Raw genomic sequence first — 72,089 nt, 5'->3', positions numbered from 1 at the left:
GGACTGAAGAAGTCTCCAACTAGAGAAATGTTGCCTAATATAGGAACAAAAAGTCATCATGAAAAGCATCACTGAAGCATGAAGAAGCTACAAATTCTACCATAAAAAAGAAACTACTAATCTAAAGAAAATCCATGGAAGAAGAGGGCATGAAATGAGCATGTTTATATGGTACATGATCCATCTCACTGAAATGCATAGGTAGCCAGCCACTGTAATCACCTTGTATATAGGATCAACCATTGAATACATAACTCACACTATTAAACTATCGAACCAAGGATGTATTAGAACAACAACATAACCCCCCTTAATGTAGACAAGGTGAGATGATAGACAACTGAGAAGGTGGGCCAAAATCCTCTACAGACAGAACCAAGAATGATGAGAGAGGAAGAGGTACAAACACCTATAAAGACACGGTCACACCAATGCTACATGGGGCTAATGTCATGGAAGGGACACTCACTTGACAAAGGGAGAGGACCTAAAATAGCAGAAAACTATCCCCCTCATGGTGCTTTATAAAAAATAATACAAGTACACCTATCTCAATACAACATTCATCAGCCCAAATTGCAAGATTGGCACTTTATCTTAGTGCATATAAATAAAAGTGCTTACAAATGATGTTTGCAATGATTAGAATAGGAAAAAAGCTAATACAAAAGATAGTATAGCCCAAAACAAAATATTCCATGCCTTGAAAATGATCCTCGGATCTAAAACACCCATGATATCCACCATAGAGCAAAAATGCCAAATGCATGATAGAAAGAGCATGGGCCAGAATCTAAGGAGAAAGCCAACATTTTTTAAAATATGACAAAACCAGCTTTCCAAAAATATAACATTTTCAAAAAATGGACATGGAACACAAAAGATATGCATGCCAAAGTCAAAAATAGAACTTTGAACTTCATCTAAAAAAATGGACAACAAAACTGCATCAAAACCTAAAAATACCTACACCAATGTCTCTATCTCAAAACTAGCTTTCTTGCACTTCTTACAAATCAAAAAAATACCTCTGTATGCTCAAGTTATAGCCAAAAAACTACAAGTAGATCAAAAAGGACCTTGGAGAGGCTGACAAGGGTGCTAATGCAAGATGACATCATGCTGAAATTATCAAATCAATAGCTTATATTTGATGGCCCAAGGGCCATCACAAATAAAAAAGTGCCACATGGTAGGTCACATGGCAGCTAGCCACCTGGCAAAGGAGGTGACACAGTAGGGTCCATGTGGCACCCAAGCCACGTGTCAGCCCCACATGGTGCCAAGTGTACTACAAAACTACCAGATAGTGTTGACTATGCAAAGAAGGACAACCAACTATGTAGGCGAGCTGCTAACTATGCACTAGAGGTGGAGGAGTTGCAAACACTAGTATAGTAGAGGAATCCATTGGCAGAGCTAGTGTAGGCAAAGGAAGGGTGGCACTAGGGTGGTCGTGGGGTGGTGGCCACTGGCCAGCTGCACCATGGTGGTTGGAAGGAGGCGCGGTCAGTTGTGGTGGCATGTTGGCAACATGGCAGTGGTGGTCATTGGGCAGCGGGCTGGTGGAGCATCCATAAAAGAATTTTATTTAAATTTTCTCACCAAAAATCATCTGTACAGTCCATATGAAAGGGCTTACAAACAAAATTTTTTTGCCTCCTAGAGCTCTATCTCCAAAATTGACAAATTTTATATAATCTTGACTGTAAACGACCTTTTGGATCTAATGGTAGTGTCCGTTTGGGCCCAAAGTGCTAAAAAAAATGCTCTTCTCTCAGATTGAAGAAAAATGCACAAACAAACTAGAGTTTGTGTCTCAAAATTGCAGCTTCAAAAATTCGTCTACAAAGCAGTAGCAGGGAGGCTCTAATACCATGTAGGAGTTGATAAAATCCAACTCCATAGCTCACCAAGATTACTTGCTTCCAAATAACCTGTCGAAGGGAAACCAAAGAAGGAAGAGGTGGAGCTTGAAAAAACCCTAAATGAACATGAGAGAAGAAGATATTGCAAAACAAGAAAAATGTATTTATAATGAAAATGAGATAGATACAATAAGAGAGCCTAAATATAAAGGCCTCATGGAAGCTTGTAGAACAAGCTAGAAAGTGGTAGAAGATAAGGTTGACAACTAAGAATCCACAAAATGGTGGAACATGCTAGAAGGGAACAAAATTTCATCTTGTCAACAACTCATAACTACAATAATTAACTATTAAATATTAAATAAATGCATTAACCTAAGTAAGCTTAAGAAATAGAATAAATAATTAATAATTAATTAATTAATGATTTACTCATTCTTGTTCACACAAGACACCAATGCAGTTGGCTCATCAGAATCAAAATCATCATTTATTGCAACATATGCCTCTTAATCATCATGATCATCAAATCCATCTTTAGTTTCCTATTCAACAATGTAGAAAGACTTCTTGCCTTTGTCTTTCAAATCTTTTTTTTCTTCATCTCTTCTAATTTTTTACTTGTCTCCACCTCTATATTTTTTCTTCTCTAGACATCTAGTAGCAATATGACCAACCTCATTGCAACTAAACCACATGATAGGTAACTTACCTTTGAATTTTCCTTTACCTCTATGAAATCTCCTTGATAGTAGTGCTTCAAGTTGTTCTACATCTTCCTTGTCTATATCACTATCACTGGAAATATTTTTAACCTTTTTCTTCTTCTTCTCATTAGGTTCCTTCAATGATAGTTTGGATTTGAAAGTAGATTCAACTTTGTCAGATTTGAAATTTTCAAAATTAGATAGCTCAAAAGTAGTGAGCCTACCTACCAAACTTTCAAGAGTTATATTAGAACCTAATATGCATCTCATTTCTTGTATTGTAGAAACACTAATAGCATAAAAGGGAAAAAAGTGTTCTTAAGACTTTGCTACTAAAATCTAATTGGAAAAGATCATTGAATAAGAAATATTTTTATGAGGGAGATTTTTATGTGTTTCAATCATTATTTTATCACTGATGTCAAACCTACTATTCATTTGTAAGATAATTGCTTACAGATTCAAGTACTATCATGTTAGATTGTGGTGACTGATCAGGAAAGTACTGTACATACTTCATGAATAGGAAGTAGCCGACATGGTAGCTGACATATTATGGCCGACATATGGCCGACATGTTATAACCCTAAAGCGATTTAATACTTGTATAAAAAGGGCTTAGGGTTGGGTATTTTTATATGTGGTGATACAAAATTGGTTCTTGCGGCGGTATTGAGCTATAAGGGATTACGGATTGTAATCAGGTTGTAATCACTGGATTGTAATAAGATCAGACTTGCTGTTTGGTGGACGTAGCCCAGGGATTGGGTGAACCATGTTAAATCTTGGTGCCTTGTGTTCATTTCTGTGTGTTCTATTATTTTCTATTATTGGTTATATTTGCATGTAGTTTTTATTTCTGTCTGTGGTTTATCCTAACATATCACTTAATTGATTGATCAAGAGGATTTGATCAATAGGTTGTAGCAACACCACCTAACGAAAAGGATGAGTTATGCTTATGTAATGAAGTACAAGGATCAGTTAAGAAAATGGTAACATGATGCATTGATTATCTACTTAAGGTTACAAATATTGGCTACACCAAGTAAGATTAGAAGAACATGCGATACTTCATTTGTCTACTAAGCTTGATAGAGTGGACAATAGGTGCCGAGAAAAGTTAGTGCAAGCTAAGCAAAAAATTAGTTGGAGCTAAGTAAATGCAAATTCTAGTGGATGCTGAGCAAGTTAGTTGATGTTGAGCACTAGTAAACTTTAGTTTGTATCGAGGGATTTCATAGAGGATGTCAAGTAACCAAGTATGTATTGAGCATCAAAAATAAGATAATGCCGAGATGCTGCATTATTTTAAAGATCAAAGATTCGATGAATCTGAGTTGACAAGTTTGTTTTCTAGGATTTTTATGAACCAAGTGGATGATAAGGATGATGAGTTGGTCGCACAAAATTCTATGTAAACCATTTTAAGTCAAATCTAAAGAAGATCAAAGGAGAAATTTCTAGAAGAGATATGGAATATGGGGTAGGTACACTATATCCTACCTAATATGTCCTAACCCTGAAATGGATGATGGAGAATGAGTGGGAAAAGATATTAATTTCCTATTTATAGGGATGGCTAGTCATGAAGCAATGGTATTCATGTGTGAGAATCTAAGGGAGACAAGAGGTCATAGGATTTTGCTTCATCAAGTTACCTAGAGAAGTGTTTTCATTGGCATGATAGGAAGGAAGGCTTAAAGAGATGAATGCTTGAAGGGTGAACAAGCTATTAGAGCTCCAATGAGTATAAGCCAAGTAGAATGGAGGACTAACAATGAGATCTAAAATCTATAAATGAAGTTGTAAGTTTGTATCAGATCAAGCTTTACTATTACTCTCTAATAATTGTATCAATCTAGGGTAAATCCTTATTGATTAAGGTTGACTTAATAGTTAGTTGTAAATCCTTTAATAGGGTGGCATTCCAAGTGAATGGCCTAAAGTCCTCTAACAAGGCTCACTTCTAATAGGGTGATTGAAATCCCTTAACAAGGTCACATTTAATAGTGTGTATTGTAACCGATAACAGTGTTGGCCTTTCACAAGACATCACTTCAGAGGAGTGAAAAGTGGTAGAATGTTACTAGTGGTTTTTTTCAAATTAGGTTTCCACGTAAATCATTATGTTATGTGTGTTTTTGAATCTATTATGTTTCATGCTTTACATTTTTGCAAATTGATTTGATAGTAAGCTACGTGTTTTGAATGATTGCATATTCATTTGGATGTATGCATGAGTATGAATGTTCTATTGGTTCACTAAGCTATGAAAATTTTTATTTGTACATATGGACCTTGGATAACTAATTCACCCCCCTCTCAATCATGGTAAAGTAATTCCAATAATTGGTATTAGAGTCATCTTGTTAAGAGGACTAGTTTGAAGGTACTAGAAGCACAAAGATCAAGATGTCAAAAAGAAATGTATTAAAGCTCAATAGACATAACTTTCCTACATGGAAAAGTTTGATAAAGATACACCTTGGAGGAATTGGAGATCATGCACAAACTACCATTTAATTGGAACATGTGGATCTAGTAGGAGCCCTAACTACTAAAGATTTGAAGAAGAAGAAAGAACACAACCAAGTGATGTTGAGGATTGCCTCTGCCCTAAGCTATGCTGAATTTGATGATATTAAAGGTTGTGATACTACCAAGAAAACCCTAGGATGACCTAACCACTATCAATGGAGGAGACATGCATGTATAAAGAGCCAATTCTCTAAGTCTCAGAGGTAAGTTTGATGACATGAGAATGGAAGAAGGTGAGAATATTGCTCAATATGTTGCTAGGATAAAACACGTTGTCAATGAAATAAAAGGATTTATTGGTCATATAGATGATGATACTATGTTAAGTAAATTCTTGAGGACACTATTGCTTCTCTAGGATATTAGAGTTTCTACTATTCAAGAATTGAGATGTATACTAGGAAATGATTTAACCCTTGAAGGTTTGGTAGGTAGACTTACTACTTTTGAGCTATCTAACTTTGATAATGACAACCCTGAGAGTCTGGAATCTTCTTTCAAAGCTAAGCTACTGCTAAATGATTTTGAAGAGCTCAACAAGTAGAAGAAGAGGAGAAAGGTAAAATATGTGTCTAGTGACAATGATACTAATGAGGAAGATGCTGATCATCTTGAGGTATTTCTAGCAAGAAGATTTCATAGAGGTAAAGGGAAGTTCAAAGGTAAGTTTCCCATCTTTTATTTCAATTTTAATGAAGTTGGTCATATTGCTACAAGATGTAAATAGAAGAAGAACTACAAAGGTAGTGACAAATACAAGAGCAAAAGAGATGATGACAACAAGGACTACAAAGAAAAAGGCAAGAAGTCATGCTACATTGCTGAAGAAGAAGGCAAGGGTGATTCTTATGAAAATGATGATGAGGTGGTGCATGTTGCAATGAAGGATGAATCTAATGAAGATGAGGCAACTGCACTTGTGACTTGTGTGAAAAAAAATGATAGATGAATTGTTGACAGTGGATGCTCACATCATATGACTAGAGACAAAAGTAAGTTCATTACTTTAAACTATTATGAAAGAAATAGTGTAAGATTTGGTAGTGATGCACCATGTTTGATAAAAGGAAAAGGTTGTATCAAACTCATAGACAAGATTTAATGTGACAATGCTTAATATATTGAAGGACTAAACTATAATCTTTTATGTGTGTCACAACTAAATAACATAGGATGTAAGGTTGAGTTTGTAAATAAGACTACTAAGATATGTGATAATGATGGTAAAATGATTGGAAAGGGTGAACAGACTACATGTAATATATTCTACCTTGAAATAGAGGATGCTATTTGTCTAGTTGTTAAATTTGATGATGTATGGCTATGGCACAAGATGTTATGTCATGTTAATTTTCATAACTTGATTAGCATCAGTAACATGAAGAAAGTTAGAGGTTTGCATAAGTTAAAGAAACCTATCATTACAATGTGCAAACAGTGTTAGCCAGGCAAAATGACAAAGTCAAGTTTTAAGAGCAAAACTTATACCTCTAAAAAGCTAAAAGAGATTGTTCATACTAACTTGTGTGGACCAATAGATGCGCAGAGCTACAAAGGAGATAAGTACATTATGTTGTTTGTTGATGATTATTTTAGAATGATGACAGTTATGTTTCTAAAATAGAAATCTGATGCTTTCCAAATGTTTAATTGGTACTTAACAAGAGTTGAGAAAGAAACAAGTAAAAGTCTAAAATCCTTGAGATCAGATAGAAGAAGAGAATTCACATCACATGAGTTTGATATATTCTATAATGATAGAGGAATCAAAAGATAGACATTTGCACCCAAAACACCTCCACAAAATGGAATTGCTGAAAGGAGGAAAAAACCTATACTGGACTATGCTAGGACACTCATGATGGAGAAGAATGTTGCTTTGAAATACTGGAGAGAAGCTATAAGTATAGTTGTCTATACATTGAACCATGTACAAGTCAAGAAAGGTACCCAAACAAGACCTTTTGAACTATGGTATGGATACTCACCCAATGTAAAATATTTTAAGGTATTTGGAAGAAAATGTTGCATTCTTAAATATTTCAAGAATGGTAAACTAGATACCAAAAGTGAGGAAGATATATTCCTAGGTTACTCCACAAGAAGTAAAGCATATAAGTGTATGAATACTAACACTAACAAAGTTGTGGAAAGTGCAAATGTAAACTTTCATGAATATAAAAAAGCACATGAGGCTGAACCTATGAAGGAACTAGAACAATACAAATTATTTGTATACTTTTATGAAAGTATGCCTGCTAAAGAAGATGTTGTAAATCAAATTATAAATCAAGAGCAAGTTTCAATGACTGCTGAATCACATCATGTGAATGCTGAGTCACATTAAGGTTTTGAGTTATTGAATGAGGTAAATGCATATTCTAACCCTAAAATTGGTATAAATGAAAGAATTGTTTAGATACCTAATAGAGATGCACATATTGATTCTAAAGCTGAAAGTTAGAATGAAGAAACAAGAGCAAAGACAAGATTGGAGAAATATGTCAAAAGACATCATCTTGCTGAACAAATCATTGGAGATAAAGATGCTAGGCCAATGACAAAAAAAAAAAATTGAGAAGTGATACATGTTTGTTGAGCATGAAGGAGCCAAAATTAGTAAGATATGCATCGAAAGATGTTGACTAGATCAAATCCATGGAAGAAGAGATTGAAAAAATTCAAAAGAACAAAACATGGAGTCTAGTTCCTAGACTAGAAGACCAAAATGTGATTGGCACCAAGTGGGTATTTAGAAACAAGCTAGATGAAAATAGTGTAGTCACGAGAAACAAAGCAAGATTAGTTTGCAAGGGATATGCACAAGAAGAAGGAAATGACTATGGAGAGACATTTGCTCTAGTTGCAAGAATAGACAGAGTAAGGACTCTACTTGCTTATTCTACATACAAAGATTCTAAAGTTTATCAAATGGATGTTAAATCTACATTTCTAAATGGCATACTAGAAGAAGAAGTTTACATAGAACAGCCAAAAGGTTTTGTTGATGTTAACAATAAAAAAATGGTATGTAGATTACACAAAGCTCTATATGGTTTGAAACAAGCACCAAGAGCATGGTATGAGAGACTTCATAACTATCTTGTGAAGATTAGATTTGAAAGGACTGATGATAACATCAATGTGTACATGAAGATAGAGAAAGGAAAAGGTATTTTGATATCTAATTTTTTTTCATGATATCATACTTGGAGGTCAAGATGCTTTATGTAAAGATTTTACAAATCAGATGAAGTAAGAACTTGAGATGTCTATGTTTGGAGAGATCAATTTTTTTTGTGGGTTTGCAAGTATATCAAATGAAATATGATATATACATCACTCAGTCAAAGTATGTGAAAGAGATATTGAAGATTTTTGGATTGGAAGATTCAAAGCTAGTAAGTACACCTATGGTGACAACACACAAGTTGTCAAAGAATGATGATTTTGTTCAGGTGAATCAAACACTATATAGGTCTATGATTGGAAAATTGCAATCTGTAGTACATAGTAGACCTGCCATTACATTATTTGTAGGGATAGTTGTAAGATTCTCTACTAATTCCAAAGAGAATCACTTAATGACTGTAAAGAGAATAATGAGATATGTAAAAGGAACATATGAGTTTGGTCTATACTACAAGAAAAATGAGAAATTTGAACTGATAGCCTACACTGATGCTAACTGAACTGGAAACATTGATGAAAAAAAGAGCACTAGTGGTGGAGAATTTTTCTTAGGCAAGAGACTAGTTACATGGACTAATAAAAAACAAAATTGTATCTCATAATCTACTGCTGAAGCTAAATATGTTGTTACTATTGTAAATTGTACAAGCATTGTATGGATCAAACAATTACTCATAGGAATGAAGGAAGAGATCATAGAACTTGTGACACTTTACTATGATAATACTAGTACTATAAACATATCAAAGAATCCAGTAATGTACACAAAGTGTAAGCACATTGCAATAAAGTATCATTATGTGAGAGAATTATTTCAAAATAAAAAGGCGAAGATGGAATATGTAAACACAAAGGAGCAAATTGCTAATATGTTCACAAAAGCATTACTTAAGGATGCTCATGAGTATCTAAGAGGTTAACTAGGGGTGATACCCCTATCTAAGGCTATCTAAGTAACAAAGGGAGTGCCCTACATCAAGCAAGCTTACTGTCATATGTTACACATTGATGTAGAGGATCTTACTTTAGGAACTGCCTAAAGTAAACAAAGAACTAAAATTTCCAAATCAGTCACTAATAAGGTGACAGAGGGAGCAATTAGAGAAACTAGAGAAATTGAACAAGTTTATATCTACATGTAAAGATGCTATGCTTTTTACATTGTTTTCAAAGAGGGAGAAAATGTACTAAATTACCAAACTAATCAAGAAAGGATCAAGAAGATTGTTGTCAAAGAAGGAGAACAAGAGATATCCAAAAATTGTTGATGTTGCTAATATAGAGATAGAAAAACATACATGAATAGAGAGAGAAATCTTGATTTACCTAGTAAGAGGGAGATATAGAAAAGAACTCGAAGGGAGTTATAAGAAAGATTTTTTGTAACCTAATCAAAAGATGGAGGTTTTTGATAGAAGGAGCACTTCTGATACAAGTTTTCTTTTTGGTATTGTCTTACTATTTTAACTAAGCTAGTTTGGTTGAACAAGATGTTCATCATTTGATTGACTTGGTTGATCAATTTGGTTTGCCATCAATGCCAAAGAGGGAGATTTTTGAAATTTGATTGAAAAAGATCATTGACTAAAAAAAATTATTATGAAGGAGACTGTTATGTGTTTCAATCATTATTTTGTAACTAATGTCAAAACTGCTATTTGCTAGTAAGACAATTGCTTACATGTTCAAGTACTGTCACTTAGTTGATTGATAAAGAGGATTTGATCAATAATATGTAACAACAACACCAAGAGGAAAGGTTGAGTTATGCTTATGTAATGAAGTACAAGGATAAGTTAAGATAGTATTAACATGATGCATTGATTATCTACTTAAGGTTACAAATGTCGAGCAAAGTCAATGCAAGCCAAGCAAAAGATTAGTTGGAGCCAAGTAAATGCAAATTCTAGTGGATGTCGAGCAAGTTAGTTGATGTCGAGTGAAGTTTAGTTGATGTTGAGAACTAGAAAACTTTAGTTGATGCTGAGTGATTTCATAAAGGACATCGAGTAACCCAGTATGTGTCGAGCATCAGAAGTAAGATAATACTGAGTTGCTGCATTATTTTAAAGATCAAAGATTTGATGAATCTTAGCCAACAAGTTCATTTTTTAGGATTTTTTGAACCAAGTGGATGTAAGGATGATGAGATGGTGCCATAGAATTCTATGTAAACCATTTTTAGGAAAATCTAAAGAAGATCAAAGAAGAACTTTCTAGAAGAGATATGGAATATGGGGTAGATATATTGTATCCTACCTAATCTATCCTAACCCTAAAATGGATGATGGAGAATGAGAGGCAAAAGATATTAATTTACTATTTATAGGGATGCTTGGTCATGAACTAAAGTGACCCTCTCATGTTATAGCTGGTAGAGGAAAACCCAAATGGGCAACCTCTATTGAAGATATCCAAGTTGAGCCTTCTATTAATTATCCTTTCCATTCTCTAGGTATTCTTCATACTACCTATTTCTAGAACTCCAGTCCACACAACTATCTAGAATATTTTCAATCTCTTCTTTCACTAAAGTAGGAATCAGACATGTCTCCAACATCAATCCCTCATCTACCCCATCATCATGATATTTTGTTAAGTCTAAAATATTGAAGATAGGAGAACTATGAATCCCATCTAACAACTCCACCTTATATGCATTTCTTGATTCATGTTTCTTCAAAATTATGTAGGGACCAAATTTCTTTATTTTTAGCTTGTTGTAGGTACCCACTAGAAAGCATTCCTTCCTCATGTATACCATAACCAGATCCTCTAATTGTAACTCCTTATGTCTTCTCTTTTGATCTAGCCTAGCCTTATACTTTTGGCTCATCTTGGTAATATGTGCATGTACCTCCTCATGTTGATTCTTGACATGTTCAGCAAATTCTTCTACCTCATCACTTGTCCTCTCCTCTTGCTCCATATTTCTTATCTTTGGTGTAGTCCTTGGACTATTCTCATACACAATTTGGAATGGTGATCTACCAGTACTCCTATTTATAGAATTATTGTAAGAAAAATCTGCATGTGGTAGAATTAAATCCCAATCCTTGGGCTTATCTCTCACTAAACACCTTAGCAAATTGCCCAAAATTCTATTTACTGATTATATTTATCCATTATTCTATGGATGATGTGTACAACAACTTCAATTCCATCCTCAAATTCTCCCACAAAGTCTTCAAAAAAATATCCCACAAATTTAGTTTGGAAGACCATGTAGTCTCACCATTTCTCTCAAAAACAAATCTGCAATATGCACTACATCATGAGTCTTGTAGCATGGAAAGAAATGTGCCATCTTGGAGAACCTATCAACCACCACAAATACTAAGTCATTACCCCTTTGTTTGCTCCACAATCGAAGAAATAAATCCATACTTATGCCCTTCCAAGGCTTCGATGGAATAGGAAATGGTTGATAAAGTCCAGTATTGTGACTAAATACTTTGGCTACTTGACATTCTTGACAAATCTGCAAAAACTTCTTCAAATCCTTTCATAATTGAGGCAAAAAATAATGTTCTCTAATAATGGCAATAGTCTTATCTTGACCAAAGTGTCCTACCATTCCTCTACTATGTTTTTTGTTGATCAAGTTCTCCCTTATAGAACTCCTTCAATACATAATTGATTGCCTTGAACAACATACCATCCTGAACCAAATAATCTAGCCACTTGCTCATGTCTAGAGTAATAAGTTATTTAAAAGCCTTCCATGCTTCAACAAATCAGCATCCTCAAGGTACAAATTCTTGAGTTCATCAAACCCAACCTCTTCAATCTACATTACTATAATCAACAACTACCTCCTACTCAATACATCTACTATGCTATTAGACCTTCCACTTATATGTTTCAACACAAATGTATAGCTTTGCATAAACTCTACATATTTCAAATGTCTTTGATTCAATTTAACTTGGCTATTTAGATACTGCAATGCCTAAGGATCAGTATCTAGGATAAATTCTTTTGGTAATAAACAATGCCTCCATTTCTTTAAGGCTTGAAGTATTGCATAAAACTCTTGATCATAAACAAAATACTTCTTGTTTGCATCATTCAATTTTTCACTAAACTAGGCAATAGGCTTACCCTCTTGGCTCAATACAACCCCAATAGCACTACCACTATCATCACAATCCACCTGGAACACTTTTTTAAAATTAGGAAGTGCCAACATAGGTTGTTTGATCACCTTCTTCTTCAATAATTCAAAACTCCTTGAAGCTCCTGTAGTCCACTTGAACTCTCTTTTATCCCCCCTCATTGTTTCAGTTAGGGGTGCACTTATGCCACTGAAATTTCGAATGAACCTCCTATAAAAACTAATTAGAACATGGAATGACCTCACCTCCATAGTAGACCTTGGAGTAGGCCATTCTAGGATGGTATTTACCTTATCTAGATCCATTTTGAGATACTCAGCTAATACAACAATCCCCAAATAGACTAACTCCTTTTTGATGAAGATATACTTCTTCAAATTAATCAACCATATATCTTCCCTCAACCTTTCAAGGACACTAAAAATATTAAATAAATGTTCATCCAAAGACTTGCTAAAAATTAAAATATCATCTAGATAGACAATAACAAATTTTCTCAAGAATTTATTTACTACCTCATTCATAAGCCACATGAAGGTTCTTGGCACATTAGTTAGTCCAAAGGGCATGGCCAACCACTCATATAGGCCCTCCTTGGTCTTGAATTTAGTCTACCATTCATCTCCCTCTCATATGCATATCTAGTGATAGCCACTCTTGAGATCTATCTTTATGAAGTATTGAGCTCCACTCAAATAGTCCATAAGATCATCCATTCTTGGCAAAGGGAACCAATACTTGATGGTTATTCTATATATAGCCTGAGAGTCTATACACATTCTCCACTCTCCATCTTTCTTTGAAGCCAACACTGCAAGTACTGCATATGGACTTAGGCTCTCCTAAACCAAACCTTTCCTCAATAACTCTTAAACTTGTCTCTTTAGCTCCTTAGTTTTAGTATGAGTCATCCTATGAGCAACCTTGTTAGGAAAACTAGCTCTAGGGATTAAATCTATTTGATGACTAATTTTCCTTATGGGTGGCAACCACTCTGGAAGTTTATCAAAGATGACATCTCCATACTGACTTAATATGCTTGAAACTTCAAGTAGATGTTCACTACTTCCTTCCTTATCTTTTCTAGGAATCAAAGAATAACACATATGTTGATGTTTCATGCCATCAAAAAATTGTCTTCCATCAACAAGACATACCCTAGCACTACTACATACCTTTTCACCTTCCTTATCAAGGGATTTAGTTTATGGTGAACACCATCCTTTGTCAAAGAGTATGTATTTGTATGACCATCATGTACAACATGTCTATCAAACTACCATGGCCTTGCCAACAATAAATAGCAAACATCCTTTAGAATGATTTCATAGAGAACCTCATCATGGTAACTCCCAATATTGAACTTCACTAGACATTGTTCACTAACTAGAATTTTATGATCATCCTTCACCCAAGCAATCTAATAGGGTTGAGGGTGTTTCTCCCTCTTGAGATTTAGCTTTGAAACCATCTCTTCTGACACCAATTTGTTAGTGCTTCCACCATCAACAATCACATCACAACATTTACCCTCACACTAGAACCTTGTATGAAACAAAGTCCTCCTTTGTCCAAGTTTAGTCTCACCTCTTAGTAAGACCCTTTCATTTACTAAAACCTCTCCTCTTTTAGCATCCTCTAAATATGATGACTGTGCATCCTCATCCACATGAGCAACCCTTGCTTGTCCATTAGCTCTCCTATCTATCCTTCCTTGGCATTAATGGCATTCAAAGGCACGATGACCCTCTTCATTGCAATGAAATCAAGTAATATGGAAGCCTCCTCTTTTGGAACCTTTTCCACATCCTCTACCTCTTCCTCTCTAAACTCCAAAGTTTTGATCACAAGAGTGGTTGAAACCATCATTCCTCTAGTTTGGGCTAGTATCCACATCTTCATTTTTCCTCTAGTTCTCATTTTGGCCTCTGAATAACCCACCACCTCCCCTTTCACCTTGACTACACCCTCTTTGCCTTGCATCAAACCTTTTTTTTAGCTTCTCCTCAACTCATAGGGAAAACTTGCATGCCTCTTCAATTCTATTCATTCTAACCAGACTTAACTCCTCCTAAATGCTAGATTTTAACCCACTAAGGTAACAAGCAACCTTCTCCTTGTTTGCTTCTACATGGCCTAGACTAATAAGAACTTGGTAAAATTCCTCTATATATTCCTAGACATATTTTCCTACTTTCTTTAACCCTTGCATTTTCTTGAACAAATTAAGCTCGTAATCAATAGGAATGAATTGCCTCTTTAGTTTGTCCACCATGCGATCCCATCTTGTGATTTTTTCCTTTCTTCTTCTATTTCTTTTAGTTGAACCTCTTTCCACCAGATTTTGGCATGGCCTTTCATTTTTGGCTTCACAAGCATAACTCTATTTGGGTCCCCAATATCCTCATACTCAAAATATTCCTCTAGTTCATTGATCCAATTGGTCAACTCATCTAGGTTTAGACATCCCAAAAACATACCCACATCAATATTAGGTCCTTTTACAAGCTTATCAATGGCCCTAAAAAGCCTCTCCTCTACCTGGTTTACAAATTCTCCATCTCCTTCCCCTTCTGGCCCATTATTTCTTTCTTCTTTATTTTCTTCCTCACTTTCATTTCCTATGGTAACATTCATCTCTCTACAAATCTCCTCCTATAATGCCTAGACTTGTATCTAGAGGGCTCTAACCTTATAAATAATAACTGTAGCCCTTCCACCACACTCCCTTCATGGAGGTGTCTTCTTGTCTCAAGCCCACAACCACATAGTCCTAGTGAAAACTACCTCACAGTTGATACTTTGTCTACACACTTCATAAAACCTACTCTAATACCACTTGATGAAGACACAAACCAAAACTAGAATGACTGAAACATGGAAAAATGGATATATTATTATTACTAAAATATGATACTACATTTAGTACATGTAAATAGACCCAAATAAATGCCCTATGGGTTTACAATGGTCAAATCTTGGAGAAAAATTCTCCTCACGGTACCTTCTCTCAAACTCTAAGAACTACCTTTACAATGCCAAAAATATTCTTAAATAAACCCCAATTAGGTTTAGGGTTAGGAATACATTCTAGAATATGTGATTTGGAATCCACCATCAAAACAAAAGGTTCTAGAAATCACATTAGAAATTGATGTAAAATTAGAAGAATCTAGAAATGATAGTCCAACTTCCAGAAGACATAACTTAAGATATAAGACTCTAATTGACAAACCATTTATATTTTTTAGAAAACTCTTGGAGCACTTTTTAGCCCTATGGACTATATTTTCTAATCCCCCACTTTTTGTGCAAATACAAGGTCATTTAATGCCTCAAATTTGACTTAGAAACACTCTTAGGAGGTCTCCAAGCAAGTTAAAACTACAATAAGTTTCAAATCATAAAGTCTTTTGACCTGATTCTTTTTTTGGAGTGTTTTAAATTACAAATGTAATCATCCCTCCAACTTAAACCCTCTAACTCATCATATTTATGGCTTAATTACAAAATAACTCATTTTCTACATTGACACATATCAAGGTACTCAAAAAATCTAACCTAGAAAACCAATAGTGGAGCTATGAGAGTTGCAATGATTATTTGACCCAAATAGGTATCAAGAAATTAAAACACTTCAAAAAAAAAAATGAACACTAAGTATATTTTTTTTGGGGTGATACGAGATTGCCCTTACACCACTGGATGTTCCTGCATTAGACACCTAGGGTAGATTGAAAAGTGACCATGTCACTTTATTGCTGGTAGAGGAAAAGCCAAATAGGAAACCTTCATTGCAAATATCCAAGTTAAGTCTTCCATTAGTCATCCTTTCTGCTTCACCAGCTATTCTTCATACTACCTGTTTCTAGTTCTCTGGCCCACATGACTATCTAGAATGTCTTCAATCTCTTCTTTTGCTGAAGTAGGAATTGGACATGGTTCTAGCATCAACCCTTCATCTACACCATCATCATGATATTTTTTTAACTCTTCAATATTAAAGATAAGAGAAATTTGAATCCCATCTGGCAATTCCACCTCATATGCATTTCCTGAGTCATGTTTCTTCAAAATTTTGTAGGGACCAAATTTTCCCATCTTCAGCTTGTTGTAGGTACCCACTGGAAAGTGTTCCTTCCTCAAGTATACCATAACCAAATCCCCTACTTGGAACTCTTTAAGTCTCCTCTTTTGATCTAGCCTAGCCTTGTACTATTGGTTCATCTTGGTAATATGTGCATGTACCTCCTCATGTAGATTCTTGACATGTTCAACAAATTCTTCTACCTCAACACTTATCCTCTCCCCTTGCTCCATCTTTCTCAACTCTAGTGTAGTCCTTGGACTATTCTCATAAAAAAATTTGAATGGTGATCTACTAGTACTCCTATTTAAAAAATTATTGTAAGAAAATTATACTTGTGGTAGAATTAAATCCCATCCCTTGGGCTTATCTCCCACTAAACACCTTAGCAAATTGCCTAGATTTCTATTCACCACTTCTTTTTGTCCGTCAGTCTATGGATGATGCGTAGAAAAACTTCAACTCTATCCTTAACTTCTTCCATAAATTCCTCCTAAAATACCCCAAAAATTTTGTATCTTTATCAGAAACAATACTCTTTGGAAGACCATGTAGTCTCACCACTTCTCTAAAAAACAAATCTATAATAGGTATTGCATCATGAGTCTTGTGGCATGGAATGAAATGTGCCACCTTGGAGAACATATTAACCACTACAAATACTAAGTTATTACCCCTTTGTGTCCTCTTCAATCCAAGAAAAAAATCCATACTTATGCCCTCCCAAGGCTTTGATGGAATAGGAAATGGCTGATAAAGTCTAGTATTGTGACCAAATCCTTTGGTTGCTTGACATACTTGATAAGTCTACAAAACTTCTTCGCATCCTATGATAATTGATGCCAAAAATAATATTCTCTAATAATGGAAATAGTCTTATCCTGACCAAAGTGTCCTATCATTCCTCTACTATATATCTCCTTGATCAAGTTCTCCCTCATAGAACTCCTTGGAATACATAATTGACTACCCTTGAACAACATACCATCCTGAATCAAATAATCTAACTACTTGCTCCTATCTAGAGTAACAGGTTCTTTACAATCCTTTCATGCTTCAGCAAAATCAACATCCTCAAGGTAAAGATTCTTGAATTCATCAAAGCCAACCACTTCAACCTACATTAGTGTCAGCAACAACTCTCTCCTACTCAATGTATCTGCTACCCTATTAGGCCTTCCACTTCTATGTTTCAACACAAATATATAGCTTTACATGAACTCTACCCATTTCAAATGTCCCTAATTCAATTTACCTTGGCTATTTAGGTACTACAATGCCTGAGGATTAGTATACAAGGTAAATTCTTCTAGTAATAAATAATGCGTCCATTTCTTTGAGGCTTGAACTATTGCATAGAACTCTTGATCATAAACAAAATACTTCTTCTTTTCATCATTTAGTTTTTCACTAAAATAGGCAACATGCTTAACTTGTTGGCTTAATATAGCCCCAACAACACTACCACTAGCATCACAATCCACTTGGAACACTTTATTAAAATTAGGAAGTGCCAATGTAGGTTGCTCTATCACCTTCTTCTTCAACAATTGAAAACTCCTTGCAGCTCTTGTAGTGCAATTGAACTCTCTTTTATCCCTGCTCATTATTTCAGTCAAGGGTGTACATATGCTGCTGAAATTTCTAGTAAACCTCCTTTAAAAAATAGCTAGACCATGGAATGACCTCACCTCAGTAGTAAACCTTGGAGTAGGCCATTCCAGGATGGCCTTTACCTTCTCTGGATCCATTTTTTGGCCCTTAGGTAATACAACAAACCCCAAATAGAATAACTCATTTTTGACAAAGATAGACTTCTTGAAATTAATCAACAATTTCTCTTCCCTTAATATTTCAAGGACACTATGAATGTGCAATAAATGTTGATCTAAAGACTTGCTGAAAATTAAAATATCATCTAGATAGACAATAATTTTTTTTCCCAAGAATGTCTTTAGTATCTCATTCATAAGCCACATGAAGGTGCTAGACACGTTGGTCAATCCAAAGGGCATGACCAACCACGCATATAGACCCTCCTTCATCTTGAATATAGACTTCCAGTCATCTCCCTCTCATATCCATATCTAGTGATAGCCACTCTTGATATCTATCTTTGTGAACTACTGAGCTCCACTCAAATAGTCAATAAGATCATCCATTCTTGGCAAAGGGAACTAATACTTGATGGTTATTCTATTTATAGCCTGAGATTATATACATATTCTCTACTCTCCATCCTTCTTTGATACAAACACTACAAGTAATACACATGGGCTTAGGCTCTCCCAAATCAAACCTTTCCTCAACAGCTCTTGAACTTGTCTATTTAGCTCCTCAGTTTTAGTAGGAGTCATCTTATGAGTAGCCTTAATAGGCAAACTAGTGCCAGGAATTAAATCTATTTGATGACTAATTTTCCTTACTGGTGGCAACCCTTCTGGAACATTATTAGAGATGAAATCTCCATACTCACTTAATAGGCCTAAAAATTGAAGTGGAATTTCACTACTTCCTTCCTTATGTTTTCTAGGAATCAAACTATAACACATACGTTGACGTTTCATGTCATCCAGAAAATTTCTTCCATCAACAAGACATACCCTAGCACTATTACATACCTTTTCACCTTCCTTCATCAAGGGCATCAATTTGTGGTAAACTCCATCCTTTTTAGAGAGTATGTATTTACATGATGATCATGTACAACATGCCTATCAAACTACCATGACCCTCCCAACAATACAATGGTAGACATCCATTGGAATTATATCATAGAGGACCTCATCATGGTAACTCCCAATCTTGAACTTCACTAGACATTATTCACTAACCGAAACCTTATGATAATCCTTCACCCAAGAAATATAATAGGGTTGGGGGTGTTTCTCCCTCTTGAGCTTTACCTTTGAAACCATCTCTTCTAATACCAAGTTTTTAGTGCTTCCACCATCAACAATCACATCACAACATTTACCCTCTCACTTGCACCTAGTATGAAACAAACTCCTCCTTTTGTCCAGGTTCAATCTCACCACTTAGTAAGACCCTTTCATTTACTAGAACCTCTCATCTTTCTTCATCCTTTGAATGTGATGACTATGCATCCCCATCCCCATGAGCAACCGTTGATTTTCCATCAACTCTCCTATCTATCCTTCCTTTGCATTGAGGGCATTCAAAGGCATGATGACCTTATTCATTACAATGAAAATAGGTACCATAGAAGCCTCCTCTTCTAGAACCTTTTCCATGTCCTCTACCTCTTCCTCTCTAATCTCCAAAGTTTTGATCACCAGAGTGGTTGAAACCCTCATTCCTCTAGTTTTGGCTAGTACCCACATCTTCATTTTTCCTCTGATTCTCATTTTAGCCTCCAAATGACCTACAACTACTCCTTTCACCTAGACCATGCCCTCTTTGACTTCCATCAAATATTTTTTCTAGCTTCTCCTTAACTCATAGAGAAAACTAGCATGCCTCTTCAATGCTTGTCATTCTAACAAGACTTTAATCCTTGCCCTTCTGACCCAATACTTCCTTCCTCGTTCTCTTTCTCACTTTCATCACCTACAATAACATTCATCCCTCTATGAATATCCTCCTACAATGCTTGGACTTGTCTGTAGAGAGCTCTAACCTTAGGAGTAATAACTCCAACCCTTCCACCATACTCCCTTCATGGAGGCATCTTATTGTCTCTAACACACAACCACATAGTCCTGGTGCAAACTACCTCACAATCGGCACTCTGTCTACATACTTCAAAAAGCCTACACTGATAACACTTGATGAAGACACAAAAAAAAACTAGAATGAATGAAACAAAGAAAAAGGGGGATTTTATTATCATTCAAATATGCTACTACATTTAGTATGTGTAATTAGACCCAAATACATGCCCTATGGGCTTAAAATGGTTAGATCCTAGAGAAAAATCCTCCTCATAGTACCTTCTTTCAAACTCCACCAAGAACTACCTTTACAATGCCAGAAATGTTCTTAAATAAACCCCAATTAGGTTTAGTGTTAATAATACATTCTAGAATATATCATTTGGGATCTAGCACCAAAATAGAAGGTTCTAGAAATCATATTAGAAACCAGTGTAAAATTAGAAGAATCCAAAAATGATAGTCCAACTTCTGGGAGGTATAACTTTTGATCTAAGACTTCAAAAATATTTCAAAGTACTCTATAGCCTCATGGACTAGATTTGGTTGTTCCCAATTTTTTGGGCCAATATGAGGTTGTTTAATGCCTAAAATTTGACTCAGATGCTCTTAGGAGGTCTCTAGGCAACTTAAAACTGTAATAACTTTCAAACCATAAAGGCTTTTGACCTGATTCTTTTTCTAGAGCATTTTAAATTACAAATATAATTATCCCTCCATCTTACACCCCATAATTCATAATAATTATTAATCAATTACAAAATAACCCATTTTCTAAATTGGCACATATCCCAAGGTGCTAAAAAACTCTAACCTAGATATCTAATGGTGGAACTATGAGAGGTGGAATCTTTATTTGGCCCAAATGGGTATCCAAAAATGAAAAAAATTTAATAGAAACTAACACTAAGAATATTTTTTTTGGGTGCTATAAGATTGGCCGTACACCACTAGATGGTCTTGCATCAAGATAAATCTATATCCAAGTTCCCTATACAATTGCATGCAGCCAATTAGAAAATGGGAATGTTTAATTAGCAAAATGGATGAATCTTAGCCATAGATTCATACCTAGCCCTAAGCCATCAAAGTCTTATTAAGGAGGAGGAAGCCCTAAACTCTTTACAACATACAATAGGTGAATGATCGAAATGGAAGAGTGAACAAGACAATTTGTAGAGCATTCAAGATGACTTAGAATTAAGAGTAAATTGTAGAATTAGTTAAACAAGAATAGAGGATAGAGAAGTATACAACATTGAAGACATCAAATCATGAAGGATCAAATAAGATATTGTGCAAAGGTGATCTATTATTAGGAAAGCAAGTGCCATTTGCAATATCTATGTTGAGAAATCCTTCAATAGGGTGTTTACTTAATTGTAAGTTGAAGTTCTCTAACTAGGCACACTTCTAATGGATTGTTGAAATCCTATAACAAATTGAGAAGTAATAATCTTTATAAGCCCTTAACTTGGTAGGCCTTTAATAGGTTAGACCATGATTCATGGTCAAAATATTGTAACCTTTAATGGATACACCTTATTGCTACAATAGTGAAGATTTTTAGGTGTCATCCCCACCCTAGTTTTACCTTCTCACTTGGAGGGTTTCTAGGTAATCATATCTAGTATTATGTGTGTGTTTGATTACTTGTTTACATGATGGATGCATATGCTTTATATGTTATCTTAGTATTTTAATACATGTGATGTATGAATGGTGAAAGTTTTATGGGTTCAAGTTTAAACTCTTGATTCCCCCCCCCAATCCCCGCCCAACCCTCCTCCCTCTTAGAAGTTTACTCTCTTCCCACTTGTAATTCTAACAATTGGTATCACAACCAAGTTCTCTGAAAGAGAAGCTTTACAGCTAAGATGAAAGACTTTCAAATGGAATTCTACTAGTTGGGAAAGACTATTGAGAACTGGGAGACTGAAATACATTTCATGCTACATCAATTGAATGAGGCAAGAGAGGAACTAAATAAATCCTTGAAGAGAAGGAGAGAGATTGCTATTGTAGAAAATGACACACTATACAAAGAGATAGACACCACCAAGTCATTAGAGATTTGAGAGGTGATCTAATCTGGTGAATACTTCCATTTTCCCATTTTGGTTAGCACCAGTTCTTCAACCCATTTTTGCTCTATGTCTTTCCTTGTCTCATCCTTCAAAGATTTGAAGTTTGTTATACCAGCACCTTCTTTCATATACTTTAACTTTTCTTGAAAGGTGGGAGGAGGTCTACTAAGAATAATATCACTCACTTTCTTCCTAGACCTCCTTGTGAAGACTATAGTGGATGCCTTTGGAGGCTTGGTGATAATCACCTTGCCCTTTTTCTTCAAAGGTTCCTCTTCTTCTTCTATTTCTTCTTCATCCTCTACCTACACTTCATCTTCACCTTTAACCTCAATTAACATGAGAGGTGTACTAGATTTTAGTTTGACTATCCTCCTCTTCCCTTTGTTAATTACCTAAGGTAGCTTGATTTCCATCTCTATTCTTTCCATTACTTCATCATAGGTACCAAAATAAGGGGCCTTGGGATCCATAGGTTCATTTACAAGGGCTTTAAAGATGTCCTTGGTCTCATCAATGTTTATCTCATATCCAAGAGGCTTGACCCACACAATTCTAGGCTTGACTACCTAGATCTATACCTTGTTACAATCAACCATGAAACATACATTGTCCTTATAGTCCTCAACTAACTTCTTAGGTATCCTAAACCTAATTTTCATTTTTTCTTTAAAAACATCAAAGTAGTTGTCAATGATGCAGCCATAGTTTTCTCCCATTTCTACAATCTATTCATTCATTTGTTACAATACTGGCACATCCTTTCTCCGAACCATAGTGCCTTTTGAAGGGAAAAAATTTTGCACATAAAATAATAAACATGTTAACAAAGAACCAAATTTGCAAGGATTATTCTTGGAAGTCCTAATACTTTCCATACTCTTATTGAATTGCTTTAGTAAGAACTTGGCAAGGTCATAAGACAAGTTATTCTTCACCACTTTGAATGCTAAGTCCACAACATCACATGATACACTATTGAAATGGCTTGAACTATATATCTTGTGAGCTACAACATGAATACCAAACTTAATTTGTGCATCTATAACACTACTTATCTTCATGCCTCTACCATACCACTCAGCTAGGGTTTTCTTTCCCTACTCAACTTGACCTAGGGTTTTGGTGGTTTTTTCTTTCACAAGCATGAGAAGATGAATGATTCAATGAATCATCTTCTTGGTTATCAATATTAGCTACTCCAACCATAGATGACCATTGTGTACCCAACTAAGAATATACCTAATCCACTTAACTTGAAACTCTTGGGGCATATTGGGAATGTGAGTTAAACCTTTCACTTCCAATTGTTGATGCTTGGGTTTCAGGGTTCCATCAACACACAACTAAGCTAGGGAATCATCCATCTCAAGAGTACCAATTTCTTGAATTTCACATGTAAAATGAGTTTGAATGTCATTAACAAGAAGTACCTTGGGAGGGATTTGTGATTGAGCTCCACTAGGGTCTAGGGTTTCTATAACCATGGGCATGAGCTTGAAGTCTGGCACCTTCCACTCAACACCACAAACCAACATATCAAAACCTTTCTTTGCCTTGCTACTATTGTTGGATGCCATTTTTCTTCATAGCTTGACATCACTTCAAAAATTATTGTAGAAAATTCACTCAATTATCTTGATCACGCAAAAAATAGCACTTCAAAATATCTCTTCAAAAATTCATGGTGAAAAATGAATTCACTTCAATGCCTTTTGTTAAAATTTCACCATTAATGCTCAGAATAGTGGTAGATGAATTAACATAATTCTTGATAGATTGTCATCCAGTACTCTACATTGATCACTCAGCAAAGTCTTCATGACTCGGTAACCATAGTTGTCTATGTTACTCTTGACCTTGCTCGGTAGAGTCTATGACCTGACCTTATTTAGTAGATGAGGTAACTTAGTAATGAATAAAATAAATCATGCTTAGTGATCCCTTTGTATCTTGCATACAAATTTGGATCTTTATCACATTTTCAATTGGAACTGATTCTGATGTCTTCTTTGATAGCCTGGTTCCGGTTCTTCCTTGAGAACTTAATTAGAAGTGGTAGAGTCACCCAATTCTTGAGTGACTTGACCATTATTACTCAGACTAGTATCCTCGGTAGACATGGGAATCCATTGTTGTCTCATATACTTTAGAATGTTATAAGCTTTTGCCTTCTTCTCATCTTTAATATTACTAGTATTCATACAATTCTTGGCAATATGACCAAGTTTTGTACAAATGTAACATCTTATAGTGGTATCCTTTTTCCTCATATGATGTTTAAAAAAATTCATACCAATGTGTCCATATTCTCCACATTAATGACATCTACACAAGGTATTGTACTCCCAACCAAATATTGCTTTCATAATTTTCTTTGCACGATTCAATGTCTTTGTTTTGCATTATGGTGCCTTGTGTTCATGTTTCTTGCATTTATGATAGTTGCCTTCAAATTTTTCTTTCTCTTTGCATTCATTAGCCCTATGACCATGATGATTGAAATTGTAGCATTTTCCATTGAATTTTTCTTTTCTATTACTCCAACATTTGTTTGATGTATGACCTATCTTAGCACAATTATTGCAAGTAGGTCTTTGATTCTTTTGAGCACCTTGTTTGGAGGATTCACCTTCTTCTTTGTATCCAATTCCCACTTTTCCTTTTTGCCTATAGAGGTTTTGCTCATTTAGTTGAACCATGTCTACTTGAGATTTCATCATTCTTTCATTGATTTGCTTCTGAATGTTTAAGTCATTTTTCAATCTTTCATTGGTTTTCTTTTCGAATCTCAACTCATTTCTCATTCTTTCATTGACTTATCTTTCAAAATTTAGATCATTTCTTAATCTTTCATTGATATGTGTTTGGCTCATGATTTACTCATTTGCATTGGAGATGTGATCCATAAGGTCTACATGCTGAAGGGATTGGTTCTAGATTTCATTGTTCCTTCCATCCATCTCTTCTTTTATCTTGTTTTTTTGTTCCAAAATTTCACATAACCTCATTGATTGAATTTCTTGTTCTCCTTTTAGCTTTCTTACTTCTTGCAAGGAACCATTCTTCTCTAGGAGTTCTTTGACTACATCATTTGCTTCATCTTAGCTTCTTGAAGAAAAAAGTCTTCAATTATTTCTTCAATGTAAAGATGATCATTCATTTGATTTTCAAGATCCTTCTTATTTCTAGGGATTGGGAAAGTTTCTCCTTAGCTTTCTTGAGTTGTGCAATGGCCATTTCTAAATTCAAATTTTCATTATCAATAGCTTTGTCAAGTGTAAAAATTTTCATATCCTTGATCTTTGCTCAAGTTGTTAAACTTTCTCTTGAGAACTACAAATATTTGATACCAATTGTTGGAAATATTCAAGACTATACTAAGTTATTGAGAGAGGAGGTGTGAATCAATAAATTTTATAACTTCTACCAATTTCAACTAATAATCTAATAAATCACTTAGCATTTAATTCATCACATTTGATCTAATTACATGCACGGGAAACTTAAAATATAAAAGCATTCACAATAGTTGAACACACATATTTAGTGACCCAGAAACCTTCAAAATAGAAAGTAAAACTAGGGTGGGCATGATACCCACAAACATTAGTACTATAGTATAAATTTGGTCAGTTATGGGTTACATTGATCACTTCTGATGATCTATCCTATTAGGAGAAAATAGGATTGCTAGGTCCACCTTGTGAGAGGATTTACAACATACAATGAAGTATGCACTTGATAAAGATATTTAGAAAAGACTGTTAGGTCTACCTTGTTAGAGGATTTTGACTGGTTCACCTATTAGTATGAAATAATAGATCTCTAACTTGCAATTGAGTTTGCTAATAGAGTATCCTTAGTGTACTAATCAACCTTTCTATAATAGATTTGTCACTGTTGCTCCTTATGCTGATATGGCCTTCATAAATCTTTATCTATTGCTTACATTTGCATTCTTGCACTTGCATTACACATTCATTACATTCCATACTACTTTGGATATGTTACAATACAACACATATATATACCAATCCAATTTACAAAATTACAATGCCAACCCACATGAAGATACTCAGGTTCTAAAGATAGACTTGGCAAGGTTTTGATACTTGACACCCACTATCACCTATTGGCATCGTGATGCTCTTGGTAAATCTAGAAGCTTGGTCCATACTAATTGTTGGTGCTAAAAATTGCATGGTCAATTTTGAGCACCATTGACAAAATCAAGCCCTATAAACGCTTTTGATGTATATGTACCCGGTTGTCCATTTGAACCCCCTAAGGTGTTTAATATTTGTAACACCCTCCATTCAGTGCATTTAAGTGTTCCATGATGACAAAATGATGTCTCAAACCATTATGTGAAGTCCTATTTTGAGTGCATTTCTAATTTGGATTTTCACCTTAGTGTCAAACAACAATAGGAGGTTGTGTTTGCATTTGAATATCTTTAACCTAGAATTGTGTCATGACCTGTCACTTTGAGATTGTCCAGTGTCCATACCTAAGAACCCTTTTTTTAGATTTTGAGTCATTTCAAGTCCGTTTGACTAGGTTTTGAATCCCTCAAAGTTGGTTAGTTACTATTTTCATTCATTTGCACATTGCACATAATTCTAGGAAGCCCTATTTGATGTGCTATAACTTTTGACCAGTTGATCAAAATGCTGAAATTCCTATTGCGTTGTATTGTAGACGTAAGAGACTTTTCATGTTTCAAGCTTCAGCTCTTGACTAATCTATTTGATCAGTTTTCAAATGTGATTCCAAATTGAATTTCTAAAGTTTTACTGGTGTTAGTATTTGCAGATTGATTGGAACCCCTGTTCATGACATCATAACTCCTATTCTGTCATTGGTGGGATCAAATGGATTGTACCACTATGTTGTCCTCCAAAAATACTTCAAGTGTGCAAATTTTTACTTCTTGGCGAATCCATTTACACACTTTTCCAGGTTAATTTTGTTTGTTAAAATCACTTTTTTGTTAGTGTCAATCTGCAAAATCCAAGTAGCCCACTTTGACCACTCGCCATTTGTGCCCTGTTATTTTTCATGAGCCCAAACTGCTGATCCATATTTTCCTCATGACAAAGAACCAATGCCCCAGTTTCCAAATCGCCAAGTGCCCATATGTCTAATTTTCTAGGCCATTTCCAAATGCACCTTCCAATTTTCTAACATGTTTATCTGTAGGTGAATTTAAGTTGGCAACTTTGGAGGTCGATATCTTTTGACCCTGATGTCATCATGCAGCAAGTTTTTCTAGGCTTGTTGAACATGTCAGAGAGAACAAAGATCCTGAGTTTCAGAGCTTTGTCAAATGTTGAATCAGTTTTTAAAGCCAAGCAACAGGCCTCCTGACAGGGATTTCATAGTAATGCGAAAATGATTATAGTTTTTGTGGCATGTTTGTCTTCAAACTTGGTTTCCAGATAGTTCAAGGAGATTATTGGATCACTTTGCATATCAGTTGCTCAAAAAAAAAAAAAATTAGCCGGACCCACTTTGTGGTCCGACTAATTACATCAAATTAAATAAGAGGCTGAGCAAATTGAAAGTTTTGAAAGGGAAAGTTACAATGCAAATTAAATGGTGTTCAAACTAATGTTTCTCAAATCCTTATTGAAAGGAAATTGGTGTTATTTAAAACATCAGTAGGAGGGCAAAGATAAAGCTTTTCCACTTTCCTGTGAGGGCAATTAAAGTGAAGTTTCAAGACAAACTGGAGGCACTAATTTTGCTAGAAGAGTGGTCTTTGCAATTAATTCATGGTGGTTAGAAAGGAAATATATGTCAATTGCTTCTGGATTCAGTATTGAGGATAAGTGACTCTGTTTTTACAGTTAGCTTTGAAGAATGAGGACATCATTATTCACTTAATTAACAAATTCACAAAGGAATTCCCACAAGAGAGGGATTTTAAAAGAAATTTAAAAAAAAAACATTTGATGTCATGGTGATGGCCATATTGCTTAATGGACAAAAGACTTTCAAAACTTCTCTGATTAAAGTCAATAAATTAATTCATCCATAGAGTCATACCACTTTTACATTAAGAGTTGTTATTTAAGTGGTTTTGCTAGAAAATAAACAAGGAGGATGGATTAGCTTGTTTGCATGCTTCTTCATAAGACTTAGAGGAAACATCTTTGAGATAGAGATTACCATGGCATAGTCTAATAGAAATGCATTAGTGTAGTTCTAGCCGTCCTAGGAGCAATCCCATTGTGCAAGACTTGAATAACATAATTGAAGAATGTGAAAGAGCCTTCATGCCCAAGAACAGAGAGTTTTCTCAACAAAAATCCACAGTTGAAGTGATGGAGCTGCTTTTAGGGAGAAGAATGGTGTACGGCAAAAAAAGGAATGCTCACAGAGTCAAAAGAGCTGCACACATTTAAGAGAAGACCCAGACCCAAGGAAAAGAGGCACAGAAGTAGTATATCAGGGAGAGATAAGCTACCAGTATAGTTGAAGGAGGAATATGTTTATAACATGCAGCTTTACTCCTAGCTCTTGCTCCTTAATTGCATACAAACTCACATTAACAGGGTAAGAATGAAGATGTCTGCAAAAGGGAAGATAGCCACTCCAAGCAGGGAACCAGCTAAGAAAGTCCACAATGCCAAAATAAAGAGGACCCTGCATAGAAGAAGATGGAGTGTGCATTCACATAAGAAGCTCACGTAAGTCAAAGGAAGCTTCCACGCATTTTAAAAGCAGTTGTAGTTAAAGAGAAACAATGTACAGTGAGCACACAAATTAAAAGAAGCACATAGTCATCACATCCAAGCCAGATATCTATGGATCAAAGCAGCTCACACCAATTGAAGACCACCCATGTTTTCAATGATGGAGCTCCATGTTTTTTTTGGGGGTGCCAATTTCAAATAGGGGTCACCCACAGTCTAAAAAAGAAGATCATATGCATTACTAAGAATGGATGCATTAACAAGATACAAAGCCAAAGTAGCTGGCAACCAAGTGGAAGGTAGTGAAGGAGGACTTCCAATCCATAGTCGTCAAATAAAAAATCCACAAGAAAAGTTAAAAGGAATAGTCGCATTAAAAGAGAAGATGCCTTGAAAACACAAAGAGATATCCATTGAAAACAAAGGAGGATACCTACACAATGAAATCACAGGCATTGAGCAGGGGCATTTCTTATTGCAAAAAATCCTGCAACACCAAGCCGTAGGTTAAAAACATTGCCCAGGTTGGAGGCATTAAATTTTTTTTAGAGCAAACCAAAGGGAAACCTGTAGGCCATTGAATGCAAAGGAAATTCATCAAATCAAATGGCTTATATCCCACATGCGTAAGGAGGCAAGTTTTAAAATGTTTAAATACAAATTCACACACCATATGTAATGTCAAAAGAAAGAAGCTTTTGTGAGGAAAGGTAGCACTTTGTGGGGGGCCCGTGGTCGACCGGCTAGCTGGAGGAAAGAATAGTAAAATTTTGACTAGAAAAGCATGTAGATTGAGAATGACATCAAAAAAATGATGCACCAAAAAGAGTAGAAGATCTGGCGGGTCACTAACTCACCATTGAAAAATAGAAAAGTTTTTTGGTGGCGACATAGCGACCTGCCGAGAAAACCTTGAAATCTGGGAAGGGGTGGATGAGCCTATGGTTCCTATGTGTAGGAGCAACAATGAATCAAATCGTGCCAAGTGGTAGAGAACAAGACGCGGTGTGGCAAATTCAAATCAGTTGCAATGAGATCGTAACACGTGTCCAGATCGGAGGGTTGTCACTAGCTTGCCAAGCAGAAGATGCATGAGATTTACCATAGCAAGTTAGTGAGAAGATGAAAAATGTCACTGACATAGTGGGAAGGTGGACAAATCTTTTGTTGACATGTGTCGTAGGTTGGTCAAACTAAGTTTGACCCAGATGGAAAAGGCTAGGAAAATTCAAAGGTCTCAAATGAAATGTTTATTTGTCTTCTGGTTTTATGTGTAGGTCAGACTTTTAAATAAATTTTGAAAACTTTAATATAGTTTAAACTGTATGAAAAGTTTAAATTTTTGCAAAAATAATGCAAAGCCATGAACAGAGCTTGAAACTTCAAACAAGAATAACCTGGGCAATTTTTGTCAAAAACTAGCACTTCAATATACCATTGGAACCAAAAGTACCTGAACTTTCCATATCTAGAGTTTGCTTTTGCATAGGTGCTTCTTGGTTTGAGCTATAAGCCATTTTTTTATCCCTAGGGTTTTCTTAGTGGAATGAGCAGATTTGATCATGGAGCATCAAAGTTGGTTGCAGGGCATTTTTGATGATCTTTTGAAGCCTGAAAATGAAGAAAATCAATTCTTAAATGTTTTATTGGTTTCTTGAAGTCATATTGAACTAATTTTTACTTTTACCTGGTGACTCATTTTAACATCAGAAATCAATTGCATTCTCATCACCAAATATATTATTTTCTTTATGCTTCTAAGAGCCAGAATCATGGAGTTTGATTTTTAGTTATAGAGACAAGGTAGAGAGTTTCTTTTTAGCTTCTTGGGAAGGATTTCTAAGGGAAACATGTCAGTTGCATAATGAATCCGAGAATTTCTTCCTCTATATTTATTCTATTCTTTTTCTCTTTTGTAAGGGTTGGAATATTGGAAAGTCTCTGGAATGAAGATAGTTAGTAGAATTGGCCCTGGAATTGATGAATTCTGAACGAAAGATCTAGGATGTGCTAGTTCCAGACCATGAAGCTATGCTTTGGCTATGATACCCCCTTCCCATCCCATCAACTTCTCATTCCCACCATTTTCTGTCTTGTATGATAGCATTTTTTATTATACAGTCTGGTTTATTAGGTGATTTGTGAGTTAATTTCATGCATTTTCATGTATTATTTCAAGAAAATCAATACAAAGAACAACAAGAGTTGAGTTTCATGTTAAATCTTGTCTCCATTCTTAGTTGAGCTATGATGTTTTATGATCTTTGAACAAAGAGCCTAGGTCATAGTTGTAGTCCCTTAAGGCTGTATGTTGTTTCATTATTGCTGATGATTCAAAGAATTGTGTAAATGCTTTGGAGATTCAATATGGTTGTATGTTTATTGAGAAGGATATCAGGTAAGAATGAGATTTGAAATGAACATTTGATGTCTATTAGAAAGGTTAATGGATAGATCATATATTTGAATATATGAATAAGTATCAGATATCAAAATGCATGACGGATATTCATGAATTTTCCCAATGGATCAAGCACTAATTAGATACAGGGTCATTAAGTTGTTGTCCATGCATGGTTTTCATCCGCTTTCCCCCACCCACATAAAATCAAAATCAAAATCATCTTTACATTTTATTTTAAAGGACCTAAATGATTAACCCTCACTCAGCTTGTGAATATTCTAGACTTGCATTTAGTTACTGTAGATCTATGTTATTTCATGAGTTATTAGGAGATATAAGGGTTTTCATTTGCTTAATAGATTTAGGGATATGTTTTTGTACTAGTACGATATCATTTGAATCTAAGGTCCACCCACCTAGGTTTAGCAAAGCCTAAAGTAGAAGAAGGGTAATGCCTTATAGCTGGCCTTATGTCTGAAATGATATGTTGATAATGGGAGTTAGCTGCCCCTAGATGTGTCATATTCTCATGGGGATAATTGAAAACCCTCCAGCATTTTCAAACACCAACACTAATCACTTTCAACTAGTCTTGAACTCAGTTGGCACTGGTGACTAGGTAGGTATTGTGTATCTTGATAAACACTAAATTACTTGGTTACCATAGAGTAGCTTGGTCAACACTACGTTCACACCACATAAACTAAGAACTTGGTAGACACTGCAATGCTTAGTAACCACTTGCTTTGCATTATGTGAACTGCAAACTCGGTACTCACTAATAAACTTGGTATACACTAAACTGCTTAGTTTAAACTATTCAACTTCACACTAACTCTGCTTGATAACCACTAGAGTTGGTCCAAAAGACTCGATAGCAACTGTAAAGCTTAGTGGCTACTAAATTACATAAAAAACACTATAAATTATTCAATGAGCTTGGTAGCTATATAGAATCTAAATAAGTGTGTATCACTAATAACAAAATTGACTAATATGTCAACAATCTTCGCCTTTGGCATTAGTGACAAAAACACTTATTAGCCCAAAACTGAATACCTTGTATTCATCACCATCTGATACTAGCTTGGTCTATTTTTGGGATTTTTCAAAATTGATCTGTGTAAGCTATAAACAGAGTATATCTACATCGTAGAATATATCTCCTCCATACCATGTGATCTATTATGTACATGAAACTTTTCTCTTGTATACATATCTCATCCTGTAATTCTTCTCTTCTCATATCTCATCTCCCCCTTTAACTCTACTCTTCTTTGTAACTCTTCTCTTCTCCCCATTTTTGACAATAATGCCAAAGATTTATTCTAACATATTTACATGTAGACACCAAAATGAGAGAAGAATCTAGAGTGTACCTTGAGGGTAATTGCCAATGTTTTATCCTAGTTCTCTTGAAGAATCTTACATTTCTAAATAGAAATTTTCACTTCTACTAATAATTCTATCATGTGATCAACAACAAAGAAGTTGTTATCATGAATTAGGGTTTTTGAATAAAAAATGTGCTTCTGCATGGAATCCATGATAGGAAGGATCATATTTTGGATATCAACTAGTGTGGAATGGATCCTTGCTTCTTCTCTCAACAATTATACTTGCATTTTTGACTAAAATCTAATCTTCTTAAAATGTTTAGAGCTTGAACTAGGTTCAAGTTACAACTGTCAAGAAGTTTCCTTAAGATTAGTATCATGTTTGAACAAATTGTCCTTATATTCTTTGGTATACTCGGTGACATCACATAACTTAGCAAAAAGTGATGACACATTAGAATAGGATACCTCAAGATTGACCAAAATTGTTGATAAATAAACTTGATTAATATCAATTTGTTGAGAAATGTGCTCCAACACTTTATTATTTAACATCTTTTCTACCTTTTCAACCAACTTCTCTTGACCTTCAGTGTCCTCTTTAAACTTTTGAATTTCCCCTTCAAGTTGAAACAAAATAGGTTGAGAAGAATCAAGTTCAAGTCCAATAGCCTCAGTCAAAATGTTTTTAGCATCATCTAATATCTTATATTCTCTATCCCTTTCTTCTCAATTTTTTCTATTTGACCTTTTACTAAAGAATTTCACCAACTATGTATATTTGATCTATAAAGAGATTGTATAAATCCCATTTGGTAATTTCTATTTCCTCATCTATATCTATATCTTTTTCAATCTCTTTCCCTTTCAAAAACTTTGTACTCAATTGAGCCTTAGGCTCAACTATCCTTGCACTTATTGCCTTAGTACCCATAATGGAAACAAAGGTAGACATACTTAGGCTTGTAGTAAAAACTAATATAGCACTAACTAGAGGAATACTTATAGATATACTTGAAGAATCCAAAACTAAAGTAGACAAAATTAGAGTGCTTACCATGGATGAGGTCAAAATTGAAGTCAAAATTGAAGAGGTGATGACTAAAGAACTCAAATTTGTAGATGAAGGAGTAACCTACAACTTAGTTGATGAAGTGGAAGTCATTTTTCTCAATGATATGTTGAGTTGTGTAGGGGCAAAGAGTGATTGGTAATTTGATGTATTTGATGTAGTTACAACCAAACTTGTTTAAGTTGCCTCCATACTTGATGTTGTCAAAGGTTTTCTTGGGAAGTGAGGAAGTAAGGCAATGACTACAATTTTTATCTTTACTGGTTTAGTCTCCTCATCATCTTCCTTATCTTTCTTGGTAGCTTCTGCAACTTGCTCCTCTTCATCTTCCTTTTCTTTAGATTCTTGCTCCTTATAATCTTCATAATCAATTGTAGCATAATGAGTTGATCCTTCATCATCCTCTTCATCCTTACCTTATTCTTCTTCTTCATCATCCATTACATCCACTAGAAGTCACTTGGTTTATGAAGATGATAAATGTTCTTCCACATGTTTGTAGCAATGTTAACTACATGCTCTATATCTTTGATCAAAATCAAACAAGTATTAAACCTTTGGGTCATTTTACCTTCATTTTTCTTTAAAAACTATTTTACCTCAGCCTTTGTCATGCTTGGTAGTAACTACCTCAAGGTTTGTACATGAATGTCTTTTGCTATTTGCATTGCAAAGTCCCATCTTGGCTTATTTTCTCTAACAATTCATTAGAGATTTGAGAAGAGATTTGATCTAGTGAATACTTTCATTTTCCCATTTTGGTCAGCACTAGTTCTTCAACCTATTTTTCCTCTACCTCTATCCTTTTCTCATACTTCAAAGATTTGAAGTTTTTTTTACCAACACCTTCTTCCATCTACTTTAAATTTTCTTGAAAGGTGGAAGCAAGTATGCTAAGAACAATATCACTTCCTTTCTTCCTAGACCTCCTTGTGAAGACTACAGTGGATGCCTTTGGAGGCTTGGTGATAATCACCTTACTCTTTTTCTTCAAAGGTTCTTCTATTTCATCTTCATCCTCTACCTACTCTTCATCTTCACCTTTACCCACAATTAACATGAGAGGTGTACTGTATTTTAGGTTGGCTATCCTCCTCTTCCCTTTGTTAACTACGTGAGGTAGCTTGATTTCCAGCTCTATTCTTGCCTTTGCTTCATCATAGGTACCACAATACAGGGGCCTTGGGATCCATAGGTCCATTGAAAAGGGCTTGAATGATATCCTTGGTTTCATCAATGTTTATCTCATAGCCAAGAGGCTTGACCCACACAATTGTAGGCTTGACTGCCTAGATGTATACTTTGTCACAATCAACCATGAAACATGCATCATCCTTGTAGTACTCAACTGGCTTCTTAGGTATCCTAAAGCTATTGGTCATTTTTTCTTCAAACACATCGAAGTAGTTTTCCATGATGTTGCCATAGTTTTCTCCCATTTCTACACTGTATTCATTTATTTGGTACAATAATAGCACATCCTTTCTCCAGACCCTAGTACCTTTTGAAGGGAAAAAAATTTTCATATTAAAAAAAAAAATGTTAACAAAGAACCAAATTTGCAATGATTATTCTTAGAAGTCCTAATACTTTCCATATTCTTATTGAATTGCTTCAATAACAACTTGGTGAGGTCATAAGACAAGTTATTCTTCACCACTTTGAATGCCTAGTGTATAGCTTCACATTATATCTTGTGAGCTATAACATGAATACCAAACTTCAATTTTGCATCTATAATATTCCTTGTCTTTATGCCTTTACCATCCCACTTGACTAGGGTTTTCTTTTACAACTCAGCTTGACCTAGGGTTTTGGTGGTTTTAGCTTTTAGAACCATGGGAAGACCAATGATTTGATGAATCATCTTATTTGTTATCAATATTGGCTACTCCAACCATAGATGACCATTGTGCACTTAGCTAAGAATATACCTAATCCAATTAACTTGAAACTCTTGGGACATATGGGGAATGTGAGTTAAACTGTTCGCTTCCAAATGTTGATGGTTTGGTTTTAGAGTTCCATCAACACACAACTAAATGATGGCAACATCCATCTCAAGAGTACCAATTTCTTTAATTGCACATTTAAAATGAGTCTGAATGTCATTAACAAGAAGTACCTTCAAAGGGATTTGTTATTGAGCTCTTTTGGGGTCTAGGGATAAAATGCACACATACTAAGTTGTACAAGAACTAAGCATTAAATGCAAGGTTTTCAAATTATATATGATTAATTTTGATCATTATTCATTTTTTCTAATTCAATCAAGATTGAGTAGAGTGAAAGGTGATTCAAAAACCTATTCAAAAGCAATTTCAGAGAATTTGATAGCAATCTCACACCAGTTCATTGGATTTCACAAGGTATTTATTACAAGTCAAGCTATGCAGTTTTACTTTGCATAAACCCTAGTTTAACAAATGGTGTTTAGCTCAAAGAATGTAAAAGGGAAAGAGGTTTTGAATGTTTATTTTGTTAGTAATGAAGTCAACAAATCTATATTTAAGGCCATTCCTGACATAGCTTACAAACAAGATCCTTCTAGTGTTTTATCCAAGATCCTGCTAAACATTATTATGGTGCAAGATGTAAAGAGATGTTATAATCATAAGAAGTATATGATAGGTTATGCGAAAATGGTGTTCTAAAGGAAGAGTATAAAATCATTGAGAAAAAGGGTTTAAAATGTGCCCTAGATTTTCCTAGTGTATTTAAAACTAAATGGATTAGAATTGTGTTGAGTCAAATACATGATGGATCTTTATGGCTGGAGGGTGGACTGGTTAAGATTACCAAAAGAATAATTCATAGGGTTACTAGCTACCCAACCCTAGATCAACCCAAGACTCTGATGAGTGATTGTAAGGAAGTAATAGAGAAAAACACTAGAACAAAATGGAATAAAAGGGGCATGAAAATAGATACTATTGTTGATCCATTGTTGAACTTTTTTGTTAGTGTAATTTCTCATAAATTCTTTCAATCTAGTAGATTGAATAGTGTAGCCTATATTGTTGTGGATGTTGGCTACAAAATTGTAAAGAAATATCACACTTATGATGTGTTGAGCTTCAAATACAATAACTAATGGAAAATATTGGAGCAATCAGGAAGACCAAGAGTGCTTAATGCAAATTTGGTTCAATACTAGTGTACATATTTTGTTATTTCTAGAATACATTTCTCTCTTTTGGTAATATAAATTGGAAGACCAATAAGTCAATAGTAGTGTGGATTAATGAATTCATTAAATATATGGGAGAAAATTTTGAATCATTGATGACAAGTTACTTTGAAGACTTTAAGAAATAAATGAAGGAAAGAATGAGGATACCAATTTCTTTAGTTGAGAAAAATTATAATGATATATGTTTTTTGGTTGATGATAATTACACTTTAGTGCAAGTTGCTACACCAAGGGTTCGATGGTTAAGACCACTTGGGTATGAATTAAATGTTGATGAAGCTTCAACACATCACAACACTCCTAGTAGAGGAAGTAGACAAAAGTACAAATATTTTTGGAAAATATGAAATAGTAAAATCAAAGATTTCCATGGAGTTGAATACTACCTCCAAACTCAAGAAGAAAGATAGGCTAGTCCAAAAGCTAAAGCCCAAATTTGTAGAGGGTGGAGAAGAGGAAGATGAGGAAGAAGATGAAGAGGAAGAAAGGGAAGAACAAGCACAAGCACAAGAACCTCTTACATTAACTCAAGGCATGGGAGAGGATAAGGAAGATGAGGAAACAAAAGGTACTTAGGGAGAAGAAGTCAAGGAATCACCCACACATGCTAAGCTAAAGAAGAGAAAGGCTAAGACACAACTAGTGATAAGGAAAAGAAAACTATTAAACCAAGCCCAACTATACCAACAACATCTACCACTAGAGTAAGCACAATAAAAACAACACAAAAGGCCAAGGAGAAGTCCAAGAAAATAGAGCAAGGTCACCTAGTGCAAAAGAAACAAAGAAGAAAATATGTTGCATGGCCTAATTCAAATGATGAAAAGACTAAATCAGATGATATAAGCCAATTCAAAGTGGTAAGTCAAAAACCACTCTCTAATCTTTAAAATTTGTGTGAAAATGTCAAGAATAATGTAGATTTATCTAGATTAAAGAATATTTATTTTGATAAACTTGGGAAAGAAGAGAAGAATCAAGAGGAAGAGGTCTTATATGCCATGATGTCTAATTTTAAGAATACTCCACTAGAGTTTTCCAACACTATACCAAAAGGTTTATATGACATTGTTGAGAAAAAGTGGCATTACTATTTAAATTTGGAAAATCAAATTAGGGTAACAATTTTAGCTCAAGTGATGTCAGAGCTAACAAAGGGATATATTGCTAAGACTGTCAAAATAAATGTTGTTAGGTTTACACCTAAATATAGAGCCTTTTGTATTCTTCATTATAATATTGAAGATATGGTCAAGAAATCAACCCAAATATGGAAAATTATCTATGGGTTGACCACTGTGAAACAAGGAACAGTTGATCCTTATTAAGGTAAACAAGATGATAAGGATGATTAAAAAGTTGATGACAATAATGATGATGACAAAGAACAAGATGATAAGAAAGATGATATAGTTGGGGAAGGAATAGAAAATAAAATTGATGACAAGGCAACAACTAAACAACAACAAGATGAATAGAGTGTATAGGACACACAAGTGTCGAGTGTCAATCCCCCACATGACATATTCAAGTCTACTAGCACCATTATTGTTAAGGATTTCTCTAACCTTTTAGCTCAAAACATTAATCCCCTGGCTATAGAATACTTGAAGAATATATTGGACCAATCTACATTACAAGCCAAGCTATGTGAAAATCTAGTTTACTTCAATATAGATGAGCTCCAAAAGGTAGTAATTGATTTCATAAGGAATAAGGTGAATCCATAAGAACCACCTTCTATCATCCCTTAAATTACTAAAGTACAACCTTCAACTCAAACAACAATAGATACATCTACTAAGTATGGTACACTTGGTAAAATTGACATAGTTGAGAAAAAGTTGACTGTAGAAGAAGAGATAGACACTACTATTGGATGGAAAAAAGTAGGACATATAGATTTATCTATACCTAAAGCATAGGTACAAGGTAAAGAAGCAAGAATCCATCCAAGCATTGGTAACTCTACCAACTTCTAGCACTTCACTTACACAAACTCTTCAAAAGCCGAGCACATAAGCTATACCATTACGAATCTTAGTGCCAAGCATTAGATCTTCAAAAGTTGAAACGGTAATTTACTATGGAGATATCAATCTTGATGAAGAGATATTTATACCCAAATTTGATTATGATACAATGGCATTAGACCAAATAGGAATTTTGCAACAAGCCTCAGAGAAGAAAAAGAATCAAGAAATGCTTAAGATAGAGCACATACAAAAGAAAGCACTTCAAGACATTAAAGAAATCCTTTTGGATAAATTTAGTCTACCAACTTTTAAAGTGACAAAGCCACTACTAGAACAACTATTAGATATAGTGGAAAAGGTCTATAATGAAGACATTAATACTAATGGTAAACTCTTAGAATAGTCTAAAAAGAAATTCCAAAGCAAGGTAAATGAAAAGATATCTTGTGATATAGAACTCACTCAAGTTGCATTAGCTACAAAGGTTGAGGATGTGAATAAGGTACTTGAGAATATATTCTCATTGTACACCAATTTATGTGACCCTATACTCTTCACCCAAGACATTAGACATCATATTCTGAGCCCGGAGAGAAATCTCAACATATCAAGTACAAGGTTACCTAAAAACCTTGCTCAGAGTGAGAAGCACTTTCATACATTACTTCAGACAAAAATTCAATTAGCTATGTTAACAATAGAAGAGGCTAGCATAAGATCCCAATTGACATGTATATAGGCATCCCTTACCCCACATATGGAGATACTACACAAGGAACTAGGTTATGCCAAGACTCTACTAAAGAAAGACCCCAATATTTCTACCTTATATGGCCTAGTGTACCTTGCTACCAAGCTTTCCATCTGAATCAAGTCATTGGATGTTAGATGTGAAAAATGGGATGTAGCTCTTAAAATTATAATGGAAGTCCATAAATTATTTTTGGACAAATACACTATACATGTATAGCTCATTTGACATAAGTGTCAAAATGGGGGAGAAATATATGAAGGAGGAGAAATATTTGTAATGGAGAAGAATGAACATTGGAGAGATAAAGAAAAAGGAAAATATACAATGGGGGAGTATGAACAAAGGGGTAGTAGAGAATAAAAGAAAGGAAGAAATAAAAATGGGAGAGCCTAGTAATAAATTTATATCATTGGGGTGATATACATTTTTGGAGACACATTTTTTAGAAGCACAGTAAAATAGATACATATAAATCTTATATCAGCTATGATAGAGCATATTAGATGAAAGAGTATTAGATATAGCACATTGAAGTTAGAAAGTAGCATAGACTTTTGGATACAAAATAGAAACATTAACTTAGGAGGAGTTATCAATATTGAGGTATATAGGTTATTATAAAATTTTGAAACTTTGAAGTTTTGTATATAAGTTGACTCATGGATATGTTATGCTTAAGAAGTCTAAAATTGACTTTGTATATTTAAGCATTTTTGACACTCATGTCAGAGGGGGAGATTGTTGATCTTAGATTGGTTTTGACAATTGAGTGTTAACACACTTAAACTGTTTACTTAGTTCATGCTAAACTAGTAATACATGTTGAGCACAACATGGAAATATTAGACCATGCCAAGTTGCAATGAGTGTAGAGTCACTCATGTGCCAAGTGATTCAAGTATTAAGTAAATAGTGGATTCTGAGTAGCATAGGTGCTAAGTTAGAAGTAGAAATAGAGTGCATACCGAGCATCAGTGACTCCATATGCCAAGTGACACAGTTTGGACATATTTGTTTGTAATGGAACAAACAACTATGTGAACCATTTCTGAGCCAACTTAAGGAAAGATTTCAATCTTTTGGAGATAAGAAAAAATCTGTATGTAGATTCTCTATGCAATTTCATGCAACCAATAAAAAATGGGAAGCTTTAAGTGGAAAAATGGATGAATCTCAACCATAGATTCATACCTAACCCTAAGCCACCAAAGTCTTCTTAAGGAGGATGAAGCCCTAAACTCTTTATAGTGTAGAAGGGGTGAATGATCAAATTGGAAGAGTGAACAAGACAATTGATAGAGCATTCAAGGTGACTTAGAAGTAAGAGTAAATTGCAAAATTAGGTAAAGAAGAATAGAGGATAGAGAAGGATAAAACATTGGAGACATCAGATCATGATGGATCTAATATGACATTGTACAGAGGTGATCTTTTATCAGGAAAGCAAGTGCTAATCATAGGATCTATGCTATGACATTTTAACAAGTGATTTTAGTTAAATCTCTTAATAGAGTAGTCTTAATAGGCTATATGAAATCCTTTAACAGGGTGCTTACTTAATTGTAAGTTGAAGTCCTCTAACTAGGCACACTTCTAATAGGGTGTTAAAATCCTCTAACAAGGTGTGACTTAATAGTCTTTATAAGCCTTTAATAGGGCATGCCTTTCAAAGGGAAAACCATGATTCATGGTCAAAACATTGTAACCTTCATTGGATACACTTTATTGTTATAGTTTTGAAGATTTGTGGGTGTCATCCCCACCCCAATTTTACCTTCTCACTTGGAGGGTTTTTGGGTAATCATATCTAGTCTTATGTGTGTGTTTGATTGCATGTTTACATGATTGATGCATATGCTTTATATGTTATTTAATTATATTAATGCATGTGATGTATGAATGGTGAAAGTTTTATGGGTTCAAGTTTAAACTCCTAATTCACACCCCCCCTCAAAAGTTTACTTTCTTCCTACTTGTAATGGATCTTCACCTAAGTGTTTTTGTCACTAATCCCAAAGGGGGAGATTTTTGACCTGATGGTCAAACCATTTGTCTATTAGTGACTTAATACTTAGTTGGATACATTGCTACCAAGCTCTACAATTGCTACTGAGCTTAACATACTACTAATAGTGCAAAACAAGTGTTTTTGTTGCTACTGAGCCAATCACTTTGATTGTAGTTCATGTCAAGCTTCATAATTTCTATCAAGCATTTGAGACATAATATAACATTTTTCAAGGTTTACAATGTCTACTAAGAATTTGAGGCAAAGTATAGTGTTGATTGAGCCATGAAGTATCAATTGGGAAATTTAGTGTCTACCAAGCTCTTCAGTATTCACCAAGTCATCCTGTGTTAACTGAGTTCTTGTTACTCGAAGTGATTAGTATGGACTAGAAATCTACATCTACCAAGTACTAGAGATTTTTGAGTGTTGATAGTATTTTTGAGTGCTAGAACATCACTCGAGTGGTCTTCAAAAACCAAGTTATAGTAATTAGCCACCTTTGTAAAGATTATTTGAATTTGGTATTATAGTTGACTCCAAAAGGTAATTTTTTGGATTAGTATATATATGAAATATATCTTGTCATATCCAATGTATAACACATATCATAGAACATCAAGAGAGGAGAAGATGAGTGTGAATTAAGCAGGCTACACAAAGTATAAGGAAAAGTAGAGTCTTATCTATCACAATTAGGTGATCATTGTATTTCAAAGGAATCTCATTCAGCAAACTGAGTTCTAGATTAGAGACTAGTCAATAATTGATTTTAATAGGTGCATTAGCCAAATCCTCTAACAAGGTGGACTTAATAGTCTTTTCCAAATCTCCTAACAAAGTGCATACTTCATTACATGTTTTAAATCCTTTTACAAGGTGGACCTAATAGTCCTTTGCTGCTAACATGGTAGATCATTAGAAGTGATCAATTGTAAGTCTTAATAGGCTAACTTTACACTATAGTAATAAAGCTTGTGGGTATCATCTCCACCCCAATTTTACTTTCTATTTGGAAGGTTTCTAGGTTACCAAATATTGTGTCAAGTGTATGAATGTTTTATTAGTTTAAGTATTTCATGCATGCAATTAGATCAGATTATATGGTGAATTCTTAATTAGTGAATTAAAGTATAAGTTTTTTTGGTTCTTGATTCACTCTCTATCTCACTCACCCCCACCTTCTAAGTCAATTATGTAGATTTTGTATATTTGGATGGTATCTATTGGCTGTCTATGTTTGATTTGATATACTATACTAAATTATCTACCTTAGGCATGTCCCAAAGTAGAGATCGATTGCAATATTGCATATGACATTTTGATTAGCATGTGTAGTACAATGCACCTTGTCATCTTAAGTAGCTTTGATCATGGTTATCACCAATATTTTACCTGCAATATGTTCATGAGAATCTTTAGGTAAGGGTTTTATGAATATGACAACAATCGATTCCTTGGTATTTGTAATGCCCACCTGTAATTTGCTTTATATTATACATGATGTACTCTTTTAGAACTATTTCATACATATGTTAGTTTCAAAGATATATATGGTATTAAATTTCATTTCATTACTTGAAAATATCATTTATGATTACATAGTTGATTATATTTCACATGTTGTATAATGATTATGATAACTTATGTGTTAATGTTGATTTAATGATTTATAGTTAGTAAATGTGATTTCTTCACAATGATGTGAGATGATATGTCTTTAATGCTGAGTTTTTCAAATTCATAGTAAAGCATTGTTATATTTGAGTATTTGATGAGTTGACTCATGATTCATTATGGTACTTATCCCATACTTGCATGCGTATGGTGTGCATGTCTAATGTGCTTAAGGGAGGGAGTCATAGTCACTTGTTAGTCAAGATCTACATGATGTACCACTCCCTTCCATTGTATGTCTAGTTTAGTTATATATATGCATATGTACATGCTCATCTTTTATGTAGCCTACAGGCATTGGGCATTGACTTCTTTGAATTTTTTAGGCGTGACCTATCACAATAACTCAATGGTAAGAATGAGAAGATAATGATCAGGTCCAATCCTAGCCATATCCTAAACACTTGACCTACAAGGAGGACTTGTACTTCACTCTCTACCCCTTTTTAAACCTGCAAGTTTGTCTTTGTGTGTGTTGTTTAATTTTGGGTTTTGAATGGTTTTGATTATGTCGATTTGACTATGTTAGTTATTTGGCAACAGGTTTAATTGTGACATTTAGATCAATCACATAATATTAGAATTATTAAATACTATTTAAATAAAATGAAGAGTTATAATATTAGGATATTTAATTAATTGAAAAATTCAATTAATTCAATATTTTCTTTTTATTTAAAAGACTTGATTTTAAATGTCTAAAAATGAAAGTTGGAAAAAAGGATAAATTGAAATATTACAAACTAAATATTGATTTATCATGAATATTTAATCAATGATAATAAAATTAGAGTTGGACATAATTAGTGGGCTTTAGTTTTTATTAATGATTAAACTAATTATATATAATTTAATTGTATATTGATTAATAAATTAAAATCAGATTTTTTGAGTCAGAAATAACATATTTAATTTAAAAAAAAGTGATATTTATTTATTTTATTATAAAAAAATTAATCTATTTTGTGAAAAGAGAGGAAATAAATAAAGGAATGTTTATTTATTTAATATTAAAAGAAAAGAGAAAAAAGTATAAATTATGTATTTATTTTCTTAAAAATTAAATAAAGCGATTTTATCTATTTTAAAACAGTATAAGAAAACAAAAGAAGCTATTATTTTATTTTAGTTGAGTTACATTCTTTTGTAAGTTTACTCATTTTAGAAGCTTTAGTTTTATTACTTTTATTTATTTATTTTTCTTTATTAAGAAGTTGTTCTAGTCATTTTGAGGGAGAATATTTTTGGAGATCAATAAGACAATTTAGAATAGAGAGTTTAGCAGAAAATTATGGTTTATGTGCTTAGGGGAGGTTGTCTAGGTATGTGTCCTTGGGAGTGGCTTACAATAGGGATCTAGGACCCAAAGTGGTCAGTACTAGGACAACCTATTACAAATTGTGCAATAAGTGATAACATAGTAATTAAAATATCTTTCCTAGTCCTTTTCCTTGAGATACATTAAAAGGATAAGTTAGATATGTGCCTCACCCATGCCTTGAGTGTTTCTATAGGCTAAGGATGGGAATGTGACAATAACTAGTGAGAGGTATGACTAGTTTTCCTAACCTTAATGAGAGGGTATTCTGGTTCAGCATGTATTCGCTTGAGGGTCCACAGTCCAGAGTGACCAGTCAAGGGTAATTCAACACTTGATGGTCTAGGGTCTAATGAGAGAAGTCCAAGGTCACTCAAGTAGTCTTACCATGTGATGACACTCCCTAGTATGTAACTTGAGTCACCTCTATAGATTTTGTGTTTGCCTCTAGTGGTATATTTATTGGTGATGTACTTGTTGGTGGTGTACTTATTGGTGATCTACTTGTTGGTGGTGTACTTATTGTTGGTGATTACTTTCATTGATGATAGTTGTTATCTATTGATTATTGTTCTTTGACAAGTGGATTTTGACTTAAGTTAGATATCTTTCACTAACTTTATCTTGATTTGATATAGTATTGTATTTTATATTTAGATATTGGCTTGTTGTGGGGTGTTGGTATTGGATCGAGTGTCCTTTCAACTTTGATTATGTTTTTCTTCTTGAATAGTTTGTCTTATCCTTGAGATAGAATTGGCTATTAGGATTCCTTTCTTAGGATCCATTTATGTTTAATTAACCATTTGTGGATAGTTCAATATCTTCCTTGGATGGTGGGAGTGGAAGCCTAACTAGGTAACCACATGGCTAGGAGGTAGTGACTTCTTACCATATGGGTCTCCTTTATATTTTTAAATGTTGGATGGTCGATGATGTAGTTGTACCTTTATTATCATTGTCCCTATCTTGGTGACTTATATTTAGTTGATGTATTTATATCTTATTATGTATCTTGCATTTTCATGTACTTGTACATATTCTTGTATACCCTACAACATGTGCAATGGATGTTATCCATTAGATGCATTTCATTGTATCAGTTGTATTCATACATTTTCTTATGAGATTAATATGTTATATTTTTATGATTATAGTTACTTAAAAATTCTTAAATTTGAGTCAACATGAAGGAACCCTTGAGGAATGAAATCTATATTGTAATTACATGTGTAAATATTATGTTTATGTATATTGCTTCTGCATATTTACTTTGAAGTTGTATAAATTTTTAAAAGTAAAAAAATTATTTTACTATACCTTGTTACATATTGGGTTTATTTCTTTGAGGTTTCCAAGCGGTGCATTATAGTATTCACATATTCTATCTTCAATTCTTTCTCTTGAATTGGTTTCCTCTAGTACTGATACTTGATAGCAATGTGCTTTGTCTTAGTGTGCATCACTAGATTCTTTGAAATGTTGATATCACTTGTGTTATCATAATAGATAGCCACTACATCCATAATCTATTCTTTCATTTCTTTTAGTAATTGCTTGATCCACATAATATTTGAACATTTCATTATAGCTATCACACACTCACCTTCAACTATTTATTGGGAAATACAATTCTTCATTTTTCTTGTCCCTGACACTAATCTCTTTCTTAGAAAGAATGCACCTCCAATAGTGCTTTTTTTATCATCAATATTCCCTGGCAAATCTGAGTTAGTGAACACCTTCAACTCAAATTATCACTTCTTTTGTAATACAATCCATATTCTTTTTTACCTTTCAGATATCTCATTATCCTTTTCATAACTATCATGTGACTCTCCTTAGTTTTGTGAAAATATTGAAACTATTCCAACTGTTAAAGAAATGCCTAGTCTACTGTTAAAAACATACTATAATTTTCCTATATCATGGATTTGTATAAGGTCTAGTTCACTTTAGTAAAATCATTATTCTTAGATAGCTTATATCTTATGGATAGAGGGGTACTCACTGGCCTTGAATTTTCCATATTAAAAGTCTTTAGTATCTCCTTAATGTATTTGGATTGAGTAATAATAATATAAAACTTCATTTTACATACTTGTAATCCAACAAAGAATTTGATTTCACTAAACATAGACATTTACAATCCCTTCTTCATTTCATCAACAAACAATTTTCATAAACCTTCTCTTCCTCCAAATATAATATCATCAACACATATTTTAGATAATAGAACTTCATTGTTCTTAACATTTTTCAAATATAGATTACTATTATCATTTTTTCTTTCGAAACAAATCTTCACAAAATAGTTATGTGGTCTTTCATACGATGCTCTTGGGGCTTGTTTCAATCCATAAAGGTATTTTCTTAGTTTACATACCATGTCCTTCTTGGTTGGATCTAAAAATCCTTCAAGTTGTTTAATGTATAGTTTCTCCTCAAATATACCATTTAAGAATTCAAATTGTACATCCATTTGATATGCCTTGAAGTTCTTGTATGAAAAATATGCAAGAAGAGTTATGACTCCTTCAAATCTTGCCATAAGACACAAGTTTTCTCCATAATCAACATCTTCTTGAGCATAACCCTTGCATACTAGTCTTGCCCTATTCCTTGTTACTTCTCCATTTTCATTTAGTTTGTTCCTAAGAAAACACTTTGTTTCAATAACAATTTTGTCTTTAGGTCTTGGTATTAAAGTCCAACTATTGTTCTTCTCAATCTATTCAATTTCCTCATTCATTGCCTGAATCTAATCTTCATTTTCTGAAGCATCTTTTACTATCTTAGACTCAAATTCACAAACTAAGCATGTGTTATCTTTGAGGTTTTTTTCTTTTCACAATAATTGATTCAACATCTCCAATGACTTGTTCGGGTTTGTGATTTCTTCTCATATATTTTTCTATGATAGGTAGTTTCCTTCTTGGTTCTTCTACATGTTCATCTAGAGAAAAATAATCTCAAGCTTAGTTTCTCTTTCTTGTTCAGGTTTTGGTTCATGTTCTACATGCTCAACATTTTCTATTTGATGGTCGACATTTCCTATCTATTACTCAACATATTTAGTCTATTTCTTGACACCCACTCTCTACTACTTGGCAATTTGTAATTGCACTTCATCATTTCCTATCTATTGGCAAATTGGAGCTTTATTTGTTTATCCATTTTGAGTGCTAGGAGCATCATCATCCACATAAATGAATGTATTGTAGTCTCTACATTCTTCATTACATGAAGTGTCACTTCTTTCTAAAAACTTGTCAACTTTCACATTTGTACTTTACATAACTTTATTATTGTTAGAATTCAAACATATATAAGCTTTTCTCTTGGTAGAATAACCTAGGAATATACCTTCATCACTCTTTTCATTAAGTTTTCTATTCACATTATCTTTCACTATTTAGCATCTACTTCTAAATAATTTAATATATTTAACATTAGGAGCATAACCATAGCATAGTTCAAAAGGTGTAGCATTTATACCTTTCTTGGCTTATACTCTATTTAGGCAATAGACAACAGTACTAGCTACTTCTCTCTAATATTTCTTTAATATGCTCTTCTCCCATATTCATGTTCTTGCATAGTACATTATTGATTTGTTTCTCCTTTTAGCTATTCTATTCTAAGGAGGGGTCATCGGCGCTAACATTTGTCCTTTGATTCCTCTATCATTGCATAATGTATTGAACTCATTTGAAATGAATTCACCTCCTCTTTTAGATCTCAAGCACTTTAGACTCTTCCTTGTTTCTTTTTCAATTTTGGCTAAATACTACTTAATTAACTAAAAACCATTAGATTCAGCTTTAAGAAGCATCACATTCATCATTCTAGAGTAGTCATCAAAAAATAGAATGAAATAGTTATCTCCGCAATAACTTTGAACATCAATGGGTCCACATAGGTCAATATGAACCAATTTCAAAATATCACTAGCAATGTAAGTTTTTCTCTTACAACCAGACTTTATCATTTTTCCAAATTGATATTGTTTATACATAGCATTATCAGGATTCTTTACTTTGGGAAACCCTCTTACTTTCTTCATCTTATTAATATTCACCAAGTTGTTAAAGTTCACATTACATAATCTCTTGTGCCATAGCCACATATTCTTGATGTGCAAACAAACATCTCTCATTTGATAATTCTAGATAGAACAAGTTACCTCTTATTGGATCACTAGTTCCAATTAGCTTACCATTAGCATCAGGTATCTTGGCCTTGCTATTATGAAATTCAACTCTATAACCTAATTTTTTCAATTGCAAAACACTCAACAAATTATAGTTAAGTCCTTCAACCCAATAAATCTTGTCACATTTTATCTTGTTAGTTAGTTGAATAGTGCCTTTAGCTTTTACAACACATGGGATGTCATTACCATAGTTGACACATCCACCATTGAATGGACCAATGTCTTTAAATTTATCTGTATCACCAGTCATATGATTAGACACTAATAAATTTGGGCTCAATTTTTGATGAATTTTGGTCAAAATTTTGACCCAACTTGGTCAAAATTTCTATCAATCAATTCATTGTTGGTTAAAATTTTGACCAACTATTGGTCAAACATTTTCAATAATTGGTTGAAATTTCCACCAATTGTTGGTAGAAATTAATCAATAAGTGGTTTAAATTTTGACCAATTCTTGGTAGAAAACTTCCAAGCATTGCTCAAAATTTTAACCAATTATTTGTAGAAAATAATTAATAATTGGTCGAAATGTCCACCAATTGTTGGTAGAAAATAATTAATAATTGGTCAAAATTCTAACCAATTTTTTGTAGAAAACTTCCAAGCATTGGTCAAAATTTTCACTAATTGTTGGTAGAAAACAATCAATAATTGGTCAAAATGTCCACCAATTGTTGGTAGAAAACTATCAATAATTGGTCAAAATTTCCACCAACTATTGGTAGAAAACTATCAAGAATTGGTCAAAATTTTCACCAATTGTTAGTAGATAACTATCAAGAATTCGTCAAAATTTCCACCAATTGTTGGTAAAAAGCTATCAAGAATTGGTCAAAATTTCCACCAATTGTTTGTAGAAAACTATCAAGAATTGGTCGAAAGTTCCACCAATTCTTCATGAAAAACTTTCAAGAACTAGTCAAAATGTTGACCAATTCTAGCCCATCCACCAATGAGGATTCCATGGTCATGACCAAAGGATTGGTTGATAATTTGACCATTCATTTGTGGAAAACCATGATGAGATGGTCAAAATTTTGATCAAACTAAGTTCTTTTAAAAAAGATAGAGCAGGTGAATACCCCAACGAATGCCTACGCATGGACTCTCTCTTAGATCATCTTCTTGGACTAGTGCAATTTTGGAAGAGGCTTGGTAGCAATTTCAATTCTATAGCACATTTTTTCATTGATTTTAAAGTTGATCTAATAGTGAGACCCCATTTAGCATTAGATGGCTACTTGGCACTCTAGCAATTTTTCATGAACCTATCATGGTTAATGGGAGATACTAAAATGAAAGCTCCTAGTGACCTTCTAATAGAATTAGTGTTGGTGTTGAAGAAAAAAATGTTTTTTGGATTTTAGATATCAGCATTAGCATCCTTTATATTGGATGGTTGTGAAGCATCCTAATTTCTATACAAGGGTGCCTTGAAGTCATCTATATGCAACTTCATTGGCACAATTTGTGGAATGGTTCGGCAACATTTGTCATTGTGGTTTCCTAGAAAGAGATCTAAAGGGCAAGCCATCATGTAGTAGTTGTGTTGCTTATCATGAGTGATGATGGAGTCATTTCCAATAATGATAAAAGGATGAATGTAGTAGAAAATTCCAAATGAAATCAATGACAACATATCTATAAGAGTAGAATGAAGTAGCAACCTATTTGCTATGTGCGACTCCCTAAAGATGCATTTCTTTCTCACTCCATTGGCACAAATTTGGGACTATGGTTTGATAATGGTTGTTGTTCTATTGTGTCATTGTAGTGATCAGGAAAGCAACACTAAGGGCAAAGCTTGCATGTAGCACTTGGGATGTTTGTGCAAGTGAGTAGGAGAGCTTCTATTGTGCAAGCCTATCAGAAGGAGCAGAGCTATTGCAAACTCTTTAATTAAATGCAATTTTTTAGTATCAATTTTTTTAGATTGCTAAGACCTCTCTATTAAATATTATATTAGCAAGATAGATCTTACTTCATTATATTATGCTCATTCAACTTATCAAGGTTTTTTCTATGCCTCAAACTCTTTGACCTTGAAATTATTTGTGCAACCTGTTGTTGAGATGTTAGGTTTGTTTATATTCTATCTCTAGCATCTTTTTCTTGGTAATAATTCTATCTATATTGCTTGACCTAGCTTCGCACTACTTCACAATCACCTTCCAGTAGTTTAACAATGCTTATTTTGTTTGTATTGCAATTTTGGGTTTGTACAAATATGTGAAATCATATGTATATGTGACACTTTTTCAAGTCTTCCCTTAAAGGTGCCAATTTATATTTTGAGGTTGATGGTACTACTTATAATTATCAATTTTAATCTTGTGGAAATGACTCTTATGTGGAATGATCCTACTTATAATGATTAGTTTTGTCATATGTTGGTGACTATGTTTTATCTTGGTCAATTCATATTATCATATGCAACATTGAATTTGGAAAAAAATTGCAAGTATCTTTGTAAGTAGAATTTTTTCAATATTCTTTTATGGCCTTCTCATTGTCTCATCTTGATGACTGATTCGTTCTTCTAATCTTGTATAGTTCTTTAGCTATAGTGATTTTGGAAAAGATAGCTCTATAGATATATAGTGCTTTGTGCAAAAGATTGTCCACTCTGTGCTAGATATAAGATAAGATAGTTGAAGACTATATTGATTTATTTTATTTAGTCTATGACTTGTCACTTATGTGTATGGAGCCTATTCACTCATCATTTACCATTCACTCTCTCTTTTTATTGAGAGAAGTTCTATTTTGTTATCAACGATATCATATAATGCGAGGATGAGCACCATGACAAGTTAGCATAGCATCTGGCATGAAGGTTGCTTCTACCTATTGATATGTTACTCAATCCATGAGAAAAGTGATGTAGAGGGTAATGGTGGGATAAGGCCCAAACAATAAGAGTAAGGAATACACAAGATTTTACAATATTCCAATGCAAGGAAATGACCTACAAAGCCTTCAACACCTAAGATGGCTAATAAAGAGCTATGCCCTATTCCAAGGTGATTTAATGTTCTTAAAACATCAAATATAAGGTGAACCAATAGATTTTAGGGCCCTCAACAAAACCCAATACTTCAAACCCAAAACTAGCCTTTCTAGGCCTTAACCTCAAATCATAATAGCAGAAACGGTTTTTAGCCCTTAACTCCAACACTTTGAAAAGGAATGGAAAATAAAAACCATATTTGGATACCCTTTTCAAATATACATAACATATATAAAACTTAGGGGTGCTTGTTATGGACCAATATGGTCGTTCTACACAATAGCCATGTCTTTAAACACACAAAGATGTCACTTTACAAAGGAATTATAGTTTACTTTTATTCCCTAATCTCAAGACTCTAGATAGTCTCCAAAGATGATGAAAAACCTCCAAATATGTCACCAATTTGGGCCTTGGATGCTTCCAAGTATAAAAGACCCAAATTGCTCATAAACAAGCCTCAAAACTAGGGCCTCTCAACAAACTACATTTCACACCTTACTAGGATAAATTGAGGGTGGATACACCATTCATTTGATGTTACTAGACTACTCAAACCATAAAAATTATTCCTCCTTCAATTAGATCTCTCGCTGCTACTCCCAACCATCTACTTCCATTAACCCTTCCACTACTCTTCTCAGTGATCACCAACCAAATACCTTTCATATGCACATTAAAAGTTAGAAATTATATTGTAAATATCAAGGATCAATCACTCCATGAGAATAATATTTTTATCATTCATGGAGTGATGATCTTTCCATTAAATTAGATCAAAATTGTGAAGAAATCACTGTGTTACTTGGGATAGTCAGCCCTGTTCTTGTAATCAGCCTATTAAACCAGCTTCAAAACATGAAAATGGATTGAAATTGATATATTTAATTTCCCTTATGGAATTAAAACATTCAATGAACAAAATGTAATCACCAAACAATGCTATGATCTCATAAACTTGTAGCAAAATTTAGATTTTCATTGATTTTATGCCCAATTTGTACACCAGCAATTACTATATGCAATGTGTCCATAAAAAATGATCAAAACCTGGTTTAATAACATCTAAATAACCTCCTCTATTTTCCCTAAATGTTTAGACTCCTAATTCACTCTTAAACTTCCAAAAATCTATTTCCCTCCTAAATTAGTAACCGTTGGGATTCAAATTTTTTAATCAACCAACTTACATTTTATCTAATAAAAGATTAAAGTAACTTCTAAAACTTGTCAAGGAGTCTAATTAGACTAATTTAAAAACATCTAAACACCTTCTAGACTCCTAATGATCTAATCATATTATCAATTTATTCAATTTTCACCATCTAGGATCTTAAGGTCCTTGATAGGTCCTTTAGGATCTTTTACAAATTTATTATTTTGATTTCTTCCAAAACCTTCAGAGGAAATTATTTGCTTTAACAAATTCCAATTTACATTATCAATCTTCATCATGTCTTCATTAGATCTATTGTCTTCTTGGAGCCTTGATGCTCCTGCATCACAAATATAGAGTGAATTCTTTTAATTATGTTTAGTATCTGATTATATTTATTATATCATATTGTGATTATACTCATTATATATCTCTTGTTATTATATGATTAATTTATGATCTTAGAATAGTTCTAATGATGCTTGGTTCAGATATGATTAGGATCCTTGTAACACATTTTAGCAAAAAAAATCTTGGAATTATATGATCTCTATCTATTATTGAGATAGATCAAGATGATACATATTGACATCTATCTAGTAAATTTATTACTGACTATTACTTAACCGTTAAGATTTAACAATTATAAGCTTGACATCATTGTATATATTTTGAGAATACAATAAAGGAATCAACTTTTGTGGGGCTGGAATTTTCACCCTCAAGTAAAGGTTTCTTCCTTACATAAAAAATTGTGTCTTTGTTCATTGTGTATTTGGAGTTTATGATTTATGACCTATTGTTAACATTTATTTATTCTAGTTCAAAAACCCAACACTCTCAATTTGGAAGGAAGTTCCTTTAAGAAATGGAAATTCCCTAAGATTAGCTCTTCTATCTTTGTCAGCTTTTCCACTCCATTTGGTAACCTTCACATATTTAAAAAAAATTCTAAGAATAATGTTATAAGAGAAGAAGTTGAGTAACTTTCAAAGGAATTTTGCAATATCCAACTCTCTTCTCAGAAGATTCCATAGCAGATATAATGTACAAGCTAGGAGCAAACTAAATATTTGTACAATAATTTTGAAAAAAGAAGTCATCAAATGAAGGCTTTTGAAAAAATAAATATGATCTTAAAAAAAAAGATCTTACCTCATACAAAATCATGCCTTGAATCAATGGACCCTCATAGTAAGTGAGATACTCAAATTTCTTGAAGTCCATTGGCAAAAACATGTACAAATTTATGTAATAAGCAATGAATTAATCCAAAAACTAAGCACAAATTAGGACACAACAAATAGATTGTTTAGAGATAAATATAGATAAAAATTGCACTACTATAAACTCAAAGAGATTAAAGTTGTCTAGCCATATCATATTTAAGAATCACATGAAATACCAAATCAATGATTAAGTTAATATTGGGTTTAACTATCCTATTCTCAACTTGAAAATAAGTTGCCAAGGATAAAACTTTAAAATCTCAACAATACCTTAGTTGATAACCACATCAAACTGCTATCTGAGAGGAAACCCTCATAGAAAATGCTAGATAACACTATATGAAGCAAAAAAAGAAGATTAAGAAGGCACAAAAGCAGCTCAATATTCACTTGAAAAATTTAGAATAAAAAAATGTCTCTTCTATGGATGTTGTTGGTTTGATAATTGCTGCTGATTTTGTTGATAATTCAAAGGCCTTCGAAACAACATAATGTGGGGTTCAAGATGATGAATGGCATAATGTACCCATCCACGAGACTATTGAACTCTAATAGCTCTCTACTCATTCAAAAAATAAATAAATGAAAGAATTAACAAGCATACTTGACACAATGCATTGTATTAGAAAGAACACTAGAGAAATTCTTTTTCAAATAACTTCAATAACTGATGGTATGATTACCTCTACAAGCAGCCGATTCTTAGGAAGCAACATTGCAATCTCTAGAGGAAGAAGCACATTTCTAGAGACATACAATATAAAAGGCATAAGGAAAAGGATATGTCTCGAATGATGTCCATCTAAAAGAAGAAAAAATTTAATTGTAGAAAAATAGAAAAGGAAGCATGCCAATAAAGACAGAGTAACACAAAGAAGTTCCTTTGACATAAACATATGTAATATGGATATTAAAAAAAGTAGGTCCCCTTGAGAGTAAGTTCCATTCATATGAGAGTAAGAAAATCTGAAATATGGATATTAAAAGAAGTTCCATTCATGTGAGAGTAAGAAAAACCCAAATATCAGTATAAGTGTGTTCAAGGTAAGCACATATATGTGCATACAAACAAAGAAAGGAGCACAAACAAGGCAGTGCATTACTATTCACTAATAAATCATTCCCAAACAAAGTTCAATTTATAGGTCTCTTTAAGATGATACAAATTGATGCAAATTTTAAAGTACGAGTACTATGTTTGTGTTTATAGGTGTATCCACACTTGTGAATTTTTGTGAACCTATACATACATTAAAAATGTTCATCTAGGTCAACTTGTATCTTGGTGACAACAAGCTATGTTATATATGTATCAGATGTAAGAGGAAAATAAAGACCCATATACTTTTTCCTCTCTTTATACATACACATAGAATAGTATGAAACATAACTAGTAATTTTATTTAACATAGAGCTATAGGCTCTACACATTCATCCAAGCTTGAAAAAATGTTTAGTGTAAATAAAACAAAGGGATATATGAGCATAAAACCCTATAGTTAAATTGCACAAGGTCTGCATAGAAACCCGTACTCAAAAGTATCATCAAAGTATTTTTCAGAATATTGAATATCAAGCATGTTGATGAAGTAGAGACTAATAAATTTTGAGCTAAGAAAGGGACTTAGATCCTAAACATCCAATCTATCTTGTATAAAAAATTAAAAAATATAGTGATCTGCAAGTGCATTTGCATAACTAAGAAAAAAATTTATATGGATTTTAACTTGATTTCTCAAAATTCATATCATACTAATCTAGCAATGAATTTGAATATGTGAATAAAAGAGTGATAGGTCTTCAAATCACTCTAATGTCATTGTGCTACTAGTGCAAGAGCACCTCAAACATGCAACCCAAAGTTGAAAATTAAGGAGACCTCAAGGACATCCAAAACAAATCAGGAGGATGGAATGCATGATCCAAGTCAACAAATCAACTAGAGGATCCTAGAACCTATTATGGGCTTCAAATAGTGTAATATTTTGTTATACTTTAAAGGATCAATTTTTTTTTTTTGTAATGTCCTCAAAATGACTAAAAAATTGATTGTAATGGACTAAGATTGTCCAAGTCTTAAGTTATGTTTAAGAAGTCTAGAATAGGCTAGTGTGAGAGTTTAAGTCTTTAGAAAAGAGTTTTAGAAGTTGGTGTGCAAGATATATATAAAACTTAACTTTATAGAAGCCACAATGATCACCTACAAGAAAGAAAAAATTTACATGTAAGAATGAAGCAAAGGAGAGAGAGTGGCTCTCAAGATGAAAATATATTCAAGAGAGGAACAAAAAAGAATATATCATTTTGTTACAAAATGTAAGGTATGAACATCCTTATAAAGGATTTCATCCCCACACCAAAGTGGTGTGATTCATCCACTCATAAGGTGGAGTGATTCATCCACTCACAAGGTTAAGTGACTCATCCACACACAAGGTGGAATGAGTCATCTACTCACAAGGTGGAGTGACTCATCCATTCACAAGGTGGAATGATTCATCCACTCATAAGGTGGAAGGAGTCATTCACTCATAGAGTGGACACATTTAATAATGCATCTTGGCATTATTAAACGTTGAGTGCTCATTCACTATGCAAAAGTGAAACCTTAACTGGTAAAAGGTGAAATAACCTTTTAATTTATCACAAGGTGGTAACACCTTTATTATGCAAGAGTTAAAGGTTAAAGGTGGTAACACCTTTATTATGCAAGAGTTAAAGGTTATAAACCTTAACTCTAACACCCCACCTTATGATAAGTAACAATGCAACATAAAAAACTAAGAAAAAAACTTGGGTCCTAGCAACAAAGGCCTAATTAGGTACCCAATCACAACCAAATCTTTATAAAGTAGAGAAATAGAGAAAATCTCATTGGAAAAACTCTACTCCAAAAAGAGATAGCTGAAAAAAGCTAGTGAAGGACTGCAAAAGCCTCCAACTAGAGGATTTCTCTAGAAAATAGGAACAAAGAGTGATCATGAAGAAACATCATTGAAGCATGAGGACGTCAAAAACTTTTTCAAAAAGAAGCTACTAAAGAGAAGATCCTCCATGGCAATAAAACTTGACAAGGTAGTGAAGACTGTGATCTATATGAGTGCTTTCTATTGACACTACATGAATCAGGAGACACGAAAAGGAAAATAACTAAAGTCAAAGATATAGATGGCATAAAACACCAAAGCCTAAAGATCTGATCAATAGGACATGGAAGGTGGCATCCAAAATAGGAACAAAGAAAAAGGGTCCACATTTTAATTTTTCCATCTCACTAGAGTGCATAGGTACCTAGCCATTACAACCGCTTAGTACATAGAAACAAGTAGCAAATACAAGGTTTAATCCATTAAAAAAAGGAAGCATTAGAAACCAATAGTGAAATCCCCCTTGAATGCTAACAAGGGTGAGGTGATAGGCAATAGAGAGAGTGGACCAATATGTCCTACAAAAGGGAAGAACTGAGAACATCGAGAGTAAGGAAGAGGTAAAAACAACTATAAAGGCATGTATCATTAACACATCATGGGGTTAATGTTGTGGAAGGGACACTCACTTGACAAAGGAATATGTCACTAAAAGGAAAAAAAACTATTCCCCCCATGGCACTTTATAAAGTAGTGTGAGTACAATACATCACAATGATGAGCAAGATTCCAAAATGCTATGAATGGCACTTTATCATAGTGTGTTTGTATAAAAATGCTTACACATGATATCAATGATGATCAAAAAGGGCAAAGAGCTGATACAATAGATAGTACAACCCAAAAGAAGAAATCTCATGCCACAAAAATGATCCTCTGACCTAAAACATCCAAGATATCCACCATAATTTAAAAAGGAAAAAAAAACATGATAGAAAGAGCATGGTGTAGAATCTATAGGAAATTATAACATTTTTGAAAAGATAACAGAACCAACTTTCCAGAAATATAACATTTTCAAAAAATGGAGATGGGATGCACAAGATATGTTCACTAGAGTGAAAAATAGAACATCTAACTTTGAATACCAAAATAAGCAATCAACCTACATTAAAACCAAAAGATTCCTACACCAATCTCTCCATCTCAGAACTAGCTTTCTGATGCTTCTTTTGGATTGGAAAAAGAAATTTATATGCTCAAGTTACATCCAAAAATCCAAGAGTAGGTCAAAAAAAAGACCTATGGAGATTGGAGAAGGTTGATGTAGTGCTGAAATCATACTGATGTCAGCATTTCATTGGCCTAAAAGTGATGTCTTGAAGACCATTGTGGGAAAAAAAAGACTACCATGAGGTAGTACAACCTACAAAAAATTGATGTGGCACAACCATGTGGCAGGTTCTAATGTGGCACTCATGCCATGTGGCATGCACAGAAAGAGACACATGTTAGGAGCTATAAGGGTGGCTACTAGGAGGCCATAAATGGAAAAGGTGGTTGCAAGGGCTGCAAAATTGGTGGCTCAGTTGAGGAGGGTAGTAGGTCGGTGATGTGGCAATCCCTGCTAATTTGCCAATAGCAACTTTTCCATACTGTGCTGCCCACAGTAGTGGTGTTGCGGTTGGGCAATGGTGGGATCATAGTTTCCAATTGGTGGCTCCTGTAGTATGCGACAATAGCACTGCTGATGGTAGTCCCTCTACTGGCCAACTGTAAGCTACCATGTAGTGATCTATGGGCTCTTAAATTTTTTCTATAAAAAATTTCCTTGCCTTGTATAGTGTGCTTGGGCATTCAAATGAGATAAATTTTATATGGACATGGGGGTTTATGGGCACTCTAAATCTAACAGCGAGGTTCATTTGGGCTCAAAGTGCACCAAAAATTTGACACTCTCTAGATTAACAAAAATATGTAAAACAGAGCAAAAAAATACCTCCAACAAAAACTTTTTCCAAAATGGACCAATGCTATATGAAAATGGGGTTTTTGGGCCTTCTAAATCCAATGGTGAGGTTCACTTGGACTCAAAATGCACCAAAAAAATACACCCCTTCAGAACCCATAAAAAATGTATCTAAAACTCTTATATCTAAAAGCTTCAAAGAAGAACTTCAAACATGAACAAGAATTTGCAAAATGTCTCTGATAACATGTAGAAGTTGATGTGCAAGATATATGCAAAACCCAACTTCAAAAAGGCCACAATTATAACCTACAAGCAAAAAACATATTACATGGAAGAATGAAGCAAAGAAGAGAAGAATGGCTCTCAAGATGAAAATATATTCAAGAGAGGAACAAAAAAGAATATATTGTTTTGTTACAAAATGCAAGGTATGAATATCCTTATAAAGGATTTCACCCCCACACTAATGTGGTGTGATTCATCCACTCACAAGGTGGAGTGACTCATCCACACACAAAGTGAAATGAGTCATCAACTCACAAGGTGGAGTGACTCATCCACTCACAAGGTGGAAGGATTCATCCACTCATACAGTGGACATGTTTAATAATGCATCTTAGAATTATTAAATGTCAAGTGCTCATTCACTATGCAAAAGTGAAATCTTAAGTGGTAAAAGGTGAAATAACCTTTTACTTTACCATAAGGTAAAAGAAGGTAAAAGGTGGTAACACCTTTACTGTGCAAGAGTTAAAAGTTATAAACCTTAACTCTAACAAGAGTTACATATCCAAATAAAACCATTTATGGTTTTGAAATTCAAATTTTTAAATATAAATGGCTAGGAATGTGTTTGGAGGGATTTAGTGTTTAATATTATGTTAGGATTAAAGCTAGCCTCCAACCGATGAAGTCGATTGAGTTAGTTTTAAGAATTTATGTTATTCATTAGGGAGTCTTATTTAGGGAGTCTCTGTCATGGGATTGGGAAAAAGAGAGAATCTAGTATAACTGGTGAATGACAAGTTATTAAGAATTCATTGTTTTCCTGAAATTCATTCATTCTTAAAGCCTCAATTTTATTATTTCAATGTGCAATTAAATTGGTAGATTTTTTCATTCAAAGTTTTTTTTTGAATGAATTTCACATTTCTTTAAGTTTTTTATTATGTTAGATACTATCAACCAATCATTCTTTTGTTAAAACTTGTCATTGTAGTAAAGTTTTTCAGATAATGAAGATCATCCCATGAACATAGAAGGCCTAATATTCATGGTATGATAGTATTTAACTTGTAATATAGTTCCTAACTATGCATATGCAGAGTCAAAGGAAATCAATTTGATCACAAGCTAAATAGTGAGAAAAATACAAAGAGTTTGGGTACCAAGTATAGCAGTGGCTAATCTAGCCAAACAAGGGATATGTCTTATGTTGGGGAACATAATATAATTTTCATTTGATGGGGAATCCATAATTATTTTTTTGTAGGAGGGTGCAAAACTAGAAGATTGAATAAGCCCTAATAAATAGGGATTTGGAGCCATAATCTAGGGGTTTTGATGTTGTAGAACACCAAGGTGTAATCCCTTTTGGAGTTGAGAAATTGGAGGCATAACTAGACAATGTCCAGGAGTTGGGAGTGCTAGGAGGTCTTAGAATTATACTTTCTTTGTAAATTGAGTCCTTTTCTTTATGCATTGAAATAAGGTAGCAGTGTTGAACATGGGTGTTTGTCCAAAGTAGCTATATGAAAGCTTTGGTATCTTGTTGAACTCTATAAAGGGTATCTCAAAATATCATTTTCTTAACTAGTGTCTTCAGAAAAAGTCAAGTTATTATCAATCTAAGTCTACAAAAAGGATAATAGGAAGGGTATTGGTTTTTTTGAGTACAATTTGAGAAAGATATGTGAAATGGGGTTATGGCATTGAAATAGAGTCCTAAAAGTCTTTGAATCCAAGTTAGTTCTAATTCTATGAAACTAAAATTGTCATTTAGAAGTACTATGATAGACCTAGACAAGTCAAGTCTTTGAAGCATTTAAGGTTGTTGATAGGCACAAGTGCCTAAACCAATAAAATTTATCACTCTCATTGTGTTTTAAACACCACCACTATTCCCTTTGCATTAGCTGCATTGAAGAAATAATAAATATTCCAAGATCGATGTAGAAAATAAACCTAAAAAAATCAAGATTGACAATATCTTAACTATCAAAACACATTTAAATTAATAAAGAGAGAAACCCTTACATGCTTGAATATTTGAACCAAAAATATTGTTAGAACTATTGAAGTGAACACTAATCAACAACATTGATAAGTAACAATTTGAGTATGCTAAAAAGAGTTTTTTTACACTAGGATAATAAATGTTTGCATATACACTTTTTAAGGGTAAAGCCTCTAGTACATCCAGTTCTACTATGTAAAATTTGTTGTGTATGTGATGCAAGAGTATCTAGAGGTGTAAGGGCAATCTTGTGTCACACAAAAAAAATATACCTAGACATAGTTTCTGTTTCATGTGTTTTCATTTTTGGATACCCATTTGGAACAAATAAAGGTTCCAACTCTCACAGTTCCACTATTAGTGTTTTGGGTTAGAGTTCTTAAGCACCCTGAGATACGTGTAAATGTCAAAAAATAGGGCTATATAATTGAGCCATAATTATGGTGATTTAGAAGATATAAATTGGTGAGATGATTATAATTATAATTTGGAACATTCTAGAAAAAGAATCGGGTCAAAAGGCCCCACAGTTTGAAAGATATTATAGTTTTTCAATCTCTGGGGGACCTCCTAAGAATGCTCCAAAGTTAGGTCAAGAGAATTAAATGACCTTGTACAAGGCCAAAAAATGGGGGACAAGCAAAGCTGGTTCATAGGGCTATAGAGAACTCTAAGAGCTTTTTTGAAATGTAAATGGTTCGTCAATCAGAGCTACTATTCAAAAGTTATGCCTTCCAAAAGTTTGGCTACCATTTCTGGATTCTTCTAATTTTGTGCAGACTTCTAATGCGACTTATGGAGCCTTCTATTTGGGTAGTGGATGCCAACTAGCACTTTCTAGAATTTTTTACTAATCCTCAACCCTTTGGGGTCTATTTAAGAACATTTCTGGCATTGTAAAAGGTAGTTTGGAGTGGAGTTTGAGAGGAGGTACTGGAAGGAGAAATTATCTCCAGTTTTATACTATTGTAAGCCCAAAAGGCATGTTTTGAAGTTTGTTTTCTCTATACTAAGTCTATTAGCATATTTTCATTGTTAATAAATTTTTCCCTTTCCTATTGTTTCCATTCTATTATTTTTCTTAAGCCCATTAAGTGGTATCAAAGCAAGGTTTTCTTGAGTGTGTAGATAGAGTGCCGACTGTGAGGCAGTTTGCACCAGGACTATGTGGTTGTGGATTTGATTTAGGAAGATTCCTCCATGAAGAGAGCATGGTGGAAGGCCTAGAGCTATTAATCCTAAGGGGGTTAGATCCCTCCAAAGGAAGGTTCAAGCATTGCAAGAGGAGCTCGTAGAGGAACAAATATTGTCGCAAGGAACAAGAGTGAGGATGACAATGAAGAAGAAGAAATTGGATAGGAAGGGGAAGTTCTGAATTAGGTAGAGGAGAAGATTTTTAGAGCCATTAATAAGTTTGGAAAAAGACCTACAAATTTTGATGTGGGTGTATTTTTAGGAAATCTAAAATTGGATGAGTTGATCGACTGGATCGCTGAACTGGAGTACTTTGAGTATGAAGATATCAGGGACCCAGATAGGGTTAAGTTTGAAAAAGCCAAAGTGAAAGGCCATGCCAAAATTTGGTGGAAAGAGGTTCAATTGGAAAGAAATAGAAGAGGAAAGGAGAAAATCACAAGGTGGGATCGCATGGTGGACAAACTAAAGAAGTAGTTCATTCCTATTGACTACGAGCTTGATTCTTTTAAGAAGATCCATGGGTTAAAGCAAGTAGGGAAATTAGTCCAAGAATATATGATGGAGTTTTACTAAATTTTGATTAGAGTAGGGCATGCAGAAGCAAATAAGGAGAAGGTTGCTTGTTATATCAATGGGTTACAACCTAGCATCTAGGAGGAATTGAGTCTGGTAAGAATGACTAGCGTTGAGGAGGCATACCAATTTTCCCTACGAGTTGAAGAGAAGCTAAATAAAAGGTTTGAAGGGATAAAAAGAGGGCAACGTCAAGGAGGAAGGAGTAGTGGTAGGTCATATGGAGGCTGAAATGAGACCCAAAAGAAAACTAAAGATGTGGGTACTAGCAAGAACTAGAGGAACAAGGATTTCAACCGCTTCCATGATCAAAAATTTGGAGGAAGAGGTAGAGGACATGGACAAGGAAGAAGAGACTTTCATGGTACCTATTTCCATTTTAATGAAGAAGTTCATCGTGCCTTTGAATGCCCTCAAAGACAAGGAAGGACAGATAGGAGAGCTGAGGGTCAAGCTAGGGTTGCTCATGCGGATGAGGATGCACAGTCATCACATTCAAAGGGTGCAAAAAGAGGAGAGACTTTAGTAAATGAAAGGGTCCTACTAAGTGGTGAGATTGAACTAGGAAAAAGGAGGAGTCTATTTCATACCAAGTGAAAGTGTGAGGATAAATGTTGTGATGTGATCATTGATGGTGGTAGCATTGACAACTTGGTGTTAGAGGAGATGGTCTCCAAGCTGAAGCTCAAGAGGGAGAAATGCCCCTAGCCCTATCAAATCACTTGGGTGAAGGATTATCATAAGGTCTTGGTAAGTGAAAAATATTTAGTGAAGTTCAAAATTGGGAGTTACCATGATGAAGTTGTCTATGATGTTATTCCAATGGATGTCTTCCATCTATTGTTGGGAAGACCGTGGCAGTTTGATAGGAATGCAGTACATGATGGTCATGCAAACACATACTCTTTGACAAAGGATGGAGTTCACCACAAACTAAAGCCCATGATAAAAGAAGGTGAAAAGGTATGTATTAGTGCTAGGATATGTGTAGTTGATGGAAGAAAATTTTTAGATGGCATGTCATTAGCATATGTGTTATGCTTTGATTCCTAGAAAAGATAAGGAAGGTAGTAGTGAAATACCACTTGAAGTTTTAGATTTATTAAGTGAGTTTGGAGATATCATCTCTGATAATGTTCCAAAAGGATTGCCACTAGTAAGGCAAATTAGTCATCAGATAAATTTAATCCTTGGAGCTAGTTTTCCTAACAAGGCTGCACATAAGATGACTCCTACTAAAATTAAGGAGCTAAACAGATAGGTTCAGGAGCTATTAAGGAAGGGTTTGATTCAAGAGAGTATGAGTCCATGTGTAGTAGCTATAGTACTAGCACCAAAGAAGGATGGAGACTGGAGAATGCGTATAGAGTCTCAAGCTATAAATAGGATAACCATCAAGTATTGGTTTCCTTTGCCAATAATGGATGATCTTATGGACTGCTTGAGTGGAGCTCAGTACTTCACAAAGATAGATCTCAAGAATGGCTATCACTAGATATGGATACAAGAAGGAGACGAGTGGAAAACTTCCTTCAAGACCAAGGAGGGTCTTTATGAGTGGCTAGTCATGCCCTTTGGATTGACAAATGCCCCAAGCACCTTAATGCGGCTGATAAATGAGGTACTTAAGAAGTTCTTGGGAAAATTTGTTATTTTTTATTTGGATGATATTTTAATTTTCAGCAAGACTTTGGAAGAACATTTATTGCATATTCATAGTGTCCTTGAAAGGTTGAGGGAAGAGAAACTATTAATTAATCTGAAGAAGTGTAGCTTTGCTAAAAAAGAGTTAGTCTACTTGAGATTTTTTGTATCACCTAAAGGTCTCAAAATGGATCCAGAGAAGGTAAAAGCCATCTTGGAATGGCCTACTCCAAGGTCTACTACTGATGTAAGATCATTCCATGGTTTGGTTAGTTTTTATAGGAAGTTCATTAAGAATTTCAGTGGCATATGTGCACCCTTGACTAACACAATAAGAGGGGATAGAAAAGAGTTCAAATGGACTATGGTAGCTATGAAAAGTTTTGAAATGCTGAAGAAGAAAGTGAAAGAACAACCTCTATTGGCACTTCCAAATTTTAGTAAGGTGTTCCAAGTGGATTGTGATGCTAACAACAGTGCTATTGGGGCTGTATTGAGCCAAGAAGGTAAGCCGATTGCATATTTTAGTGATAAATTGAATGATGCAAAGAAGAAGTATTATGTTTATGACCAAGAGTTCTATGAAATAGTTCAGGCCCTAAAGAAATGGAGGCATTGTTTATTACCAAAGGAATTTTTTTTTATACTGATCACCAAGCGTTACAGTACCTAAATAGCCAAGGTAAATTGAACTAGAGGCATATGAAGTGGGTAGAGTTCTTGTAAAGCTATTCATTTGTGTTGAAGCATAGAAGTGGAAAGTATAATAGGGTTGTAGATGCATTGAGTAGGAGGCAGTTGTTGCTTATAGTAATGCAGGTTGAAGTAGTTGGGTTTGATGAACTCAAGAATATGTACCCTGAGGATCCTAATTTTTCTAAAGTGTGGAAAGCTTGTAAAGAGCCTATTGCTATAGAAAAAACCAAGTGGCTAGACTATTTGATTTAGGATGGTATGTTGTTCAAGGGCAGTCAATTGTCCATTCCAAGGAGTTCCATGAGGGAAAATTTGATTAAGGAGAAACACAGTGGAGGGATGGTAGGACATTTTGGTCAAGAGAAGACCATTTCCATTCTTAGAGAACATTATTTTTGGTTTCAAATGTCACAAGATGTAAAGAAGTTTGTACAGAGTTGCTAGGTTTTTTAAGTGACCAAGGGATTTAGTCATAATACTAGACTATGTCAGCCATTGCCTATTCCATCAAAGTCATGGGAGGACATAAGTATGGATTTTGTTCTTGGATTTCCAAGGACACAAAGCGGTAATGACTCAGTATTTGTGGTGGTTGATAGGCTCTCTAAAATGGCACATTTCATCCCATGCCACAAAACTCATGATGTTGTCCATATTGCAGACTTGTTTTTTAGAGAGGTGGTAAGACTACATGGTCTCCCAAGGAGTATAGTTTCTAATAGAGATACTAAATTTGTGGGGTATTTCTGGAAAACATTGTGGAAAAAGTTGAGAATGGACTTGAAGTTCAATTCTACACATCACTCACAGATTGATGGATAGACTGAAGTGGTAAATAGAAGTTTGGGCAATTTGTTGAGATGTTTAGTTGGGGATAAGCCCAAAGGATGGGATTTGATTCTACCACAAGCAGAATTTTCTTACAATAACTCTATAAATAGGAGTACTAGTAGATCACCATTCCAAATTGTACATGGAAATAGCCCAAGGGCTATACCCAAATTGAGGAAGATGGAGCAAGGGGAGAGGACAAGTGCTGAAGCAGAAGAATTTGTTGAACATATCAAGCATCTACATGAGGAGGTCCAGGCACACATTACCAAGATGAACCAATAGTATAGACCTAGGACTAATCAAAGGAGAAAACATAAGGAGTTCCAAGTAGGGGATCTAGTCATGGTACACTTAAGAAAAGAAAGATTTCTAGTAGGTACTTACAACAAGCTGAAGATGAAGAAATTTGGCCCCTACAAATTTTGAAGAAACATGACTCAGGATATGCATATGAGGTGGAGTTACCAGATGAAATTCACATTTCTCCTATCTTCAAAATTGTAGACTTAATAGAGTATCATGATGATGTTACAGATGAGGATTTGATGCTGGAGCCATGTCCAATTCCTACTTCTAAGAAGGAGGAGATAGAAGAAATTTTGGATAGTCGTGTGGGTAGGAGTACTAGAAATAGGAAGTATGAAGAGTACCTAGTTAAGTGGAAAAGACGGCCGATAGAGGACTCAACTTGGATATCAGTAGCTAAGGTTTCCCATTTGGGATTTCCTCTACCATCCATCAAGTCACAGGGTCACTTTTCAATCTACCTTGGGTGCCTAATGTAGAAGCATCCAGAGGCATAAGTGCAATCTTGTGTCACCAAAAAAAAAAAAAATCTAGACATAGTTTCTATTTCATGTGTTTTCATTTCTAGATACCCATTTGGAACAAATAAAAGTTCCAACTCTCATAGGTCCACTATTAGTGTTCTAGATTAGAGTTCTTAAGCCCCTTGGGATACTATAAATGTTATAAAAATAGGACTATGTAATTGAGCCATAATTATGGTGAGTTAGAAGGTGTAAATTGGTGGGATGATTATAATTGTAATTTAGAACATTCTAGAAAAAGAATTAGGTCAAAAGGCCCCACGATTTGAAAGTTATTACAATTTTTTAGACTCTGGGGGACCGCCTAAGAATGCGTCAAAGTTAGGTTAGGGGCATTAAATGACCTTTTACAAGGCCAAAAAATGGGGGACAATTGAAGATTTTCTATAGGGCTATAGAGCACTTTGAGAGCTTTCCAGAAATGTAAATAGTTTGTCAATTGGAGCTACGGTTCAAAAGTTATGCCTTTTGAAAGTTTGGCTACCATTTCTAGATTCTTCTAATTTTGCACCAACTTCTAATTCAACTTCTCGAGCCTTCTATTTGGGCGGTGGATGCCCATTAGCACTTCCTAGAATGTTTTCTCAATCCTTAACCCTTTGGGGTCTATTTAAGAACATTTCTGGCTGCAAAAGGTAGTTCAGAGTGGAGTTTGAGAGGAGGTATCGAAAGGAGAAATTATCTCTAGTTTTATACTATTGTAAGCCCAAAGGGTATGTTTTGAAGTCTATTTTCTCTGTACTGAGTGTATTAGCATATTTTCATAGTTAATAAAGTTTTCCCTTTCCTATTGTGTCTATTCTATTATTTGGCTTGACCCCATTAGTATGAAAGTTGATTGAAAAATTACAAATCAAGTAGAGTTATCATTTTTTAGTGTCCTCACATTGCCAAATGACTATAGTATGAGACTTGCTTTGAGAAGTGTATTCTCTATTCTGCTACAACCTCCGATTGACACAAGGTATTACATTGTTCTTTATGTAGTTTTTGTTTTACTAGCACCACTTTTACCACTAAAATAAAAATAATTGAGTCTATTAAATATTCCATTAAGATAAAATCACTTTTAAGTATTAAAAGAGGAAAAGGGAATAGTATTATGCAACTTATAGAAAAATTACAAACTGCAATACAAAGATTTCTACTACTTACTATAATACTTTGTTGTTATTTAAACAATATAAAATACATCGATTCAAACAAAAAGTGAAAAAAATATTTAATGCTCCTATAACAATAAGATCAACCAATATTTTCAACAATATAAATATGAAATTGTATACCCTGAATTCTATCCGTCCTAAGCTCACAAGCAGTCCACTTTGTGGAAACATTGGTCCCGTGGGAACTCTTCGATGACAAACTTGACTTGGTGTACTTAGAAACTTAGAAGGTGACCTCATCACCACTTCTAAACTCTAATTACCTAATTTTCCTTAATGTGGTTGATCGGAATAGTCAAAAACTATAAATATCAAAATACACATACTTCTATATCAAGTCATTGAACATGAAACATAGAAATTCTAAATCAGATATTTATAATATGCCTATTACTTTGGAGATATGAAGATGTATATAACTTGATGTATAAATATATATAAGAAATTTCATATGAACGTCATGTTTTTGAAATGTATACATAATTGAATATAAAGAAGTAATAAATAGAATCATTAGGCAATGTACATATCAAATGATAATCATACCAAGTTATACAGATCTAGGTTTAAGTATTGTGTTATGATAGATAAACATAAATAGAAAGTATGTAGACATGTGCAAATCAAATCATCCTTGAAGTTGATCTAATGGTGTCGCCTCCCAATATAGAACTATCCATTGAAAGCTTAATACAATACATTGGTTTGTAGATAAAAATATGGTGTACCCTTGTCATTGTATATGGGAATGATTTTCAACAATTCATTGAGACTGTACCCACCTATACTAGCATTGAATCACCAACCATCAAAGCTAATGAAGCTAGGAAAAGTCTCAATTCCTACAGGTACTCAACTTTATATTCCAATTCTTCCAATGCATCATGATCCTTTGTTGTGGGAAAATGATGTGGATGAGTTTATGGGGTTGAGGTTATTTAGAGGAACTATCAAATGACTACTAGAAACTAGAACACTAAGAAGGGCTATAGTTATCTAATTACAAAATAGCTAAGACCAAAGACAAACATCTGTTCAAAATAAGGACTATTTGTATGATGGCTTCTGAACTGCAACACCATCTATTATCATATGAGAGTTATGGTAGGAGAGAAATAGATGCATTTTTAAAACTAAAAGGATAGGATAGGAACAACTTACCGACAAGATGGAGGATGTCATTATAAAGATTGTGAATAAAATATTGAATATGCAAAAAGTGATAGAAAAGATGACTTATTGGGGTGAGAAGATGAGAGGTAGATGGATTTGAGTTTTGTGATTCCTTGGTATGTTACTTTGAGTTTCACTTGGTTTTGAGAACACTATAATATACTCTACTTAACAAGGCCAGCCACATGAAGGTGGAAGCTCATATGGCCTCACCCCCACTCCCCCTAACATCATGTCTAAATTACCCATTATCATCTAACTACTTACTTCATTCATTCATTAATCCATTTATGAACTATAACATTCAATTAATACAATCACATAACATTCATTAATATGATATAAAATTCATTTATATACAATACTAATCAAGACTTCATTAACACATAACGATATTCATTAACATAAAATAAAAATCAATATTAATACGCAACATTCATAGGTAATTACTTTAAACAAAATTATTTCATTATCCAATTAGGTTTATCAAAGAGCATTTTTAAAACATGATTTCTTCTTTTTGTTTTTCTTAGATCTATTAAGAAAAGGCTGATAGGAGCATCAATATCTTCCTCATTGTCCTCCTCTTGTGGCACATGTAATGTCAAATTATGATGGCTCCTCCTTTTTGGAGGAGTGAGAGGTTACTACACTAAATGGAGCTCTATTGCAAGAGCAAGTAAATGGGTTAAATTGGTATACTCTTTTTTATTTTTTTAATGGTTACAAGTATACAATTAAGTACTAGTGTAACATAACATGCATTTTTCTTACCTAACAATGCCACATCATGTACAATAACATTTTGATCCACTGCCATGTCAACATGCTAAACAATTGGAACATGCTTCACTCTTTCACTATGATATTCAACATGCTCTAAAATATTCAAAAAAGGGATGCACATCAAATTGCAATTGAAGATGTTAAATTATATTAATAATTTCATAATTAATTTTCAATAGAAAATTAATAACTCCACCACTATAATGCACATCATGGCCTTCATCATAAGTAGATTCTATGATAGGATATGAAAGTTGTAGTGAAATGTTATGCACATTGTTATCTAGTCAATTTATGTTCAAAGCTAAAACCAAAAAATATTTTTTTTCAACTATTCAATTTAATTTACTTTTCATTTGATCAATTTACGTGTGTCTCATTTGGTGCACTAGATTCTTGGGCAAGGATTTTAGATTCTTGTTGTGAGCATGCAACCACAACTTTATCACCTTCCTTCAAGGAAATTTTTTTATCTTCATCTGTGAGCTACACATTGAATTTTGTACCATGTATGTTTTCCTTAATATCATCAATTTTTCATGTATGGTTTCATTAAACAATTTTTTTTGCAACATTATATATAAAAGTATATATATATATATATATATATATATGTGTGTGTGTGTGTGTGTGTGTGTGTGTGTGTGTGTGTGTGTGTGAAATTTCATTGCTACTACTTAAAAGTCAAGATTGAAGATTCATACAGCCACCACAACCAAGTTTGTGTTGGCCAACCTTTTCTAGTCTCACTTCTATAGCCATGGGTGTGTCCTACAATCTATGAACAGTTTCAAACATGGTAGATTATATATTTACAAAAATCACTAATTAGTACATGATTACATTGAGCTTAATACTATCATGACACACCTTCTTTTGCCCTATGCTAATTCATTTAATCTATTTTCACATAGCCTTTTCTATTTTTGCATCTTCTATTATTTCATTCCAATCCATCAGTGGAATTATAGGAGGGTGATCATACTTTGGGTTCTCCTTAAGGCCCCTTCTATATTGGTCCCTCATAGTCTTTATATTCCTTGATGCTCTTTTCAGAAGTAGGGTAGTGTCAAATTTTTTTTTTCCCAAATAGGTCCTCAAAAGATGTAATCAATTGATTTTTTAATTCGAAAGCCTGTACATTCCACCTTTAAAAAAAAATTATTATTATTAAATCAATAATTTTAATATAGTACAATAAATAGAAGAAAAGAAAAATTATGTAGCAATGATATAAACCTATGTACCTTTTACGTATGGTGGATCCAAATAGACTCAATGTCATATCAAGAAGATGATCAAATAAAACATTATTTCATACAAAAATATAGAGGGATTATTAGTCCAAAATGAGTTATGTATAAGTAAACTAAAATTACACTTTAAATAATAAAAATTTTAAGACACCTAGAAGCTTTCATAATTTTAACAAAAACATAGTTTTCTTGTTTAGCAACAATGTCCCTACAAATAAACTAGTATTAGTCACACAAACTACTCCAAGAAATGAATTAGCTTCAGTCGTACTATCTATGTTGCTCTATCAACTAGGTTTATCTATTAGTGCACAAAATAGGTACATGAGTACAAAATCCACCCAAAAGAAAAAAAATGCATGATTAACACATTACAAAATATAGGAAAAAAAGGTTTTACCAATTGTAGTGGGCACAAAAAAGGATGTTTTCATGCTTCTTGTTGCCAAAAATGCATAAAGCAATATTGGACCACCGATCGAAGGAGGCATCCGCACTTCACCATGAGCTAAAGAATACAATAAATTG

Source organism: Cupressus sempervirens, chromosome 3 (assembly GCF_028749045.1).
Source record: "Cupressus sempervirens isolate cs-2001-9-10 chromosome 3, ASM2874904v1, whole genome shotgun sequence".
NCBI lineage: Eukaryota > Viridiplantae > Streptophyta > Pinopsida > Cupressales > Cupressaceae > Cupressus > Cupressus sempervirens.
The sequence above is the reverse complement of the archived record's forward strand: the minus strand, read 5'-3'. Positions refer to the sequence as shown.